Below are 51,260 nucleotides of genomic sequence, written 5' to 3' on the forward strand. Positions count from 1 at the left end.
TGCAAATGAAGCATGCTTTAAATTTTGTTTTGTTGCAAACAAATATCTAAAAACTATGGTCTGCCTTCCAAATGTATCTTGGGGTCTGTTGGCTTGTTTATTTAGTTTCTTGAACAGGGACCAAGTATAGGATCATTAATCTGAAAAGGAAAATATGCTTCATACCAGAGGTCTTTGTTATTTGAATCCTGGCCTTTAGCTAACAATTTGTTCAGCTGCATGACTGTTGTGGTCCAGACTAATTAGTAATGATGAGGAGGTGATTTTGTTTTTAATTTGCATCCAACTTTAATTTTTTTCTTAAGAAGTTTAAAGGTAGATAAAAATGTGATACTCTGCCTTTTAAAATCTCATTAAAAAACATAGAAGTTTGAGGTAGTGATGAGAAAAATGTGAAAAGGTTCCAGAGGTATTGTTGTGCCCTATTCATGAATAACAACATGGATAAAAACATGGACTCTTAACTGTACACAGTCAAACATGTTGGTAGGAAACCACCTTTAAATACAGCTTTTAACCTACAGCCGAGGAAGGAGGAGTCACAGCTGGAATCCCCATAATGTCATGATGCTGGCAATCTGGACAAATATTTCAAACTTGAATTCAGAGTTGACTACGATCTGATTGAGAACAAGTTAAGTATGATCTGCTATTAGAGTACTCAGTAATCCAGCAAAAGGGAAATTAAGACAACCTGTCTTCAACTTCTGCAAAAAGCACCTTAAGTCAGAGATGTCCCAGAAGAGACGTTGTCCATAATCATGTCAAATGAAGTGGCTTCCTTTCTCCCTGCCAGAGAGGAGACAACAGGAATCAGAGTCTTCCAACATGGAGCACAGCAAATGGTGCTCCATGTCCATACCCAGGCATGAACTTGTAACTTGTAACTCTATGTGTTACATTAACGCTCAGCTTGGACTCCTGCTTTACTTGCACTGCTTTACTTGCACAATGATCACCTGCACTGTTGTATTGCTCTTGCATCTTATACTGCTCTATATTTACTCTCACTCACTTAAAACTGTGCACATATATTTATATTATATTGTAGATATGTTTATACTGTTTAATTTGTACTGTATTGCACCGACTACGCCAAAACAAATTCCTTGTATGTCCAAAAACGTACTTGGCAATAAAGCTTTTCTGATTCTGATTCTGAACGCCAAGAGTGAACCAGCTGAAAAAGGAGCAGCTGAAGCAGAGTGAAGGCAGAGCTGCTCTAGGAGAGAGAAAAATTTACCAGAAAGGAGCTTAACAGAAACACAAGTAAACCAAAGGAAGAATCTAACAGAAATCTTACAAGAAATAACATTATTTGTACAAAGGAAGCACACACAAAAGCACACACAAAAGAATGATATATCAACAATGATAAGCACAGGAACATGAACTGAATACCTAAGGAACATAATAAACACCAAAGAAATTGACAAAGTACACACAAAAAAGAAAATTAAACCCAAACAAAACCCACATTCTTAATTTCAACAGGGTTTTCCTGGTAATTAATACATTTAGAAAAATTCAAAGCTTTTATCTTCACCTGTAAACTGTTACTATATTAACTATAGTGACAGTTTCTTATAGTGCTTGTTCATTTCCAAAGACTTGACATGCAAATAAGCTTTAGAAAGTCCATTAAGAGCACAACTGACAGATAACCTTTTTTGGCCACTGACTTTTGGCTACTGCGTTGTACCATCCTGGTCAGAAGGCCATATTGTTCCAATAAAAAAACTGCAATAATTAAGAGCTTTAATAGAATTGTTTTGACCAAATAATATTCACGTATTGACCAATCTCACTGAGCTTGACCTGTTTTACAAAAAAGAATAGACAAAAACTGCAGTGTGTAGATGTTCAAAGCTGGTAGAGACAGACCCTGAAACACCTGCAGCTCTAATCAGCTACAAAGTATTGACTGTAAGGGACTGAATACAAATGCATGCCACACTCTTAGTGTTATTTGTAAAACATTTTTAAAACCGATAACATTTTATTTCACCTAACAATTATTAATGATTTTATATTCCTTTAACTCATAAGATTCCAGTAAAATACATTGAAGTTTGAGGTGGTGGTGAGATGTGAAAAGGTTTCATATGCTCTTCCTTGGCCAGCATCAAGCTGTTCAGGACCAAATTGCTGGGGGGTTTCATTGCACATCAAACCTGTGGAGAGGAAACCCCCCATGAAATAAATCGAAATGAAATTCTACAAAAAATGTACATATACTAGGTAAAAACGTTTAGTTGAATATTAGAAGGGACCAACTGCCACAGCATATGCACAAGTAACTCAGCATAAGCAAGAACACGACAGCAGCATTGCTGTTTCCTGCTTTATGTTGTTGAACAACTCCAAATGTACCTCTATAATTTCTGGGCTTTAGCCAAAAACAGTCCTTCCCTCCCCATCCTCAGACATCACACTACCACTCATGTAGGCCCTTGGGATGCGGGTGTGTTACAGCAGTGTCTCAAGGGTTTTCCATCTCTGCGGTCCCATGGCTGCCTGGGCCCCAATTTTAATGGGAATGTGGGAATGTGTGATTGTGACTATCTTGCACCTGTTTTTGTGTCAGGTTGGGCTTGGGCTGCTCCCTCTCCTGGATCAGCTTAGGCCCCCCATCAAACATGGGGGCTATTTCCTCCCCAGCACACTCCTTGCCAGAAGTTGGTGTCTGGGGCTGGGTGCTTTGGTGTGTGACAGCTCAATCCCGGTGGCTGCTTGCTGGGGCCTGGGCCTCCTAGTTCTGTTGGGCCTCTGCTTGAGGGATGACGTCATTTGTCATTAATACGGATGCCACAACTAGTTAATAGGTTTAGGGTAAAATAACTTTTTCACATAGGACCAGTTTGGTTTGGATAGCTATTTTCTCTCAATAGTAAATGGTAAACAGCCTACACTTGTATAGCACTTTAGCAAGTCTGAGGACTCCAAAGGGCTTTACACTACCATCAGTCATCCACCCATTGATACACACATTCACACACTGACAGTGGTAAGCTGCATTGTTGCCACAACTTTCAGATTGCAAGGCAACTACTCTCCCCACTGAACCACAGACACTTCATAACTCCAGGATGGATGAAACAAAGATTATCAATGTTTATGTCTCCAACAGAACTACTTACCAGGTGGCTGAGACTTACTAAGATGTAAACCACTATTATAAGGTAACACTTAAGCAATATATTTTATTACGATTTTATGAGATTCATAATTGTGAAGCAGAAGTAACCACATATTTAAATCAACACCTTTTACTCTGACTGCCCTAAATACAATCCAGTGCAAGCAATTGCCTTCAGAATTCACCTAAGGATTAAATAGAGTAAATAAGAGGCCCCACGAAGACCTAGAAATATGCCAGACAGGTCAGGGAGAAAGTTGTGGGGAAGTTCAAAGCAGGGTTAGATTATGAAACAATATTCTAAGACTTGAATGTCTCACAGAGCTCTGGTCAATCCATTATCCAGAAAGGGAAAGAGCATGGGACAATCACTAAGACATGGCTGTCAACCTGACAGCTGACAGGCCTGGCAAGGACAGCAATAATTGGAGAAGCAGCCAAGAGGCTCATAGTAACTCTGGAGGAGCTGCAGAGATCAACAGCTCAGGTGGGGCAATCTGTGGACAGGATAACTATTATGTGACATTCACGAACAAATCGGTTCTTTTGAATGGGTCTTTACCTTGAACGATAGGACTCAAGTCTTGATTAGTGACTCTTTGTTTGGGAGTAGATATGAACATACTGAGCAGATGCTCATTGCTTTTTGTTTGTTTTCGTCACATGTCATGGCAACAGGCATGGGTGTGGTGCTGTGTGCAACAGCGATGCAGACTGCATGCAGTTGGAGAGAGGAGGAAGGTTACAGGGGGCTCCTTGCTTGAGTATGAAACAATGAGTGGCGCAACAAAACGTTTGCAAACTTTAAGTGTTGTTTACTAGTGTGGTGCCTTAACAACTATATTTAATGGTCCATAAATGGCTTGTTATCAAAATTTTCATAATGCGTATCATTCAATGGCTCTTTTGAATAGATCTTTGAAGTGAACAAATCCCTTCAAAGAGCTATAAGTCTCAATCACTAACAACTATTAGTGGTGTGTTCCAAAAATCTGGCTTTAATTAATGAGCTGGAAGAACAAAGTCTTATTTAAAAGCAACCCATAAGAAGTCCAGTTTCCAGTTTCCCACAAACCAAGTAGGGATCACAGCAAACATGGAAGAAGTTGCTCTGGTCAGATGAGTCTGAAACTGAACCTTTTGCCCTACATGCCAATCACTCTAAATATAACATCACTACAAACTAAAAAGATCATATTGAACTTCACAAAATAAAGAAAAAAACCACATAAGAGGAGAAAGGGCTGGAACTCAGAGGATCATCTGCACTGCTTGCCCTGACCTGGGCAACATTTACTCAATTTGCCTCCTCACACTGCCACATAAATCCTGCAGGACCCCTAACATTCCCGGGAACCCCTTCTTAATTACCGTACACTCTTTTCAGGTAGATTCAGAACTCCAAACACATGTACAGACATAATTCAGAACAGCGCCCCCAGCTGTGGAAATGCTGCAGTGACATAAACACGGACAACACAGACTGGACCAAGGATGACATAGCTGACATTTATCTTATCTGATTTTCTTTAGCAGGGACGGGTAAACTGATCATGTATTGTGAAGATAGATGGAGAAGAATACAGGACAGTTCTACTAGAACTTTATATAATTTTTTAGAGAACATTTTGAAAACGATGTATCCCAGGGGTTTTGTTTTTCTCCATCCGTAGCCATAGTCCATTGGCTCGAATTTGAAAAGCGTTTGGCGTCACGTTTTGTGTTTTAAGGGGTTATTATGCAAACCTCAGAGGCTCGCCCCTAGACAATAAGTTTGCATGTAGGGCGGGACTTGTGTGTGCCAGAATCACTGCTCTTTTTCCCACTGCAACTTTTCGCGCTACGGTCCATGTAGTTGCAGCGCCAAGCATGTAAACCCCCACCTGGCTTCCATCTGTCTTTGGGTTTCAGGCCTAATTAAATGTACCCGCAGAGACAAAGGCCTTGTTGATTAGTTAAAGTTGTTATCAGTGGCTTTTGTAAGCTATGCGTCTCTGTGGGAGCTGGAAATAAACAGCGGTACAACCCAAAACTTTATAGGCAGACGATCAAAGATCGCTGATTTAGACGATGACTTACTCTTCTCAAAACCCTGCCCTCCTAATGGTGTGTTTTCAAAAATATAGTCCTATTTGTTTGCCAGATAGATGCGCCTGCCATGACTCCGATTAATAAATATTAGAGCTTCTTTCTTTCTTTCTTTATGTTGTCATCCCCTGTTACAGAAAAGCATTACCACATCATGGTGCTGTGTTTCAAGAAGGTGGTGCTCCGGGAAACATGCATTTTTGGACTGTGGGAGGAAGCCAGAGTAAAACATGCAAACTCCATCCAGAAGAGCCCGGGCTAGGGTTCCAACTTAAGACCGTCTTGCTACAAGACAACAGTCCTAACAACTGCATAAGTTTTTCTTTTGGAATTAAATTACTGAAATAAGTTTGGTTTTCGATGATAATTCTAGTTCACTCAAGAAACAACTTTAAATAGGCTGTGTGTTCGGTATCGCCGGAAATCCCATTTATACTACTGTCGTAAACCGTAAGTTAGCAGTGGGGTCGTGCGAAAAGTTGTACAGAGTGAGACCTCGCTTTGTTCCAAAGCTATCCTGAAATCAGCGCGCCGGCTGCCCCGCCAGCAAATACAGGGGCGTGGTCGTCGTGCTGTTGATTGGCCAGAGCTCGGTGACGAAACTAACCAACGCGGTTTGCGATTGGCTGTAGGAATCCAGCTGCCTCAGAGCGCCAGAAAACAAGCTTGAGCGGGTGATGCTGAAGTCCCTCCAGGACAGAACACGGTGTCCGCTCACTGGATGACACACAGGACGTACCTAAGCGGTGAGGAGTTGCCCGCTAATTTTAAAGAGGGAAAGAAGTGGCTATGTTTGGCTGAAGCAACCAGCGCGGTGACAAGACTGTGAACCACATCGTAATATTTCATTCATTTCGACGGCCACAAAAGGGTGAATAATTTCGCTTCTCTGCCATTTGTTTCCTACTGTGTCATGGTATGCTGCTCTGCTGACCTAGTACCCTCCGCCAAGTAGCCGATTAAAGTAATTTTGATTTCTGTAAGTATCAGCCAGTCTCAAATAATATATTCACTGGGAGCTCATCCAGTCTAAGTAATTTTGATAAATTTATGCAAACTGACCCTTTTCTGGCTGACAACGTTAGCGGTATAAGCTACGTTTAAGTTTGAATGAAACTTTGATTTATTGCAGTGTAATAATACATATAGTTTACATCTTTTAAGATAGGTTATAACCCAGCAGATCAAGTTTAAAAAACCTTAATAAAGAAGCGAACTAGCTTGAAGTTAGCCTGCTAGTTACCAGATGTTTGCGCCAAATCTGAACGTCTGGTCTGACTTTAAAGATACTCTTCCGCGGTGGGTTTTCTTTTCACTAACCAATGTATACTGACTTAAACATATGGGTAACAATGTATGGATCCCCATTGTAGGATTTCCAAAAATACATAGTTCAGCAAAGCCCACAGAAATGCTACTTCTGGTTTATGTGCAGTTGGGTTGATGACATCACAAGAGCGACAAATCAGCTGGAATTATGGGGTTTTCTCTTTGTACTTGGAGGTTGGATTTGCTCATTATTGTGTTGCTGCCTGCCAAATTTGAGATTTATTGCATAAGGAGGCTCAGTGACCCTCTGAAGTCAGAAATCAGACTGAGAAAGCCAAATGTTTCTGAACCTGAGTTCTCTGTCCTGCTACCCATATGAAATATAGAGAAAAGTTGCTGGTATAATCCAGGGATGGATGATATTGATGTAAAATTATCATAAAAGGTATATATTTTTTCTAACTCATCTCTTAGCTCAACATCGGTCACTGCTTTCAGTCCACCAATAACATGAAGTAGGGAAACTACCACTAAACGGTGCACAATAGTTTCATTCTAACATATTTTCAAATATGTTACATTCTATTGAAAAACTGTTCGGTTAACAATCCAAGCCATACCTTCGATTTCGGGGTTTTTTAACATCAATATGATTTTATTTGGATTAATCATAATTATTATTTCGATTAATCATAATTTTACTGCAAAAATATCAAAAACAAATAGAAACTCTGTTATGGACATGTTGCATAGGTAATAAACTCTTTTTTTACTTTTTCACTTCCTTTTTTACAGGTTTCCTAAATGGAGGTTGAATGCCTGGCACTGAAAGACCTCACAAGTCTGGAGAAAAGTTTCTCAGTGGAGACTAAGGAAGATGGGAGCCAAGGTGAAAAGGTGGGCTTCGATATGCTTTTTAATGTTGTATGGCAGCACATCTATCTAAGGAAGTCCAGCCAATTGCATCGAGTCCGTTAGTTTGACTCATAAATCAAAAAAGATTTTCCAAAAATTATATCAGTCTAGATTTCAGTTTACACAAACACACAAAAAATTCTTCCAAAAAGTTATATAAAAATACAAAAGTATTGTGTAGAAAAGTAAATACACCCCATTATATCTTGTACAATCAACTTTAACAGCAAAGCTGTAAAAAACACTTGGCCAAACCTTAGCTGTTGGACAGATGGCCTCACATTTGACATTAGAATACTTTGGTATGTAGAGGAGTTTATATTTAACCTAATGGGTACAAGGTGCCCAGGTCCTGTGGTTGCAGAAAAGGCCCAATCATAACCCCTCTACCACCGTGCTTGACATCTGCTATGGACAACCATCTGTACTTTGTTCTCAGAGTGTTGTTACAGAGGCTTTGTAGTTTATTCAGATGCAACATGCTGCCATATTCTGTTTTTTTCTCATTGTACTGTCAGCATAAATCGACAAAAATGAATAAGGTACTGTGAGGATGGTCAATGTACCTCTAAAATGTGTTTGATTAACAATGCATGGTTACTACCTTCCCTTTTAAGTACTACAGAAGCAACAAGAGTGTACTTTAAGTTTCTCACTCGCTGATTTTAGAGGCTTTATCTTTTCATAAACTATAATAGTTGACTCTGTTGTGCTTTTACATTTGAGCTTAAATGTGCATCATTATGACCTGAACTTCTACTCAAATCAGTATTACTCATTCTAACCATTCTTTCTCCATCACAGGAAAATGTGTGCATAGAACGGAGAAAAACCACCCCGCTGAAAACGACAGAGTCCAGCGCTTCTGTTTTCCTCATGAGCAGGAAGAGCTCAACCTCCGAGCTGCCCCACATCACTCCCGTCAAGCGTACGGTCCTGGCCGAACCGTGGTCACCCACATCCAACCTGAAGGTGCTCATCAGCGCTGCCAGCCCAGACATCAGAGACAGAGAGATGAAGAAGGTGCTGTTCAGACCTATAGAGAATGACAAAGTTAAGGCGGCGGGCTCAGAACCTCTGGTGGAGGACGCAGAGGTGGAAGACTCTGCTCAGGTATGTGAACCCTGTAAAGCTTGGTGGTTTGTTAAGACGTTATGAATTGTATTTTATTTTTCTTACAAATATGCCTAATCAAATGTGCTACGAAGCATTTGTGGGTTCTTATTTTTTTCTTCCCTTTCTTAGTTTGAAGGGGCTTTTGATGAGGAAGATGCGGAGAAGAAGCCGAGCAGGAAGGAGAAGAGCCTGGGTCTCCTTTGCCAGAAGTTCCTGGCCCTTTACCCTGATTACCCACCAGCCCACAGCCCCATATGGATCTCACTGGATGAGGTCGCAACTAATTTAGGTAGATACAAGAAAAACATCACAGGAGCAGCTTTACCCTTACAACCCTGGGTTAACTTAACAAATTCTGTTATTGCTGCCAGGAGTGGAGCGCCGACGGATCTACGACATCGTCAACGTGCTGGAGTCTCTGACGGTCGTGGGCCGGATAGCCAAGAACAGCTACATCTGGTATGGCCGACAGCGTCTGTGGACCACGCTGGAGGAGCTGCAGCAGAAGGGCCGGGAGCAGGGTTATCACCTTCAGATGGATCTGCCCGCCAAGGCCAGGAGGACCGGGCAGGGCCAGGAGGAAGATGGAGGAGAGGGAGACTCAGGCAATGGTAAAAAATCCCAGAAAATGATCTCTTATCCATAGCAGGTCATTTTAGATAATTGGAGGTGCACCGATCAGGCTTGTTCTGGCCAAAACCAATTTCTGGTTTTCTGTAAAGTCTGACCTGACTATTTGGGAGTTCAATAAATACAACTTTTTGTTTCTTCTCTAATAGTCAAGTAGCCTTGGTAAACTTCGACATGCTTGTTTTGCAGCTGGGGGCAACAGAAAGGATAAATCTCTGCGCATCATGAGCCAGAAGTTTGTCATGCTTTTCCTGGTGTCCAAAACTCAAACCGTTACCCTGGACGCGGCAGCGAAAGTGCTCATCGAGGAGAGCCGGGACTCCTCGAGCCACAGCAAGTACAAAAGTAAGAAAGCCAGCAGAGCTATGATGCATCATGCTGTTTTAGCCCCAAGTTCGAATATAGTGCAGTCATGTTTTGTTTTAACCCATTTTATGTCTTTAGCTAAGGTGCGGCGTCTGTATGACATCGCCAACGTGCTGACCAGCCTGGAACTCATCAGGAAGGTTCACGTGAGAGAGGAGAGAGCCAGGAAGCCGGCCTTCAAGTGGCTGGGCCCTGTCAAATTTAGCAGCTCTGGAAACATGGGTAAGAATCCAAGACGGGTTCATACACACCTGTCTAACCTTTTCTGCAAGTTGTTTTTTTTTTATGTATAAATTGACTAAAGGAACTGCAGTGCTCTAAACGTTTAATTTAAATTGGAGAGCACTACCTCATGTATAGTTAAAACGAGTTTGTATTGTTTCACGTGTATTCAGTGTTTCTGAACTAATAAGATTGTGACCTGAGAACACCTGACAGTGTCAGTTATTTTTTTTACAAATCGTAATCGGCAGGTCGGTCTTTTTAAAGATTGGTGATTGGTCAGAAAACTGCAATCGGTACACCCCTAGTTTAAATACAAAATCAGAAAATATAGGAGTTGTAAGAAGCGTCTAGAAAAGGAGAGCCAGACTAGAGTTGGAAAACAGAATCACAATACAGCAAAGTTGCTCTATTTGTCATTTTGAGCCTTCAGCCTCTGTCGTGGAACACGATGGAATCAGAAATGTAGAGTTAGGATAACGATCTACAGTCTACAGGGAATACACACAGAGGCTACTGTTTCAGGAATGCTAGCTGTGCTAATTGCTAACATAAGATGCTGAAGCTAGTATGAGATATGAATCACATAACTTGTCAAACAAAACTTAACGAAACCTTTACTTGAACCTCAGTTCTGTAACATGGTTTCCTATAGAAAACACCTTGGATGTCGCACAAGGGGAGGCTGCAGTAAATGAGGACTTCAGGAGAGCAAAGATGGCACGTCATTCCTCCTTCAGCATCACACCTACTACAGTCAGTGTGCAGCGGCAGATCAGCTCCGCACCCAGCAGCCCACGCCATCACCTAACAGGTAAGAATCGCATGTGGATGTTAACTTTGACTGTTTTGAATAGTTCAGAACAGGCAATGAAACTTCCTGTTCTGCACACCGCAGGCTTCCAGAATCAGTGTTTGGATTACACAAGGAAGACTATGAGCAATGGCCCGGTGTGTCAGCTGCAGCGTGGAGGCAGCACTGAGTGAGTTCGTACTAAAACACACACTCTACCCGCTTATACACTTGTCTTAGTTGTACAGTTCCTTGCAATTGAATTCATAACTTCTTCGCATTCTGTCACGTTACAGCCACAGAGTTCAGTATTTTATTGAGATTCTATGTGATGGATTGGCAGAAAATAATGAAATGGACGTTTTTTTATATATTTTATAAAATTCTTAAAAATGTGGAGAGCATTTGAATCCAGCACCCCTAAGTCAATATTTTGGAGAACCATCCTTTGCTGCAGATAGAGCTGCAAGTCTTTGGGATTATTTTTTTGCCTGTTTTTCAAATCTAAAAACCGACATTTTGGTCCATTCTGCTTTTCACAAGAGCTCAAGCTCAGTCTAACTGGAGAGAGCATCTGCAAATAAGGATTTTTAAGTCTTGCCACAAATTCTCAATTGAATTCAGGTCTGATTTTGACTAGGCCATTCTAACACATGATATTGATTTGAATTGATCCATTCCATTGTAGGTCTGGCTGTATGTTCAGGTTTGCTGTCCTCCGGGAGGTGAACCTCTAAGTAAGGTTTTTGCAGCCTCTAAGAGGCTTCCTTCCAGGATCGCCCTGTGTTCTGCTCCACCCATCTCCCACGTCAACTCTAACCAGCTTCCCCATCTGTGCTGGAGAAAGGCTCCCACACAACAGTAGAGATGGTAGAGCCCTCTGGCACATAGCCTTCTGCATTCAGGCAAAAATGTGTGGTTTCTACCGTTTTCCACGTTTGCTATGTCCTTCCACTTTCCATTTTTGCACTAGTTTGTGTTGGTCTGTCAGGTAAAAGCGTGTGGTTGTATTGAGAAATAGTTCAAGGGGTTTAAATGGTTTCGGAAGGCCATTGTATTTAATTTTTTTATATATTCCTAAAATATTCTAACCTTGTCTTGTTTCTGTTTGGCAGTCGCCTCAGCGTGTCGCTGTATGCCCAGCTCTCACATAGCAGCACCAGCTCTCTGCCCCCGACCTCCACCCACCCCACCGTTCTAGCGGCACAGCCCCACCCCGAGCATCTCCTCATCCCTTCCCCCCACTGCTTGGCCTACCTGCCCAGCCTCTCCCAGCCCTCCGTTGTCATGCTGTACAAGGCGCCAGAGCAGCAAGAATGGGCGCCTGCAGGTCAGAGGTCAGCTAAGACGGAGTCTGAGGAGGAGGGGAAGCGGAGTTGGGAGGAAAATGAACAGGAGGAGGCTGTGGTGACAAAGAAGAGCAAATCTGGTTTGGAGAAGTCAGAAAAGGTGAGGGGGTGTTTTGTGATGTCGTGGTTAAATCCTAAAAACCTCTCTGAAAAAGCTGTTGTTTATCGCCCTTTGAATCTGTAAACACGGTGGAAGGGTCGCTCTAAACCTCTGTTCTTTCTGTGCAGATTGGAGCTCAGTCTCAAACAGAAGCCCCAGTGAGCTCATTAGAGATGGCCAACACTACTGCCTCATCATGCCTCTCCGGCCAGCAGGGGGCCACAGAGAGTCACACTGGCAACAGCATCTGGGATCACACACAGCCATCACACTACCTCTATGTCCCCAACAGTGCAGGTATGAGCTTTAGGAATCCCAGCAAATATAACCAAAAGATACCCCAGCTTTGCAGCTATAAAGGAAACTGACACGAGCATTACAAATATAAAAAGAACTTGTAAAAATAAATCAAAAAAATGAAGGCGACCTGCTTTTCTTCCTCTTCTGTCTTATTCAGGATTAAACAACTTTAACTTCCTGATCCCAGCTGGACAGCCACCAGCCAGCCTGTCACTCCATCCAAGTGGTGTGCCCACCATGGCTCTACCATACGTCCTGGTGCCCTCTGCAATGCTCTCCCACTACCCCCTAGTGGCTGGCAGTGTACAGCAGCAAGCTTCTGATAATCCCACCAGCTTGGGTTTCAGTCTGCCTGCCATGATGTCACCGGCCACCTTTATAGTGGGGACGACGCCTCATAGTGTAGGGGAGGCATCAGAAATTAGCGGGCGGCATCTTCCATCACCAGCCACTCCCGAACAGGGCAGACCAAACGTGTCAGCAGCAGGGACGCCACGCTCCCCTTCAGGGCCCAGACAGAACGTCAGCATTAACACATCAGAATCTTCGGTAAGAATCAGCCTTCAGCCTCTCTTTCTAGTCGTTTGTAGCCTGTAACAGAATTTCTTCCAGGACCTATCCTGGATTTATGTCCTTCCATCTTTAAATTAACTTATCCCATATTATGATGCTGCCACCGCCATTTGTCACCATGGTAATGGTGTGTTCAGGGTGATGTCCACTGTTAGTTTTCTGCATTTTGCTTGTAGGCCAAAAAGTTCCGTTTGGGTCTCATCTGACCAGAGGACTTGCTTCCAGCTGTTAGAGTGAACTAAAACAAAGAGTCACACAAGCGAATAGGAGCAGCACTTCCTAAACTCATCTTTTCTCTGCTGTCTCTTCACAGACTCCACATACTCCTAAGGAAACCACAGCTTCCTCTTCCAAAGCCTTCTTCCAGACCCCAGGAACTCTGGGAAGTGTAGCGAGCGCTGTGCCAGCTGCTAGAAAAAGGGGCTCAGCACAGAGGAGACTGGACATCGGCCACTCTGCAGCTCCATGAACGGATGAAAGCTTGCACTTAACGAGCCACTATAATATGGCGAAACATTACTGAAAGCTTTTGGTGCTCGAATGTCCTGGAAAAAAAAGGGAGAAGAAATGTTTGAACAAAAAAGACTGATGTTTATTTTTTTAACTGTGTATCACTTTGAAGATGTTGATGTTGGCAGATCAAATGTGCCTCATGGTTAGATTCCAGGACATTTCACAGGAAATTACTCAATCAATATTGCCAATGTACTAGGGCCCTCTTGTGGTGGGGGTTGGTAACTGCGCTATTTGTTTTTTATTTGAATTTCAGCCTTAATTTTCCCTCCCAGACATGATCAAGCTACCTAATTTCTCTTATTGTATGTATTAAAGCCCAATTACTATTTATACTTTAGCTAATATATGTTGATTACAGGAACTGTAATGGGACATTTAGCTTTCTTGTAGTACTAAACATTTACATATAATATGCATCTAACTGAGATTTTTAGCTTTAGTTGGCCCCCTTTGTATTTTGTTACATGAAGAAGGTGTAATAGGAAATCTGCTCTCGGTTAGTAGTAGGAACGTCTTTCCCAGACGTTTCTGTGAAGAGGGGAAAAAATCACTAAAGCCTTAAATGTTTACAGCCTTTAAGTATCTGAACTGTTGATTTTCCTCTTCAGGAGGATAATGTTACTTTATTTTTTATTTCCGGTGTTTAAGGGTAAAACTCAAAAGCCCAGCACTGATACTAAGGACTAAATGTGACAATGCTGTCAGGTACTTGAATACTAGTACTAAATGGAATATATTTATATCAGAGTACTGTAAAATATATACAGGGAAATGGATCTTACGTGTTTTTATCTTTTTAGCATTGTTCTCATATATCCTGCAACATCAGAGATACCTGTGTCAGGTGTGATCTGCCTTCCGGTGCACAGCTGGAATTAAAATGTCACCTTTAAACACTTCTTCTCAAGTTGATCTGGAGAAAGATCCTGCTATCAGACAACCCAACAGAAATCTTAGTGCTTCGTACCAGATTTATTCAGATGTTAACAAAGCCACGCCAAAGGCTGAACAGTGGGTGTGTAGTTCTCCGTTTACAGGTTTATGTCAGTTATTAGCATTTCTACTTCGCCATTTAAAGTGTTCAGGTGCAGAATCTGGGTTTCTCTCTCTGTTGCTTCTCTTTCACTGTAGCTCTGCTCTGTGTTTTTCTGGGCCCGTATGGGTTTTCTTCAATGGGTTTCACAAAATTTCATTTTAATAAAATACATGATTTTCTTTTAAACACTGTGTTGTGTGTGTGTGTTTTAGTTCTAATAAACCATCAACCAACAAATGGCTATTAACGCTTTTATCAGCAGACTTACTACTGAATTTATCTGTGGAGGTGTTTATTGCACCGTTACATAAAGGTTACCTAAAAATATAGATGGCCTTTTCTGGCATATATAAGGTTTGGACAAATACACCACATTTAGTATTTTATATTACATGGTGGACTGGCGATTCCCAAACTGGCTTTAGCTCTGGACTTTGACTGGGCCATTCTAACGCATCAATGTGATCAAAATCATTCCATTTTTGCCCAGGGTCGCTGTCCTGCTGAAGTCTCTAGTCTTTGTTTTTTTAAGGGGTTGTCTTCCAGGATAGTCCTATATTCTGTTCCATTCATCTTCCACGTCAATTCTGAGTGGCTTGCCTGTCCCTGCTGAAGGACAGGATCCCCAGAGTATAGCACTGCCACCCCCATGTATAATGTTGAGTGTTTGTCTTCCCCTACCCATTGGGTTTTGCATTAAGGCCAAAAAGTTTAACTCTGTGTCATCTGACCAGAAAATCTTCTGCCATGTGTCCCCTAACTGGCTTATAGTGAACTATAAACAGGACGTCTTGTGTTTTTTCCAAAAATGGTTTACTTCCTACTCTTACATAAAGGCAAGATGTGTGGAGTGCAATATTAAAAGTTGTCCTGGCAGCAGATTCTCCCACCTGAGCTGTGGATCTCTGCAACTCCTCCAGATTTACCCTGGGACCCTAGGCTGCTTTGATGTTTAATGCTGTCTTTGCTCAGCCTGGTTTTGGGCAGTTGAGATGGACGGTCACATCTTTGTAGGTTTGCAGTTGTACCATAGTCTTTCCATGTTCAGATGATGGATAAAAGAGAGCTTTATAGGATGTTTAGAGCTTGGGAAAATGCTTCATAACCTAACCCACGCGTGGGTTCTCACCAGGTACTCTGGTTTCCTCCACAGGCCAAAAACATAACTGTTAGGTTAATTGCCCTTAGGTATGAGTGTGTGTGCATGGCTGTTTATCCTGTGTTGCCTGTGAATGGATAGCAGCCTGTTCAGCATGTACTTCATCTCTCACCCAATGGCCACTGGAGATATGCACCAGACCTCCATGACCCTGCACAGATAAGCAGGTATAGACCATGAATGGCTGTGTGATTAGGTCATGTCACTAATTCAATTACAAAACTGTAACTCATATTTACTACACACAGAGTAATATGTCAAGCATCCATTGTTGTGATTGTTCCTGAACATGGCTCACAACTAAAACAACTAGAACTGTGTTTCCCAAAAAATAAGGATGTTGCACATGACCAATAGAAAAATGTCAGCTTAACTAAAAGTGTGTCCAGGAAGCCCATGTTGCTTCAACAGCAGCCTTCAACTCATGTGCATGGTTAGGTCTAGTGTCCCGAAACTTTTTCTTGATGATACTTCAAAGATTATTACATGACTTTGCTTGAATACAGCTTCCTTGAACAATTAGGTCTTTAACAATGACCTTTTGTTGCTTAACTATTCTTGAGGAGGCTGTTAAGACAGCAGTCTTACCTATAAGTGTGTGCGCCATAACATGGCCAAACATAACATTTGTCTTTTAGAACCCTTGTTATTGGACCTACATAGTAGTCTCACCTTTCCGAGAAAACGAAATTAGGGTTTTCATTAGGTGAAAGAAATAACTGTCTGATCTGTGCACTGCATAACTAAAATACATAAACTTTTGGATAATATTCTAACTTGTTGAGATGCACTTTTATACCGTGGGCTAAAACTGAGGTCTTACATCATTTAAAACGGCAAGAAAGGTGAGTTTTTATTCAGAACCAGTAGCTTTGCGGTGCCTCATGATCTTGTGACGTCATGCCCCTCTGATAAAGGCGCCCTCTGCCAGGTGAGCGCGTGCAGGAACGTTACGACGTCAGCTCCCTCCTCCGTGAAGCTCCTCCTCCCGTTGAAACAGCAGAAATGTGGAATATGTGGCGTTTCAGCCTCAGTGCAGTTAACAGTGTACGTCTGGAGCCGCCGAGGAACCGTCTGGATTCAGGGTACACGCAGAGCAGAAGCTAGACTACTCTAACACCCGGAGCCAGGACTACTTTTTACTCGGTGAGTTTAGTTAAAAGCTTTGGTTTAATTTTAGTTTTCTGCCAGTTGGAATGCTCTTAATGATGAAACTGCTATGCTGGTGTTTGTAGGAAGGTACATTTTAGCTAGTTGCGGGGCTGCTTTTTAGCTACATTTTCTTCCTAATTAGCCAAATAACTGACGCATTGTTTCTTATTGACTATCAATCAGTATGTTCGTAGTTTTTTGTTTTTTTTTACACAAAGTCTTAAATAAGGCACATAATATAATCTTTTTAAACTCAGTTACAGTGTTTATTTATATATTTTATCCCTGTTTATAAATGTGTTGCACCAAATGTTTACAACCTCTTGTTGATTTGCCTTACTTCATTATGATGTGTAATAATTTTACACTCGGACTCATTTTCTCTGCAAGAGTTGAACAGTGCTAAGGTTCTGTTAGTGTTGGTTCTGCAGAACATCTCTAATATCCAGTAACTGAATCGGTTTTCCTATCAGTCTGTTTTAATAAAAGTACACCTTATGCAGCTTTAGTCTGTGTAATCAGGAAATCCAACTGGGAGAAAGATCTAGGTACAAACCACAGCCTGGACAAACATGGGACTGGATTATATTATGTTCCAGATCTGGATGAGTATGGAAAACAGGAAATTCTGTAAAACATCTGATTGTCCTTCCATGCAATAGATTGTAGATTATAGAAAAATATTTCAATTTCCAGACTTTATTAGTTATCTCATTCTATAAAAGGTAATTTCATCCATCCATCCTTCCATCTGCACATCGTGTATTCATCCGTTTAGAAAAGAAAACAAGAGAATGGAGAAATATTCATATTTCAGTATTTTATTCTTTAAACATATTGATCCATCCAGCCATGGATCCATTTTTGCAGGATCCATATTTAAATACTGTAAATGCTTTCTACTGAAGGAAATACTGCCATAAAATAAGAGTGAATGTTTGTGTTTATACTTTATAAACGAGCTAACTCAGGAATGAAAACTCTGGGAAATCAGAGCCTGGAAAAGTATGGAATGTTGACAAGAATAACGTTTTGCAACCCGGTAATCATTGACTGCTTTCTAGCTCTCAGCCGTTATCTTCTAATAGACTCCGGTTCACAGGACTTTCACATCAACATTTAAAGTATGAAATAACAACAGATGTGTTTGTTTTCTGAGACACACACACAGTTGGCCCTGTTAAAAGCGTCAGTTCCCTCCCTACTCTTGCTTTTAGACAGGAGTGAGTCTGTAAAGAGGATTAGCTGTTCATTCAAACTTCTTTTTGCTCTTCATGTGCTGATCCCATGGCTGCTAACTGAGGCATGGCTCCCTGCAAACATTCCTCTGGGTATTAGTCCACTCTCTTGTTTGGGTTGACCTTGTTTGCATAGCTTTGTTTTTGTTTTCCTCATTGTGGCAGATGTGGCCATGATTTGTGGTTTGTGTTTCAACCCTGTGGACTGTTGGTGCAGTAACAACACACTTTATTGGGGGGGGGGGGGGGGGGGGGGGGGGTTGTACATTGTTAGAATGCAGAAAGTCCTTTATTGCAGGACAAGAAGAAACACGCTCTCACAATCTCACCATCTCTTCCTAGAAAGACGCACAATGCCAAACTGGGGAGGAGGCAACAAGTGCTCGGCGTGCCATGGAACAGTTTACCATGCTGAGGAGGTGCAGTGTGACGGGAAGAGTTTCCACAAATGCTGTTTTCTCTGCAGTAAGTATAGCTGCAAAATACACGACGGGAGCGGAAGATTTGTCCAATCTCTCCCCTCTGGTTTCTTTGCTGACTGACGACCCCTCCACCTTCCTTCCTTCTGACCGTTTCCATCTATGAGCTTGTGACTGCTCAGGTTGTTTGGACTGAAGTTACAGTCATGGTAAAAACAAAAAGGACGCTCACACTTTCAGGTTTTTTGTATCGGGCTACAAAGACACTGCCATTAGTTATTAAATGAAAAGAAAGCAACAATAGAAAACTGTTTTCAGGAAAAAACTAAGTACACCCCTTCTACTTGCATAGGTGATAGTAGGGAATACAGCAGTCAGGTGTTTATAATTAAAGGACTTGATTGCTGATTATCAGCAGTGTGGACACTTCCATAAAAGCAGGTGTTTTGGCAGTTTGCATTCAGGTGTGTCTAACACAATGCCAAGGTGTAGTCAGGAAAGGATTTGAAAACCATTTCCAACAATTTGACAGTGAGAAAGATTCTTAACAAGTAGAAAACACTTTATACAATTCAGAAATTTCAAATAACTTGGGAGTAACATTGTACACTCTACAGAGGTTGAGGGTTAGAGATTCACAGCGCCATGTTTGGCTAAAAACCCAACACAGCATATCAGCTGTCAGGCATAGTGCCGGAGGGGTGATGATTTGGGTTTGTTGTGCAGCCACATGACCTGGTCGCCAGGCTATCATGAAGTCGACCATGATCTCTTCTGTCTACCAGCTACAACTTGGCTGAACCCAAACAGAGCCGGAAATCTCCAACAGAATAACGGAAAAAGAAAAGAATCAAGGTGCTAGAGCATGACGGCTCATTTAGTGGCGTAGCTAAAAATCATTAGGCTAATAGAAACTAACATGACGAGCAGAAAACTCTGGGCAACTCGGGCTATATTGGAAGAGAACTATGTGGTCCAGTGATCACAAAGCTTGTCTACTTATGGAGACCAAGAGGCTTATCTCCTCAGAGATGGGTTCAAAGTTCAACTGTGCATCACTCTGCTGTCTTTTTCTAGTGTTTGCAATTTTACAGGAAATTAATCCATTCAAACTTAAATGTGGCAAACTTACACCAAACATTTCCTGTATACAAAGTACCCGGCCCCATCAGATCAGGTGTTTTAAGCCGAGGCGGCCAAGAGCCGGGCCTCATTATGGAAATCCCAGATATTGCGTTAACTGCATGTATTTGTTTATCTGGAATATGGGAGGACACCTGTTACACTGTTTCTCTGCATTGGTTCTCGCTCCACAGCCATGAAAGGTCATGGAAGCTGAACTCGGTTTTGCCTCTTCATCAAAGGCTCTTTGATCAGGAATTCCTCCTCAGGTTAGAGTTCACACTTCCTTTTGTTGCACAGCTGAACGATTCATCCTCATTCTGAACTGGTCTTGAAGGAGCCTTAATCAGGAGGATTACGTTCATCTGTAGATGAGGAAAACAATCAAACTGCAGGACAATTGGATCTTTAGCGAACTTATTTTCTAAAAGCTTTTTTAAAACGATTGCAGGAGATGAGCTAGGGGTCTTGGGTCCTGTTAAGTTCTTCCTTTTGTTTCTCAGTTACAGATTGCAGCATAAAAGACATCTACAGGTCCTTCTCCAAAAATTTGCATATTGTGATAAAGTTACTTATTTTCTATAATGTAATGATGAAAATTTAATATTCATATATTTTAGATTCATTGCACATTAACTGAAATATTTCAGGTCCTTTATTGTCTTAATACGGATGATTTTGGCATACAGCTCATGAAAACCCAAAATTCCTATCTCACAAAATTAGCATATTTCATCCGACCAATAAAGGAAAAGTGTTTTTAATACAAAAAACGTCAACCTTCAAATAATCATGTACAGTTATGCACTTAATACTTGGTCGGGAATCCTTTTGCAGAAATGACTGCTTCAATGCAGCGTGGCATGAAGGCAATCAGCCTGTGGCACTGCTGAGGTCTTATGGAGGCCCAGGATGCTTCGATAGCGGCCTTTAGCTCATCCAGAGTGTTGGGTCTTGAGTCTCTCAACGTTCTCTTCACAATATCCCACAGATTCTCTATGGGGTTCAGGTCAGGAGAGTTGGCAGGCCAATTGAGCACAGTGATACCATGGTCAGTAAACCATTTACCAGTGGTTTTGGCACTGTGAGCAGGTGCCAGGTCGTGCTGAAAAATGAAATCTTCATCTCCATAAAGCTTTTCAGCAGATGGAAGCATGAAGTGCTCCAAAATCTCCTGATAGCTAGCTGCTATCCTTCCCACAGACTTCCCACTGAGGTGCCTTGATACAGCACTCTGGGTACAGCCTATTCGTTCAGAAATTTCTTTCTGTGTCTTACCCTCTTGCTTGAGGGTGTCAATAGTGGCCTTCTGGACAGCAGTCAGGTCGGCAGTCTTACCCATGATTGGGGTTTGGAGTGATGAACCAGGCTGGGAGTTTTAAAGGCCTCAGGAATCTTTTGCAGGTGTTTAGAGTTAATTCGTTGATTCAGATGATTAGGTTCATAGCTCGTTTAGAGACCCTTTTAATGATATGCTAATTTTGTGAGATAGGAATTTTGGGTTTTCATGAGCTGTATGCCAAAATCATCCGTATTAAGACAATAAAAGACCTGAAATATTTCAGTTAGTGTGCAATGAATCTAAAATATATGAATGTTAAATTTTCATCATTACATTATGGAACATAATGAACTTTATCACAATATGCTAATATTTTGAGAAGGACCTGTATGTGCAGAAGAAGTACACTGTGGAAGAAGGGGCCTCATATGACTCTCTGTATGCATTCCTTGTCTGTTTGTTTATAGCCTTTGACCATAAAACTCATGATGCAACTGCACTGTAGGAAAGGGGAGGGGGGTTTGTTGGCCAGCTGATTGGACACCATAACCCGTCCAACACCCTCTTATCGACGGGATGTGAGTTCAGGTTGAGGTGGAGTTTTTCAACAATGGCTTTCTTCTCGCTTCTTATCCATGAAACCCACATTTGTGGAACGCACAAGTTATAGTTGTCGTGTCAATGGACACATCTACCTGAGCTGTGGGTTTCTGCAGCTCCTGCAAAGTTGCCCTGGGCCTCCTGGCTGGTTTTACTGGTAAATGCTTGTCTTGTCAGGTCTGTTGCTCTTGGTGCATGACCATGTCTTTATAGGGTTGCTGTAGGCACATGTTCTTTCCATGATTGAACAGAACTCCTGGAGATGTTCATACCCTGCTTAAACATCTGTGCTTACAGCCGGACAACTTTCCAGATATTCCTACCTGGAATTATTTCTCTAGTTTAAAAAATTTGTAATGCTTGAGTTTCTTTCAGTCTTCTGTAGTTTTCCTCGGTGCATTGATGAAATAACAGTCAACAGTCAGCCTGTTTAGCTTTAGGACCCTTTTTTATGAACTAACCAAACATATTTCCGTTCACATCTCTCCTTTCGTCCGTGTTTCTCCTCAGTGGTCTGCAGGAAGGGTTTAGACAGCACCACTGTGGCCATTCACGACCAGGAGATCTACTGCAAGTCATGCTACGGGAAGAAATACGGGCCTAAAGGCTACGGCTACGGACAGGGAGCGGGAACGCTCAACATGGACCGAGGCGAGCGACTGGGAATCAAACCGGAGCAGTAAGTTGGGAATTCCAGTTATTGTCGGTCTGTAAACATATCAGTTATCATTGATCCACTTTGCTTAATTGAATGGAGATGAGAGAAAGGTTAGGGTGAGTTGTTGCATAAAGGGTTAATCATATTTTAATTTCCTCGTTTTCTGTTGAATTTAAAACTTGATCAAAGAAACCGGACCACATTTTTCTGCTGTGGGTTTTATTCCTTAGAATAAAACATCTAAGCCAATCAGAATTGGCAGGTCAGCCTTTGTTTATTTCTGATGTGCCTTTAAAAACATGTTTAGATCTCACACTCAACCTGACTCTTTAGTTTTCCATGTTCTGCACCATGAAGGAAGCATTTCTGTAAAGGACCGGTCATAGGACATAATCAGAACAGCGCTGCCGTGAGGTCGAAGAGGTCCCCAATTTCTGTGGCTCATAATGTGTAATGATTCTTATTAGATGTGGCTGCACTGCTGTCTCTAACCAGCATGGGTTCATGCCACTGGACCTGATGTTCTGCTCAGGAACAAACCAGACATCCCAATAGAATCAGTTAGTAAGAAATGCAAGCATGGCTAAAGTAGCTGAGTAAACAGCCTCTAACTCACTGAACCACAGAAGATCTGACTGGTGCAAGTATCAGTAAACAGTCTACAGCTCTCAGGTCCAGCTTGGCTTGGTGAGTACTTTGGATCCAAGATGAGATCAGCTGAAGTAGCTATTAATTGTAGAGTAGATAGAAACGGCGATCACAAGTAAAACAAACACATCACCTTCACACACTAACCCAGAGTGTTACCTCCACCCCAGATACCATGTGATGAGTTATAAAAGAGTTTTATTATGTAACCAGAGCGATCGTGCTCACCCTGCTCTCTGTCCTCCAAAACAAAGGCCCTCTTTCAGTCGCCTCTCAGTAAACACTGTATTGGGGGTCCCATACCACCGTGTACGAGGAGCAGAACCAGGAGGAGTCGTATCCTAGAAAACTTGTTGAGATGTAATCCATTACCTGGTAGATGCGTAGATGCAGGGCTGTGGAAAACAGTTTTCCCTCTCGTGGTTTGCTGTTCTGCTTTTTGTGGTGTTTTTTTTGTTTGTTATGCCTAATATTTCAGTGATTCTTTTTAAATTTTTTATTTACCAGACAAAAATAAAATCCCTTTGTCAAAGTATACCAACATCCCCAAAAAGTAGGACGGTGACCCAGAACACCCCTTTAAATCTACCTCTTGAGTGGGGGGAAAAAAAAATTCTTTTGAGTGTGGATGAACTAAAATAAAGCTACACAAGAGTGGACCAGAACTCCTCCACAGAGATGTTAAAGCCTCACAAACACTTGATAGCAGTTGTTACCACAAAGGGAGGCACAAGCAGTCATTAGGTTTAGGGGGCAATTACTTTTTCCACATAGTCAGGTTGGTTTGGCCTTTAGTTCTGCGTTTACTCAGGTTATCCAAATATGAAATTAGTTTAATTTAAAACGTTTAGGTGTTAAAACAAAATCCACATAGGTACAGTGCTGTACCTATGTTGATTTTGTTTGTTTGTGCTAATTTGGATGATCAACTTTTACTTGTTGTTTCAGTTAATTGTTTCTGATGTTTTCTTAATATGTTATTAAAATGTCTTTCCTTCTCAAGGACCCAGACTCACAGACCTACAACCAACCCCAACCCGTCCAAATTTGCCCAGAAATTTGGCGGGTCAGACAAGTGCGCGCGATGCGGAGACTCTGTCTATGCGGCTGAGAAAATCATGGGGGCCGGCAAGGTATGCCACAACAACCGCTAATATCAGCTTTAAACTTGAGAAACTAAATCCTTTAACTGAAAAAATAACCACCTAGAATACCAATAAATACCTAGAAGTTCAATGCAACACAGAAGGAAAAGGTTTAAGGGGTAAGGCGTTCTGCAGGGAGGAACCACATGCAGGAGGTCCGGTGCAGCCTCTGATAATGAGAGAAGACGGATTGAAGCTGCTTCATGCGGTTGGGTGGGAGGAACCCAGCATCCGTCATCATCCACGTGAGGCTCTGCTGATTTACTGCAGATGAGGTCACGGGGTGTGCACTTCTCAGACGTAGGACATTCAGCAGGACAAATCAGTGATCCTCGGATGAAATGGTCACATAACTGTTTGCAGAGAAGAGATTTACAGCCGTTTTGTATTGAATATAAACACGGACCATAAGTAATTTCTAGAACTGATGGGGTGAGGCTGATTTCAAGCGGATGATGTAATCAGAAGCAGAGCTGTTAATGGTTTTCCAGATGAGAGGAAGGCCTTCAGTCAGTGGTGAAACCCTAACCTGTAATTTCCAGAGTAATGAAGACCTTGTGAGGAGCCCTGGGGCTGCTGGGAAAGTTTCCTTTATGAAGGAACTGATATGTTTCAACCAACATCTGGAATCTGTTAAAATGACTTACAAATCTACAGTGAGTTGGAAAGTATTCATACCCCTTAAACATTTTAACATTTTGTGACATTACATGCACCGACCTCGTATTTTAATTGGGAGGGGGGACACAAAATGATTTAACGAACACAAATCTGAAAAGTGTGGCATATTCAGGCCCCTTTATTCTGCCATGAATATCTGGCAAGAACAGAACGTGGTTTTGTTCTTGGCGTCCTGGGAGAGAGAGAGAGAACACGTTTCTTTAGTTGGATTTAGAGGTCTTTTGTCACGCCTCCCACAGAGGTGGCAGCATCATGGTGTGGGGATGATGCTCTTCATCAGGGAAAGGAAGCTGGTCAGAGTTGATGTGAAGATGGAGGTAAAAAAAAAAAAGCGATCTTGGAAAAAACCTGTTGGAGGCTGCAGCTGTCATTGCTGTTAAAGATGGTTCTGCAAAATATTGTCTCAGGGTGCTGAATGCAAACACATCCCACATTTATTCTGATTTGTATTTAACAAAAAAAAATAAAACAAACCATGTACCATGTTCCTTCCACTTTACACATCTACTTTAGTTTGTGTTGGTCGGTCACATTGAAGTGTGTGGTTTTAACATGAAAAAATATGGAAAAGTTCAAATGATAGAAATACGACTGCTGCACTTTCACGGCTTATAAGTGTTTTATTGAAGTTCAACCCCTTATGGACTAATGTTGCTGATTTGCAAAATAAGTAACTAAATTTGAATGTGTTGTATTGAAATGAACTTCATTTACCATCCTGCTTTAGTTTGCGGTTGTAAACCAATTCAAACAGTAAGGGGTCAGAAATAGAAGTAAAGCGCCCAGTTTGCATGTATTAAACAGTCAGTTTTGTTTGGGCTTCTCTTCACAGCCGTGGCACAAGAACTGTTTCCGCTGTGCAAAATGTGGTAAAAGCTTGGAGTCAACCACTCAGACTGAGAAAGATGGAGAAATTTACTGCAAAGGTAAGATGAAACAGAACATGAGATGTGGTCAGACTTTCTGATGCTGCTTTGGTTTCCTTTTTACATGAGTCTTCCAATGATTTCACTATAAGAAGTTCTCACTTCCCTCATTACCCAGCCATGACTTAAAATGTTGATATCTTTTTTTATTTATGAGGCGTCAGAAGTCACGTCTGGCTGACTAGGTTCTGTTCTGGAGAATTTAAAGGCCATGTTAAGCTCACGCTCTGATTGTGTTCCTCAAAGCATTCTTACAAAAAAAGCTCTCATTATTCTCCTGCTGAAAAATGTGATTGCAAAACATGTTTCAGAAGTACTTTTACAAGAATCTTGTATAATGTGGTGAGTCTTAGTAAAACCATCTATAACAACCTTGTTCTACTGCTCTGATGCAGGTATAAAGCAGTGTTTGAGAACACGGATCACTGTGGAAACACTGCTGATAATATGCCTTGTAAAAGTATTCAGATGACTCTGATTTCAGCCATTTGTTCTAAATCATTCCATTGTAACTCTGCTTGTCCTCCTGCTGGAAGGTGAACCTCTGCTCCAGCTTCAAGTCTTTTGTAACTGCTTACAGATTTTCCTTCAGCTAAAGGAAAAGCATCCCCACATAATGATACTGCCACCACCATGTGTCGCTGTGGATGTTGTGTCCAGGACATCCTTTTATGCATAGCTAGTGGCAAACTGCAACCAGGACTTCTTATGACTTTTTCTTTTCTTGCTGCTCTTTACAGAGATAATGAATGCTATTTGTTCTGGCAATAAAGCCCCACACCTGAGCTGTGAATCTCCACAGCTCTTCCAGAGTCATCCAGGCCACTTGGCTGCTTCTGACTATTGTTCTCCTTGCCCTGCCTGTCAGTTTTGGTGGACCGACATGAACAGCTGTATACGGAGCCTATGCTACAAACCGTTTCACTACTTAATAACTGGATGTCTTGTGGGCTTACTCTTACCCATGACACAGCTCACAAGTTTATTGGTAAAACAGTCAAACCACATAATCCCTCCACTTGAAAATGATGTGCTATTGTGTCAGTCTGTCGCATAAAATCCCAATAAAATGCAGCCAACTCCGACTCTGAACATGCAGTTTGCCTCGACTGTCCTCTGACCCCGTCACCAGGGAAACGATACGTTTATCAGCCAGGTAAAATTAGAGCTGCTGACCTCAGGGAGTACTGTCTAGTTCCATGGCTCCTACCACTGACGATCATGTTTAGCGTACAAGGAAGCATCGGCCCTTACATAACCTCTGAGACGGCAGCTGCTGCTCGTTTGTTTGCTTTGTTGGTCTGACTGGACTGCATCGGCTGTCCTGTTCAGACAACAGTGTTGTAGAAACATCTGCAATCTGATCTCCACAATGGTGTCCGTCTCTCGGCTCCCCACAATGACTCAGAGGTTTAGTTAAGCAGAAGACGTACACAAATACGTCATCCATCATAATGAATCCTTGCACTGATCAGCAGGAATGCTGCGTCCTGCTGCTGCTATGTCAGATTGCTTTCTGTCCTTTTAATAGATATCTCTTTGACCAAGAGGGTAGAAACATCTAGAGTAAAGCAGGTTAGGTTATAAACGCTTTGACTATCTGACAGCTCTGTTCAGTCCATCCAACCTCTATCTGCTGTTTGCTAACGTCTCTTATTCCCCTCTGCAGCTTGTTACGCCAAGAACTTCGGGCCCAAAGGGTTCGGTTACGGCCAAGGAGCCGGTGCTCTGGTCCATGCTTAGTGATGACCGATCTCCATCTTGAATATTTCTGACTGCTTAGTGTCCTGAAGTCGTGCTGAAAAATGTGCTGTTATAAATAAACACATAAAGCAAATGTTCACGTTTGACTGTATTTTATTATTAAAGCCATTAAAACGGAACCATGCCCATATGTTTACATCAGAAGCGGAGTTACAGTGGTATCTGAAGGTGGGCAGAGAGGCACTGGAGATGATTATGTGCTTTATTTTTTCTTCAATTATCCCGCATGGTGAGGTGAAGGGGGGCAGAGTAGATGTTTGCAGCTGCTGGAAGAAATGGTGACATGAGATGGGTTTGAAATCACGATGAGCCTGAAGTGGTGAATTCTGCCTTGCAAACAAAACAGCCAGCATTCATTGGTGCCCACTTAAAGGCATTTATAAGACGAGTCACATGTGAGGCGTTTTGTAGGGTAGTGGTGACATCAGTGGTTAGTACGGTGGTGCTTTGACATGACAGAACCGTCTTCTAGTGATGCAAACATGAGGCTCTAACGTTTCTGAAGCCATTTTGTATAATATAACCTCTTTCTATCCTTAAAACTATTGCATGAACACATTTTTCACTTTTAGAAAAGGAAAAAAAATGTTTTTGTATTTTTGCTTTACAATTTGTACATCCAGTGGTATAACAAAACCCAGCAATGTATGACGTAAAAATAAAACCAAAATCTGAGTATGAAACATTCAAATATATTACACACCCGTTCTCAGATGGCCCAACTGGGAGTCTGGCAACCTCACTGAACACACTGGATCTGAAGAAAACTACTGAAAAACCCAAACTGGATGAACATAATGCAGAAACATACTTGCAAATACATAACATTCACTATATACAGACATGTGGCTTTGCTGGGCTGTCACCATGGTGACCATGATGAGGGCGTGGTCGATAGAGGCGGCGAGAGCCCAGTGGTCCTAGGCATCGTACATGCAGTGGAGAGATTCCAGGTATTTCGGGAGGGGGGGGGCTCAAATGCCTATAGACAGCAGCGTCGGACATCACTAAAAGCTACAGTCATACAACATGGATTATAGGAACTTGACTGTCTCCTTTATGTTTAGGTCAACAAAAAGGAATCCCCAGGAACACCTTCAACTAACACTGACAAAGGAGAAACCGTGTGTTTATGTACAAATGCACATTCTTTACATCTCAGTCCATCCTGCCGCCATGGCGACTGCACAGGGTCCACACGCAGGGGGTTTCTGGGAAGTGGGGCCCGTGTCGGATGAGCCCTTCCTCTCTGCAAACAATGGAAGTGTTGGCATGAAGCTGCTGGACCTTCTGTTCAGTAACGGCCAAAAAAAAAAAAAAAATATATATATATATATATACATATACATATAACGGAAATAAAACACGATCAGTGCAACATTGTAGGCAGACAAAAGACAAAACAAATAAGACTTTACAGCTTTAAAAGAATCGTCTGGAATGAGGCTTTTCTGTAAACTTTCCCTTCCTTCTGTTTCTATTAATAAATACACTCACTGTACCTGTCTGTAGTTTTCTACATAGTTGTCCACTTCCAACTCAGCTACCTCTTTAAAATGCTCTCTTCCTTATTAAAAAAACCTAAGTTAAAATGTGAAATGTAAAAATGATGGTGCTAGAACATAGTTACTTTATCTATAAATAGTTTTAAAATAAATAGACCTGTATCACATTGTCCGGAGGATATCTGTCATGATCAGCATGGTCACTGATGAGGGAGTCCCAGTTCTGCTTCTCTGCTGCACCATTTCCAGCTTATTACAAAGGATGCAGCTTAATTTTAGCAGTGGGATTCCTCCAACAGCTCCCTCCTGAAATTCAACACTTTCATCTGATAAGTTCTGCAAGTCATCATTGGCTCCATTCATATATCAGCACGTTGCAATATCGAGATCTTTAAAAGACATTCCCTTTTTCCTAGCACACTTAAGAGTCTAAATTCCATGTCTCGTTATCCTGAAATCCTTCCTTTAGCTTCCCTGGCAACGGAAATTTAGCATCACAGAAAGCGAAAAGTTCCAGATTCGATCCGAAACATCAAATACCCACAGGGACACCGAAAACAGGATATGAAGTATGGGAGGGAAAGGGAACAATGCTGCCTCATCGCCGAGGCTGCTGTGGGCGACAGCTTCACGTTTCCCCGACAGACAGAAACTTTTATTTTAGAATTGTTCTCTGTTGGCCTCTCTCCCCTCCACTTGTGTTTGGCAGCAACACACTGTCCAAAAGGCCCGGGAGAGGAGGTGGGGGGTAGTAGTAGTAGTGAAAAAGGGCAGGGAGGATGATGTCCCATAAATGCATGCTTGTCCTGTTCAATTCTTTTTTCGCCCCGTAGTCTTAATTGGCAAAGGAGAGATGGTCCACAAAAATAAGAAAAAAACCTAAATGAAGAAAACTGCTCCAGAGAACAGTATTGCGCAAGATATGAACGCCAAGTGGGAAGCTTAATACTTCCAAACGCTTCGTTTTCCGCTCTTCACTCCCCCCCTCTATTTTCTTTTCATCCGCCACTTCCTTCTCTACACCAACTGGTAGCCTGAGCCGGATGTCTGGTCGTAGTCTATTGTGTACTGCGTGGTCCAGTCCACAGTCACGGGCCGGATCAGGCCACAGCAGCGGATCTCAAAGAAATCGATTAAGTTTCTGATGCAGCCATGGCTAAACAGGGACACAAAGAGAAAGGTGCATTGCCCTGGTTAGATTTAGATAGAACAGTATCATCTGCATACATCTGAAAAACTTCATTAGAGCATAAATTTAGAAAATAATTTACAAGAAGCTAAAAGGAAGTGGGCCGACAACTGAGCCTTGTGGTACACCTCTTTTAAACTGAAAAAAGCAAACCTTCATCCCAGGAAAGTTATTTGAAGCAACAAATCTCTAGTTCATATGATAACTTACTTGAAGGGGCTCTCGATGGATGTGGCCGTAACTTTAAAGTGCTTGTATCTGCGGGCATTCATCCGCTCGTTTGTGGTGATTCCAAGAGCTGCGATCTACAATCATCAGCGACAAAGATCAGCCAACATTCTAGAAAAAACGCTGAGACATGACACCCTATTTTCATCTGGATGAAGCTGTACCTGGTAGAGCTGACACATGATGAGCACGGCCACCCACATGAAGTGGAAGACGCTGTTGATAAACATCCAGAAGATCCAGGGTGAGCACGAGGCGATCTGCGTCAGGTACAGCCAGAAACCGTCCTTGGCATAACTGGTGGCGCAGTGAATCCTCCAGTCTGGTGGGGGGGTATCAGAAGAACATGAGTAAGGGCTACAATAGGAAGAAGGATGTAGAAAATTGGCGAAATACATAAAAAGAAAAGTGTTGTCTGCTTACAGAAGATGCAGCCATACATCATCCAGCAGATCATACAGAGTAGAAAGAAGAGATAGCCCATGAAGTAGCGATGATTTCCACTTCCTGTGAAGGACAAAATATTTATCCAACTACTTCTTGATAGTTTATTCCTCTTGGGATAAGTGTTCATTAATAACAGAGACAGTACACATGAAATAAACACTAAGCAAATGCTACAGACAGGTAAAATACACACACACACATCTGAATAAAAAAACGATATTCAGCTTTTCACACTTGTTAAGGTAAGACAAAGATATTCAGTGGCATATTTAAAGTAACGCAGTTAAGCTCAAAACTATTCATACCCCTGACTGATTTAGATTTAAAGCAATATGACTGGAAGTAATATTAATATTTTAGAGCTGCCCAGCCAGAGCCCTGAGTTGAATATGATGGAGAATCTGTGGATGGAGTTAAATATTAGGGTGATGGCACGGAGTCCTCCCAACTTTAAGGACTTGGAGCTCATCCCCAAAGATAAACAGACTAGTTGAGACATGCAAAAAGCTGCTCAGCGATTACAAGAAGCATTTGATTCCTGCTGACAATAGAGGCTGATTACTGAGATGGGTGGAAATTATTTTTCAAACCCGATTTGTTAAATTTGAATAAAGAATAGTTATTTTTCATAAATTGTACCGCTTGTATATTGTCTCAACACAGAATCAAACTTCTTGCTTAAATGAAAATACCTTTAAATCAATAATTCTGCTAATGTTGTGTTTACCTGATCTGCTCCTTACCATGGTTTATAATTAAGTCTATACTAAAATAGTAGAAAATGTACATTGGGCCCAGATTATTACGGTATAATTAAACACAGTGTAGTATTATATGGGATTTATTTATCTGAAGAACTTTTAAGATGGACTGTAAAATGTAAAAATTCCAGATTGAAGAGCCTGTTTGTTCAGACAGTTTCCTCACTTTTAAAGCATCTTCCTGACCACCTGGTTTGAGACAGGAAGTGATCAAAGCCCCCACTATGATCTCCAGTCTCTCCAGTCTGTTTCACAGACAACAATGACTTAGGTTTGCTGGTTGTACCCTCTCTTCTCCACATTGTTGGGTTTCTGTGGTGGAATATGAAGCTAACAGTCCCTGTGTCTAGTAACGCTGACTCCACATAGATACCTGGTCATGATCCCTGTAGTGGACTTACCCACACAGTTTCCCACCCAGGGACAGTGGTGGTCAAACTTAGCGATGCAGCGGTTGCACACGGCACAGTGTTTGGACCGGATAGGCTTCCGTATCTGTAAGAAAACAGACCTAGATGATCTCTGCTTTCTTTTCTTCTGTGTGAATTAACGGCTTTGAAGAAAGATTTTACCAAGCAGGTGCTGCAGAATATGCTTAAATCCAAGCTGCCTGTCTCAGCTAACTCCACAATTGTCTGAAGAAGAAAGGAGAAAAAAAAAAAAGACACGTTTAGGACGAAAATAACTTCATGTAAAATATTTACTGTGTGGTCAACACTATGCATTAGCTGGGTTGGAATTCCAAGCACAACAATCGCATTATGGACTGGGACAAGAGCTACCATTGGAGATGCACCAGTCAGAATTTTGGGCTCTGTCTCTTTAGCAATAAGTTGCTAACAAGATTGAGTATTGCTAGCATTTGAAAAACAACCGTCTCAGTGTGTACATCCATGAGAACGTAGAAATCCAGCATGTTCCATAACAGACACAGGTAGAAAACACAACAGGGTAATACAGAGTAACGCTGCTGTACTGCTGGTCAGACTTCCTGTTATCTGCTGAGAGTCTTGCACTGTCTTGCAGCCTAAATGAACTGCAGACAGCTTGCTCTCTACATCCTCATTTCGTTTGGAAACACATGACTTTAAGCCTTTTTCACTCAGTAACAGCGTCTGCACACCGTTGGTAGAACTAATGTTTGGTGCATTCACTGCATGGAAAAAGCTTGGATTGTTAGTTTCTGACCAGCTGGTCACTGCTAAGGGCCGCTTCATTTTCACGTCCAATACCCAAATGAATTTCAGAAAACTGACTGCTGTTTTTTTTAAAATAAGTTTGCTTTTTAATGCGCATATCTGGGTAACAGCCCTCAGTTGTGATGGCATCACTGCCACATGGTGTAAGAATGGGAGCCTCTACGAAGAGCGGGGGGCTTTTTAGGGTAAATTCTGCTTTCCTCTTTCACAGGATGGAGAATCTGGGGCCTGGCTAGAAGAGGAGACACGTCTGGCCTCTATAACACTGTGACAATGAGGGACAGAGAGGCCTGAATGCAGCAGGGCAGGAAATCTGAAATGTTACACAACACTGTAACCAAAACTAATTCTTATTCATCAACCAATAGCAGTGAGATTAGTGTTAAACAATGCTGGACTAGATCACATACTGATTATAAAGCTGGAAGTGAGGGATACCTTTTTCTTCTGCTCCTCTGATGCCTTAATGATTCCTGGATCAGACTTCCAGGATTTGCCAAAGTTGTAGAACAGAGCCAGGGTGTTGATCAGGAAGGGTATATGGACTGTGGCAAATGGGAGGTGTGCAGAGGGGTCAAGGCAAATATGAACAATACAGCTTCAGGGCTCCTAATGATACATCTAAACTGGTGTTCATATTCTGATCCTATGGAAGCAATACACATTTTCTCAGTGACACTTGGTTAACTGTGTAAGTGTGTTCAGCAAATATGAATGAAAACATTTCAGAGTCGCAGTTTTTCCCTTAGGGATGGAGACCCTACAAACCATTACTCAGCCCACTCAGGACAATGAACGTGTGTGTATTTATGTGTCTGTATCCTTCATCAGAGCAGGCAGCCACTGCTGTTGTTCCAAAAAAGATGAAGGAGAGATAAGAGGTAATGATGCGATAACCGCAGGCCGTAACAGACTATCAGCACAAATCGCCTTGTAGGTGAGTGACCTGAATCCCACAGGAAACCAGGCAGCAGGCCGTCTGGACCATGCAGCAATGCTGTCTAAAGAAGCATGCAGATGTGCAAACTGCATCATATAATACTAATAAATATCTCGGTAATGCTGAAGACATGGTTTCAGAGGAAGCCATCTTCTCAACAATAAGGAAGACATGATCTAAATCTGGAGTAACTACTAAGGTGACACACTAGGGTTACTAGAACTACTCATCAAATAGCTGCTTTTGAGACTGTTTTCCACTGTTCTACATTGCCATAGACTGAGAGGGTGCCAAGAAAGAAGCCTCCGCTGAAGAAACTTAAGCGGAATCTGCAGCATGATGACCCAAATCTCTTCTGGAGAAAGGTTTTTTTTTTCCTTCTGGAGAAACTGTTGAGACAAGCCTATTTGACCCCAGTTACAACAGTGATGTTTTGAAGGAGTCACGGTGAGGCTTTCAAACCCATCAACTAATTACCAAGTCTCAAGCATGGTGGTGGGAGCATCATGATGTGGGTCTGTTGCAAAAGGCGGATTGACAGAAGTTTTTCCAACTTCAAATCAGGAGCAATCTGGTTGAAACTTTGTGCCCTCTGGGTTTTCCAACAGGACAATGTTCCAATTTATGAACAATGCTTCAGAGCGAGGTCCATCTCACCAAGCCGACCAATTTAAATGAACTCTAATAAAAACAATTATTCCAGTAGCTAACAACAATTATCTTAAACAGCACCTGTGGCCTTGCAGTGTTATTTATGTGCAGAAAAAGTCCCTGTTGTGAATTTGCTTTGGTCTGACAATGTGCCAAATAAACTCTATTACAACCTAATAAGGATCATAAGGGGAGCAACTACTGAGGCAATGCCAGCTGGGGTAGCCCAACATCAGTAAAAACAGTGAAGCTCATGTGTTTGTATTTAATTGCATTTCTTTTAAACCTCTAGTTAAAGAGCGTCAGCTTGTTTGCTTTTGTACTTAAAGAGAGCAGTGCTACCACTGAGCGCTAATCTTTCTGCAAGTAGCTGCAAGCTAAAGCTGGGGCCGGCGAGAACAAGCACACAAACGTCTGGGTGTGAAAGGAACTCATTTCCACATGACTAATGATCCATGTCCAACCACTTCACCAGGATGGAGGCGAATCCACCTTCCCTCTTTACACACAACTGCACATGTGTGACATGTTTGCTCGACAGCATGTCAGCAACCGTAACGGACTGCTACCAACCTATTTGAAAGCACCGTTGGCATGGCAAACATCCATGATAAATAAATGCAGTGCTACTTTTAGCTGCCTGTATTTTTCTTCCCAGATCAGCTCAGGTCAAAGACACCCTGAGCACCCCCCCACGTTAGTGAACCAATTAGCAGCTTGTGAACAGAAAGGCTAAACACTGATCTGCTGCGGCCTGTTGGCGTGAGAGCCAAACATGCTGCAATCAGAACTCCAGTGTTGGGGTGAAAAGGATATCATTCCAAAACCAGTAAAACCAGGTGGAGTACATCCAAAACTTGGTCGCCAGGTAGATTCCCAGAGGCAGAGCACTGTGCATGGAGTGGTCAAAGAAAGCCCTGCAGAGGGAAAGAGGGGTGAAAAGTTCTGATCAGACTAGAACAAGTTGGAACAAAAACCTTAGAATTTAAACACACGTTTAAAACAAGAAGCCATGCTTTGATATGACAGACCAACACAAAGCAGTGCATAACTGAGAAGTGGAAGAAAAGGATCCATCAGGTCTTCTGCAGCCTGTATTTAGCTCCATCCATCATCTCATCAAGTCTGATCAGCTTCCCTGACCCTGCTGAGGGAAGCAGGGCCACCATCACGATGTTGTACTGTGCATCGATAGTTTACGGCCACAAAGCGCAGGTGGACGCTAGTAATTGGGTAACTTCTGAAGGTAATTGGGTGCGCTGATTTTATTTAGGGATATGAGAGTCAGGGGGGCTGAATACAAATGCACATTTTAACAATTTTCATTACTTTGTACTGGTCTGTCAGAATCCCAACACATTTGAAGTCTGTGATTATAATGTCACAAAATTTGTATGCATGGGTGTGAATGTTTTTGCTAAGCACTGAGGCTTTGCAGCCATACATCATCAGAAACAAACCCAGCATTTACCTGATGACACACCGTTTCTACACTCAACAATGCTTGCATTTTCATTTTTTTCCACCCAACAAGCAAGTTTTCTAGGAATGTCAGAGGAAACATGAAACTAAGGGAGCAAGTGAGGAGTCTGGAGAAGGACAAAGAGCAACAACGGCGAAGGATGAAACAAGAGCGCACGGCTGGGGAAATTGAGTTAAGGTAACAGAGTCTGACTTTAAGAGTGTTTGTTTCGCTGCCAAAAACAGAACACTTGATTTTCTATGCACACCATTACGACGATGAAACAGGGTCCATTTTGAAAAGCCGCTCCTAAAAAGTAAACTATGAATGAACACGGCTCATTGCAAAAGAAAAGCGTGGAATCTGTCTGTTTTTCTTAGATGAGACATACTTGGAGAGAAACTGCACTGCGACCCAGACACCAGCGTACATGATGCCCTTGATCAGCCAGGAGTCGACGTCCAGGTCGGCGATGAAACCCACAAGCCAGATGACGACGAAAGGTGTTCCCAGCATCACTTTCTGTCTGAACTCCTGGACAGCGAATCCAGACGTGAGAGGAAGGAACAGAAGGTTAAAACATTGTTATTATTATTTTCTTTACCTTTTATAAGGTGAGTTGAGTATCATTTTTAACGTGTTTGTCTCCATCCTGACATCAACGCCCAGCAGTGCTAATCAGGCTCAGAGCATCCTATAATCTGGTTTTATCGTATAAACATCTAAAACCAGTGACGTAAAAAGGCAATAAGGAAAAGCTGCTTCAAACAGCAAAGCCGCCACAGGATATGGTTATCTGCTGCAGGAGTACACCCAGCAGTTTCTGTTTTTTTGTGAAAACAAAAACAGAAAATCTTTTTATCATTTGGCCATATTAATTTATCAGAGATTCACCAGTCAACTGGAAAGGAAATGGGAATCAGATCATTTTCCTTTTATTGGTTTTGTTCACCACTTTCAGTCTATAAAAGCATCAACCAACACCCTGCAGTTTGCTGCACTTTTTTGAGTTTAGTTCAATCAAATAAAGATTAGGCACTCATGCTTTTAGAGCATAACTGGGGGTAATCTTGTGATTCCTTCATTTATTAGTCAAATTGAAAACTTCAGTCTGAACCTGTAGGAACAAGTAAATATATTTCACATCTACATCCCATGAAGCTCTGCTCTCTGTAGGTTCCCATCTGACATCTAGAAGAAGCTGAATGGACCCAACAGCCAGGTGTGAACTACTCGTCACATCTTAAACACAATGACAGACTAAAGATCTATGCAGATCTATGCAGATAAGAGAAAGCATCCTAATTTACCTTCATGATCTAACATTCCAACAGGAAAGCAGGGAGAAGACAAACAATTACAGCAGAATAATTAAGGATCATAGCTGAAACCTGGAGACAGAGCGTAGGGCATTTTTAGGCTGCTTCACCCACTCTTGTGCTAAGTTTAGTATTTAAACGCTGCTACAGTAAAGCTACTCCTTCATAAAACAAATGTGAGGAACCACCCATGGTGGTCAGAACAAAGACAACAGACTGTCAAAGACAAGAAAACTCTTAGCTGCTTGGTTCTGTTTTCTGCTGATTGGAGGAGATCTTTCTGAACAGCCTCCTTCCTGTCAGACTATCAGGAAGCAACAGCCTGACCAGTCTGAGATGGTAAAAAGTGCCTGGGTCTGGCAGGCTGGTCTGAGCATGTCTCTAGCTGCTGTTTTACAGTTTAAACAGCTATAGATATTATTGATGGCTGTTAATAAGTGGATCTATATTCCCGAATTTCTGTTGGGAACTAAACCCAGTTACACTAGCGTTTCTACCTTGTCCATCTTCAGCCTTTTTAGGTAGGACGGGCTGTCATAACCTTTGGCCTGCCGCGCTTCCTGTAAGTGATTGATCATCCAAACATTCTTCCTTTGCTTGGCGAGGTCCAGAGGTGTTTCTCCCTAAAAATGGAAGTAAGAAAAGTCAATGCAATCATCTGGCAACCAGATTCATGTTTGTGTTTAAGGCTTGAACGGTCCAGTAATATTTGCTATTCTGCTGATCAAAGCACTTTGCTTACAGCATTATTCTATCAAAATATCAGAAGACAACGTTGTAGCATCTCAATAAAATATTACTGAAAAGCTCATTTCATTTAGTTGTTCAATTCAAGACAGTCATAACAAATTCATCACACACAGAGGGATATATTTCAATCATTAATTTCTGTTCATTTTTATGATTATATCTGTCACCTAATGAAAACCTCAATTTCTTAGAAAATTAGAACACTGCATTAAAAAAAAGGATTTTTTAAAACAAATGCCAGGTAAGATGTTTCTGACATTCTGGTTCAGGAGTGACTTAACACAAGTAGCCCATGTCCTAAATACATCCATGTTGGGTGGAATCCCCTCCAAATTCTTGAAGAGGCTTTAAAACCCTTCTGAGGCAGCAGTTATCACAGCTGCTTTCAGCCACAGATTTTCCTTCCACTAAACTTTCCATTAAAAATGTTTTGAAAAACCAGCTTCTTTAGCAATGATCTTTTGTGGTGTCTGTGACTGCCTGCTGGAAAACTGTCCACTCAGTATTCTTCTCTGTGTTTGTGTAGACAATAACATAACATTTCTGCATTAGAAATCTTTTTTTTTTTTTTTATTGGTCGTATGTGATATTCTTAATTTCTGAGAAACTATTGATTTATTCGATTTTTATTGGCTGTAAGAAATAATCCTTTGCATCACCTTGATGTTCTGGGCGTCGACATTAGCGTTGGCGTCCAGCAGCAGGCTGATGACGGTGGTGTTACCAGCCAGCACGGCCCAGTGCAGCGCCGTGTTTTTGTGATACTTGTCGCCCAGATTGACCGACACGTTAAATGTCAGCAGCAGCCGGGTGGGGTCAACACTGCGGGAAGAGAACAAGGAAACAAGGGTCAAACTAGAGGGAATCCCATCTTATAAAGACGGTCATCTATTTATTTATTTATTTAAAAAAAAACTTTTTCTTTTTCTGTGGGGGTTTTTCAAACATGTCTCCATTAAATAAGTTCTAATCAAGAATAAGGTCTAATTTTTTTTGGGTTCGTATGTCACTAATAATAGGATTATTAATAATAAAAGTTCCAAATGGGTTCCCTCTCATTATATCCCAATATGTAAAAGCTTAGATGAAGCCGCAGTAGTTTTTCATGTGACCGTTTCTTTCCTGTGTGAAAACAAGCTACTGTACAAACATACACACCTGTGTGTCCTGTAAGCTGCCCACATGAGAGGAGTCATGCCGTTCTGATCCATCATATCCACATCCTGTCAGAGAAAAAAACAAACCATAAGTGACGACATGCAGAGTAACTGGTTAAAAACCAAAGCAACTGGCACCCCCTGATGGAGAATACTGGTAAAACATAAATAGACTGAAGTCCATCAAAAATCCTGATTGTTGCGATGAACTGATCAGTAGAATCTGTGGCTGATTTCCGATCACCGATCTTGTAAAGAACTAAGAACTGACCAGCACATTCTGATTTTAACAGATTCATCTGAAAAAACTAGGATTACCAGAAAAATATCCTTTTCTGCTTCCTGGATTCACTGAAAATGTCATGATTCTAACAGTAAAACACTGACAGTGTTGTTAATTGTGTTTTTATTTATTTGCAGTTAGACCAGAGCCGCTGTCACACTGTGTGTTACAGACAAATCTGTTATACAGCGTTGCAGTTGATCGGGATTCAATAGTTACTTTTAAAATAAGGAAAGCATGATTACAGAGTTGACATTTCGACCAGAACTGAATAGCATTAGCAAGATCAGCACTATTAGCATTACTACCCGCGGTCTCTGTGTGTATTTGCCATAAGTCAACAGATTTTTCAGCCACATTTCCTACTCCAGCATGTTCCAAGACAGAACTGGACTCTTCAAAAGGATAAAAGAGCTTTATGTTCAGCTTCCTGTCTGTCTGGCAGCCTGAATGATCACCTTTGTAGCTAATAGTTTTCTTTTGAATAGCACAAAAAGTCTAAGAAGCTAAGGCTTCAGTTTTTAACTGATATTGAAGTTAAGCTTAAGTCTTTACTCAGTAGCAGTTCCCACACTGAGGAGTGTTCTCACCAATCCAATCTAGCAGTGCTTATGTTTGCTGTAATTTTAGAGTTTATGACTGGCCAATAATCGATCATGGCCAGTCAAGCATCAAATCGGTACGAAGACAGCAAATCTTGGTGCATCTCTACCTGATGGTGGTGTTTGTTCTCCCTACCTGTCCTTTGGCGATGAGGTATGCCACAATAGAAGTGTGGCCGAACTGGGCAGCCAGATGGACACAACTGCAACCTTCGCCATCGATCAAAGACGGGTCTGCACCATACTTCATGAGCTGCACCACCATGGATAGATGGCCTTGTCTGTGGGAGGAGAAGAGCACAAGACTTTAAACCACATGTAGATACCTCTCCTTGTTTTCTCCTCACAAATGTCAGCAGGATCAAACATCTCCAGTCTGGGGTTTGAATCGGAGTCTCCATACTCTTACTGCTAGAAACAGACATTTGCCAGAAAGCACAAGAAGTTCATCCTATTCGTTCGATTTTATAGCCTGAGTGGGCTGAATTTTGCCCAAGAAAACAAGACATAGATTCACTAATTTAGAAAAATGTTCCCAGACTATGGTTAGTGGCTTTTAAAAAGGTCACTGCCAGCTGGTGGTGATAGCAGGGGGTGAAACAGGACCCCTCAGTGCCTCTGAAGCAGGGATAGTGCAGATGTTGTTGAATCAATCCATCAATAATTCAGAAAGGAGAGAATGCAAAGCCCCTGTGTGCCTGGGGAGGATCTCATGTGACCTTCCAAACAGAGAGAACTCAGTGGACATTACAGAAAAATGATGAAGGACATGATTTCATCATCTAAACAATGAAAAAAACTGCTCCAAAATGTATGATTTAGAGACAGACATCAAGAAGAGAGACTGCTTTTATATATGGAATTACCAGCTTTCATTGATATGGAGTATATTTATGAAAAAAATTAAACATCTTCAATTTCATCCTTAAAAATTTATGAATTTACAACATATACATCTAAAAATGTTAATATAATGCACAAAAACATCCAGACAATCCCAGATTGACATAAGTTGGAAAAACCTTAAAGGGTAGCACTGTTGCATGTGGGATGTAGACAAGAGCCAGTTACTGATATCAAGGTACACCAAGATTTTAAACTTAATTTTTTCCTAAACCAATCCAATCTTCCGTCATACTGTTCTTACAGTTTAAAATTCCTTCAAGATGGATGAGGATGTGCTGTAGTGAGCAGAGTGTTCTGAAAGCATACAGGAACGCAGCGCCGGGCCATCTCCTACATCAGGGCTCAGCAGCCTTTTCCGTTCAAAGAGCCTTTCTGTCCTTGCGCAACTAAATGAAATATGTCTGAAACCACAGAACCTTCTTAACCCTTGGAATGAATGATTTAATTTTACAATTAAAAAAGCTGCTTTTATTGTGAAACCAAAATAAATTCTGTTTCTTTTTTAGATTTAGAAGAAGGCATGAATACTGGAACAGCTCTTTGGGTCTTAAATATCTATTTTCTTGTCCTGTGAATGAGAAAATCTAGTATTTCCAGAGTGTATAATCAGGTTTAATCAGGGAGATGCATGTGTGCTACCTTGTGGCCCAGTGCAAAGGTGTAGAGTTCAGGTCTCCTCCCAGCTGGTCAACTATGGCCGCCTTTGATATATAGTACCTGTACACAAACACAACATACTGAGTGAAATATGGCCCTTTGTCTAACTGTGACTCCATCTTATCAGTAACAGATACAGAGTAGCTGCTCTTCTCACAGGAAATTACCTTCATGGTACAAATAATATGACAAACCTCCATTACAAGCAGATAACATACACTTTATGAAAAAGAGAATGAAAGTCCCATCAGCTGGCCTGCAGTACATGTGAAACCACCTGGGCTGAGGTTAGCAGGTCAACAACATCCTGGTAACCCAACAGAAGCTTCATTATTGAGCTTTATCCAATAAATCCTGAAGTCTGTCCTGTTTTTTATTAACTTCCAACTTTCTGATTGTCACCAGTGGAGAAGGACTCGGTTCAGTTTGCTCAACAATTATAGCAGAAGAGCTAAATGAGGGTCGAGAAGCAGCTAGCTGATTGGTGGAAGGTGGCTGCAGTGCGACTGGCTAAAATACCCCATTGCTTTTAGGAATTTGCTACTTTAAGCCAGATTAATGGCATTTAACAAACCAGTTCTAGCTTTTCTACAAAGGTTTCCCTGGAAAAAATTTAATAAAACTTAAACATATATAAAAAAACAAGCAAAATAAGATAAAGTGAAATTCTTCCTATAGGGGATACCACAGTAGGGGGACCACCCTGCTCAGCCATCTGCACCTACAAGATGATCTGGACTGACTTACTTGACCAAGTCTATCCTGTTGTTGATGGCGGCCCAGTGGAGGAGTGTCACGTTCTCTTTGTCTGGCTGCTGAACGTCAAAGCCCGCCTCCACCAGCTCCCTGCAGCGCTCAAAGATGCCGTACCTGCAGGACAAGGCGGAGTGCCATCAGTCTTAAAAGGCACCGACATTTAATCGGGGTTAAATGCTTCAGCTTTATTCATGTGGATAAATCCCACTAAATAAAACCCAACACAATCTGGCAAACAGGGGTTCCACAACCTCAGAACAAAACTTAACAGATTCCCAAAGTTCAGAGTCAGATGATGCATAAATAAATTCTCCCAATTTTCAAGAAATTATTAATTTGAAAATACACAATGAAGACAGAAACTACAATAGGAAAACTGTGGCCTTTCCTTAATAAAATCTACTAAATATCTAATAAATATGTGGTTCCTGCAGTAATGACAAATACTCTTATTAAACCACTCGTTACCAAGCAACAAATACCAGCTCCAGCAGTGAATTTTGCCAAACACAGACATCCTGCACTCACTGTGTGGCTTTGACAATGTCCCAGGTGCTGTAGTCATCCACATGGTTTTTCCGGCTGACGTTCTCGCTGTAGCCGTGGTTGTAGTGGCTCTGGGGTCTGATTTCCTGAGAGATCAGAGGAAAACAAAAATAAACTGATGTGAAGAGAGTTCAGCTTGGCTTGCTGCTTCTTTTACCACCTGTATTGTGCTGGATGCCTTCCTTCATTTGTCTTTAGAAGAAAACTGCTGTCAAAAAAAAAAAGACTAAAAAAGACTTTATAGCACGTTACAGTCTTACAATGAGGGATTTACAATGTCAGATTGCAACTCAGTGACAAGAGGTGTGATTTTGGTTTAAATGTTTCAACATTTTGGCAAATCTCGTTAAAACAAATAAATTAACTAAACTGAAAGGCCATTGAAAGGGTTTTTCTGGGTCCTCCATCACTCTGATCCTCTCTGATCATTTTAATCCGTTTCTCTGTAGCATAGCAGCCCCATGTAGGAAGAAAGAACTATAGAAGCAAGCTAATAAGCCTTCATCTATGCTACAGTGGGGAGAACAAGTATTTGATACACTGCCGATTTTGCAGGTTTTCCCACTTGCAAAGCATGTAGAAGTCTTTAATTTCTATCATAGGTATTCTTCAACTGTGAGTGACGGAATATAAAACAATTTTCTGGAGTTTTGTTTCAGAGTCCGAGCAGGTCTGGGGGTCCATGCAAGATCTCACCTCGTGGGGCATCAATGATTATGAGAAAGGTGAGGGATCAGCCCAGAACTACACAGGAGGACCCGATCAATGACCTTTAGTGAGCTGGGACCACAGTCTCAAAGGTTACCATTAGTAACATACTACACCACTATGGATTAAAATCCTGCAGCGTGCACGCAAGGTCCCCGTGCTCAAGCCAGGACATGTCCAGGCCCGTCTTAAGGCAGGGAGAAGGTCATGTGGTCAGATAAGACCTTAAAAGAACTTTTAGGTATAAACTCCACTCTCTGTGTCTGGAGGAAGAAGGATGAGTACAATCCCGAAAACACCATCCCTACCGTGACCTGAAGTTAGCGAACAGCTTCTCTTATTACAGCTAGAAACCACCGATCCGGCTTGAAACCTGGGTGTAGTGATGGACTCAGACCTGAACCTTCAGAGGCACATAAAGACAGTAACAAGGTCGGCCTTCTATCACCTAAAGAACATCTCCAGGATTAAAGGACTAATGTCTCAGCAGGACCTTAAAAAACGAATTCATGCGTTCATCTTTAGTAGAACTGATTACTGCAACGGTGTCTTCACAGGTCAGCCTAAAAAGTCAATCAGACAGCTGCAGTTGGTCCAGAATGCTGCTGCCCGCGTCCTCACTAGAACTAAGAAAGTGGAGCACTTCACCCCGGTTCTGAAGTCCCTACACTGGCTCCCTGTAGCTCAGAGAATAGAGTTTAAAATACTTCTGTTAGTCTATAAATCACTGAATGGCTTAGCACCAAAATACATTACAGACTTGTCAGTGTATCAACCACCCGGACCTCTCAGGTCTTCTGGCTCAAATCTACTCTGCATACCCAGAACCAGAACCAATCATGGAGAAGCAGCTTTTACTTATGCTCCACTAATCTGGAATAAACTCCCAGAAAACTGTAAAAGCACCGAAACCCTAAGTTGCTTTAAATCAAGATTAAAAACGTATTTGTTTAGAGTGGCCTTTGAATCTGTTATCTAAGCATTAGTTACTTTTTCAGTCCAACTTTTAATTATTTTTATCATAAATGTTAAATTTTTTATCTTTTTTATTATCATCTTATTTTAATTAATAATTTTTATTCTCTTTATTTGTGTTCGTTAATTATTTAATTACCTGGGTTTTCCAGCATGACAACGACCCGAAGCACACAGCCAGGGCTACTAAGGAGTGGCTCCGTAAGAAGCATCTCAAGGTCCTGGAGTGGCCTACCAGTCTCCAGACCTGAAGCCAATTGAAAATCTTTGGAGGGAGCTGAAAGTCCATATCGCCCAGCGACAGCCCTGAAACCTGAAGGATCTGGAGAAGATCCATATGGAAGAGTGGTCCAAAATCCCTGCTGCAGTGTGTGCAAACCTTGTCAAGTACTACAGGAAATGTTTGATATCTGTAATTGCAAACAAAGGTTTCTGTACCAAATTTTAAGTTCTATTTTTCTGTCATATCAAATACTTAATTTCTCCACTGTAATGTTGATTTTTTTTTTATTTGCAGATGGGGCCATAGTTATAGGGGAGGTTATGCACTACTAAGTGTACATATGAACATATTACATATATGATACAGGCATGCCTATGAGCCATCATGCTAGAAGACTATGCAACTCAAAGCCTCCCAAGTCATCTAGAGATTCCTTTAAAGGGAACAAATGTCTTTCTGCTTTCTTGAAGGTTCTGGGGCGCAAGGAAGATGTTTTTCTTTAGCATTACTTAATGACTCAGTTCGTTCCTTTATTGAGAGAAAAGCTTGTCTGATCCACCTTCTCTGCTCTTGGTCACCTCTGGCACCTGAAGAACTGAGGATTCCTTTGGGAAATCACCTTGTGCATTTTTTACTTGTCTCGATGGTGTTTTCTCCCTTTACGTCTAGGTGGGTACATCGTCTTCTGTGTGATGCAGCAAGCTTGGCATCAGTGGAGCAGCTCAGTGAGGCATATGGCTGCCATTCCCCAGGAGATCCAGGTCACATGTTTATGGTTAAATATGTGTGTAAGCATCATACAGTACATCCATGCTTCAAAAAAAAAAAAAAAGAAATTCTCTGATTGTCACAGTACGTTGCTTCCCTGCAACTATTCTGCACCATTGTTCAGTTCCTGCCGGCTGTCGCCACGGCTCAAAATCCAATTCTGTCTGAAATTAGAGAGTCATTTCAGGAGGATAATTCAATATTCAAAGAGTAGTTACAGCAGTGGGATTAGGAGGAGAGCAGGAGAACGGATCTTCTTATGAGAGGGATCATGAAAGTGCTTCAAGCAAAAAGAATCAAGTGAATACACTACGAGCTGAGAAAGAACCTCAAACATTTCCCCTCATCTTCTCACTACCATCAACAAGATGACCCAGATTCGACCCAGTAGGCGTAAACCCAGGCCATGTGGTCAAGCAGGAAATGAGCTGAATTTATGGCTAAGCCACAACTTTGACAAATTATTTTATGACGAAAGGTTGAAGTGCAGCAGAAAAGATCACACTACGCATGCATGAATAAGGCATGATGAAGTTGTGTTACCACTAAGTTCAATGCATTTCTTCGTCCCCCCTTGTCTTGTGTCATAATGTATGTTTGGATGGGTTGTACTGGAATTCTAATTTCCCCTCGGGGATCAATAAAGTATCTTTGAATTGAATTGAATTACAGCACCAGGACAGAAATTAACTCCCAACGAGGACAATATACCGTTGTGTTCTTCCAGTTATAGTACAAGCATAATTACATATCAACTCCACAATGCAGAACTCCAGCCCTGTGCCTCATTCAATCTCCAAGCCAGTACCCATGACCCACCCATCTCTTCTTCTATTGTTCTCTACCTGTGTGGGAGGTCAAGGACCAGCCTCCAGACTGACGTATATCATAGTGTCAGTCTCAAGTCTTTCCACACAAATAAACAGGAGAGAATCCCAAACCATGGTTATGTTCTACTGTGTTTAGGTCCACATTATTACATCTTCAGTGATGAGGAAATGGTACTTGGTGTTAAAATGTGTCTTCCTGAAAGAAAGTCAGCAGGGCTTGAAGGGTAAGAGTTTTATTTCCATGTTAAAACAAATATAAACTGTCTGGACAGAAAAATGGTTACCACTTCATTTTAACTAAGCCCATCAATAAGATCATCTCATTGGTTGGGAACATCTGTGACTAATCTTTGTGAGTTTGTAACCGGTTAGCTAACCTTACCAAATGAACAATGTTATGCCGTTTCATGCAGGTCAAAGCATTGAGCTTTAGGAAGCAATCAAAACTACAACAGACAGGGCGCGGCGCTGGTAGTGTAGGGGTTAGCACGCGACCACATATAGAGGCTATAGTCCTCGAAGCGGCCGTCCCGGACCCGGCGACCTTTGCCGAATATCTCCCCCTCTCTTTGCCACTCCTTCCTGTCTGCCTACTATCAAAAATAAAGGCCTCTAGTGCCGTAAAAATTATTTTAAAAAAAACAGACACTCCTTAAACTACAAACAAATCTGGTTACGAACTCTCAAATATCTAACCTGGAAGGATAGCAGTGAACCATCGTAACCGTGACAACTGAATTGCAATAAATTCTCTCCTGGTGCACAAGATAATAAGAAATATTTAATAAAATGACTTATGAAAGTAGTTTGTGTTCAAGATTAGGGTTAGGTGACATTGCAACAATCAGGACTAGGAGTAAAGACTTGAAAGCAAGAATGCATGAACAGATAAAAAAAAAAGAGTGGTGGGGCTGAGAGCAATACCTGCAGCTGGACACGTCTCAATCTGAGCATGTGTAGGTTTCAACCAACACTGCCTTTGTTCAGTATACATGCATGTTAGACATCCACCAGTTAATTGGCCAGAGTTTGGAATTGGACAATTTTCCCTTACCCGGCTATAAGTGATCAGCAGGTCAAACACAGAAAAACTATCATCCCCATCAAAAGAGGCTGCCACATATTCTTCTCTTGATATTGGCATCAGCCAGAAAAAGCATAATTGTTGCATTTTTAACCTTTGCGGAAGATCTATAGGTTAAGCATGCACCGTTTCTGCCCTAATATTGATATATTGTCTTTTCCAGGAAGTCCAAGAATGTTCACATCTAAACTCTGAAATGCATGCAACCTTAGTTGGATGGGGTGTCAAATCACAGCTTAGGTCCAACCTGTATGTAAAATAGTGGTAAATTACATTGCAGTATGCTAGAAACCAACAAGTCTTTCATGTCATCAAGCAAGGTTCCAGACTCAAACAACCAAAGAATAAATACCATTGTCCATAACACAGCATGGAAACACAGGGATTGATGTACATCCAAGTAGAAATAAACATGACAGCATAACGTTTACACAAGGTCATAACTAGAATACCATCAGCCGAAGTGCCACAAATGGTTAAATTGTTCACATAAAGCCATTATTACGGAGTAAATTAACCCATTTGCCAGCATGTGGCATGAATGACGAGATGTTACTATGAATCATTTCTCGTTGAAGGCAATACCAGGATCTAAACTGGTCCACTTGGTGCTGCTGGCCATAAATCAAGTAGTGAAACAGGACTGCTGCGAGAAGAGCATGCCAGCTACTGCTGAAGCAAACTACAAACAGACATGCTGTGACTGAAAATCCAGCCAAGCAAATACAGCAAGTCATAATCCGTTTGAGGACAAAGTGCCTCTAGATATGAAAATTAATACCAAATGTACACAACCACTGAAACATGGTGAGCAGTGAGATAGAAAAGAGTTTCACTTTGGCTAGTTTCACTAATGTGTACAGTTTTCAATGATGGTCATGTGGTCAGGCAATAAATGCATCGAATTTCAACATAAAATTTGCCAAAATTTAAAAAAATATTCAGAATCCATAGGAAAATCCTGACTGGTGTATCTCTGCGTAGACCAAAAATAATGGGTGTTCTTAGTTTCGATGCATTTAATGAATATGGAGAGAAACCTGTCCATTTCTGGCCTCTAGCCAATTAATTGGTTCTTCCTGTCCATGTTATACTTTCACAAATCCAGGGCATGTGAGCAGTATGCATACAAGTTACCTGAGATGTTTGCACCACCACATCTCTAGAGACACAGATGGAAAAAGAAGCTGCTGTATCAGTCAGCTCATTTCAACCCCACCACAACATAGATGTTTAGAAAGGAAAAAACACCTCCGAAAGGAAATTAAAAATAACCAACCTGGAATATCAGGATCAGCCATGAAAAACTCCTAATACCTTCTTATAATGGATGGGTCACTAGATGACTGGGTCAAAACATCTCTAAAGCTGCAGCTTTTGCGGAGCGTTCCCGGTCTGCAGTGGTCAGGAAATATCAAAAGTGGTGGACAGAACCTGGCCTGTGTATTCTGTCTTGTAACCGGTGGGTTGCCGGTTCAAGCCCCCGCTATATCGGTCTCAGTCAGTGCGTCCTTGGGCAAGACTATTCACTCACCTTGCCTACTGATGGTGGTCAGAGGATCCAGTGGCGCCTGTGTATGGCAGCCACTGAGCAACAGACCAGCATTTTTTCTCCTTCTTTTCATTAAACTAGTTAGGACGTCTGAGATTTTATCTGGTTCAAGGAGTGGCTTAACACAAGGAGCGCAACAGCTGTAAGCCCAGGTCCTGGATCCTTGCCTCACAATCCTCTGGGCTGCAGTCACTCTATTGCTTGTAAGCCTTTTTCTACCACACTTTTTTCCTTCTACTCAACTTTCCATTGATATGACTGGATGTAATTATCCTACAATAAATCAAGATTATTTAATTCACAGTTTGTAACACAGAATGAACATCAATGCTCTGTTTAGGACCTAAATTGGACCCGCAGGTCCAGTTTTCAACTGTCATCTAAAAGGATCTGGAGACTAAAGGCTGTGAAATTGCATTGTTTAATTTTTAAATGAGCAAGCATTTCAGCATGTGTTCTTTCAGTGAGCCAAAAACCAAAATGATAAATTATTTTTGAAAAAAATATATTCTAATGTGGTAAATCAAGGACAAGCGGCAACATCTAAAAATAAATTAATGTAAAAAGATTATTTGGCAGATAACTGAATAGGAAAAAATTGGTCGGAAACTCAAATATCTTGGGTTTCTTTTATTCCAAAGATCCATACTTTCTATATTTTTTTAACTGAATTTTGGGTTGTTTCTGCAAAATAGTCAGAATTATTAGAAATAAACATTGCAATTGAATTGAAATATAACTGTGTGTAAAGAATCTTTATACAAGATTAAGTTTTAAACTGATCACTGAAATAAACTTTTTGATTTTAATTTAACCTAATGAGATGCGCATGTATGTATTGTTGCTCTCTTTCATGGAAACAACATTCTCTGATGGCTGTGACTTCCTTCACCATGATAACGTGCCCCATCACAAAGCCAACTCAAACACCATACAGGACTTGAGATATGCTGCTAAGATCTTGGTGCCAGATACCATAGCGCACTTCAGGGGTCCAACCCAGGGCTGTTTTTGGCAGCAAAGAAAGGTTCGACACACTATTAAACAGGTGGTCATAATGTTAAGCCCTATCGTGTGTGCGCGCATTATATATAAATTTACACACATACATAAATATGTAAATCCTTGTCCATACAGGGCAAATTTCAACACGCTACAGAAATACAGGCATATTTACAACATCATCATCAAAAAGAATAAGTGCTAGATTGATAAAAAGGTAGGAGTGTTGCCTCAGTCGCTGCGCAGACTACTGTTCAAGTTGACACTAATTTCCATATTAGAACCAGCGTTGTAAGCAGCAGCCAGGGCTGTCAGGTTAGCCTCAGAGCTAACCTCCTATGACAGGAAGGATTAACCCTTTACGTATTGCGTCGCTCCCTTCATTGCTCAGCCTCATCCAGCACGCACACACACACCGTCCCTCCATTAGCAACAACAGCAGCATTTCCTAAAGCCAGCATTTCCTAAAGCCAACATCCATAGCAACATCTGTCCAGCGGTTACTGGCTGTGCAGCCGGAGGAGAGGGCTAACGTTAGCGATTAGCATCGCTAGGCTAGCTGGCTGACACCCCCCTCCATCGGTGGTAATGCAGGGGGCATCGGAGTTTCCAACAAAGGCCAAGGAAAACACCCAGCCAAACCGAGCCGAACTGGCAGAACCCGTTGTGTGTGCGCTCATATCGCCGTGCTAAGGCGTGGAGCTTCCGGAGCTTACCTCAGGATGGAGAATAGGGACGCAGCCAGCTTCTTTCTCATATTCCTCCATAGCGTCGGCCATCTTGGTGGTGACAGTCGCAGAGCATTGTGGGAAACAAGAAGCTGTGTAGGGGGGAAACAAACAGTGGAGCTGTCAAAAAACACAGATCAGTGCTTCTTAAGCGCTTTATCAGGGCCGGTCTAATGTTATACAGGGTCCTAAACAAAATATGATCCCACCCCACTTAGGTTAAAGGGTTAGTTTTGATTTTTTGAAGATAAATTCTGTAAAAAAAAAAAAAACATCATTATTAATGGTTCCTTTATCTGTGGTAGACAGATGTTATATTGAGTTTGTAGAAACTTGAATAAATCCTAGAACCACTGGGATGCTGACAGCTAGTCACATCCCTTCTGTTTTAGCTGAGTTCCTAAAATTTGAAGCAACTCAAACTAAAAATATTTATCTCACTGTTATGAGGTGGTGGTCTGCCACTCTAATGTTCATAGAGGACAGAACAATAACCAGAAACTACCACTGATGATTTCCGAAACATTTAATTTAAAGAAATGTAGGTCATGTTTTGTTTTATATTATTTTCTGGGATTAACCCCAAATACCATACCTGAGGATCCCTGATGACTTTGCAACTTAAGATATTTTTACAGAGCCTAACAGTGTCTTTCCCAAAAGACTTAAGTGTTGTCCACAGCCCAAGAATTGCACTCCTTGCACCATTGAAACCGACGTTTGGCATTGGCATGAGTGACCAAAGGTTTGGCTATAGCAGCCCGGCCGTGTATATTGACCCTGTGGAGCTCCCGACGGACAGTTCTGGTGGAAACAGGAGAGTTGA

The 51,260-nt window shown here is 41.6% G+C and overlaps 3 protein-coding genes and 1 long non-coding RNA gene across 5 annotated transcripts; 3 read left to right on the forward strand and 1 right to left on the reverse strand.

The window, feature by feature from the left end:
* The first annotated feature begins 5,922 nt into the window (after positions 1-5,922).
* On the forward strand, positions 5,923-14,598 carry e2f7 (E2F transcription factor 7). Its single transcript, XM_047390059.1, has 13 exons — positions 5,923-6,098; positions 7,292-7,393; positions 8,216-8,524; positions 8,657-8,816; positions 8,899-9,138; positions 9,347-9,502; positions 9,602-9,745; positions 10,401-10,559; positions 10,644-10,728; positions 11,654-11,987; positions 12,116-12,284; positions 12,445-12,836; positions 13,174-14,598. The coding sequence occupies exons 2-13, from the start codon at positions 7,301-7,303 to the stop codon at positions 13,327-13,329; spliced, it is 2,397 nt and encodes a 798-aa protein (XP_047246015.1). The 5' UTR covers positions 5,923-6,098; positions 7,292-7,300; the 3' UTR covers positions 13,330-14,598.
* A 1,947-nt stretch (positions 14,599-16,545) lies between these two features.
* On the forward strand, positions 16,546-27,279 carry csrp2 (cysteine and glycine-rich protein 2). Of its 2 annotated transcripts, none has more exons than XM_047389590.1 (6): positions 16,546-16,717; positions 18,308-18,426; positions 21,895-22,063; positions 23,694-23,823; positions 25,349-25,442; positions 27,112-27,279. In XM_047389590.1, exons 2-6 carry the CDS (start codon positions 18,315-18,317, stop codon positions 27,183-27,185), a joined length of 579 nt encoding a protein of 192 aa, XP_047245546.1. In that variant the 5' UTR covers positions 16,546-16,717; positions 18,308-18,314; the 3' UTR covers positions 27,186-27,279. The 2 variants fall into 2 exon arrangements, with proteins under 2 accessions (XP_047245546.1, XP_047245545.1); XM_047389589.1 differs by having other exon boundaries at positions 16,548-16,717; positions 18,304-18,426.
* A 2-nt stretch (positions 27,280-27,281) lies between these two features.
* On the reverse strand, positions 27,282-50,565 carry zdhhc17 (zinc finger DHHC-type palmitoyltransferase 17). The gene is made up of 17 exons (XM_047389588.1): positions 50,423-50,565; positions 42,547-42,650; positions 42,010-42,132; positions 41,245-41,322; positions 39,836-39,980; positions 38,816-38,880; positions 38,317-38,479; positions 37,405-37,530; positions 35,980-36,122; positions 34,943-35,043; positions 32,974-33,098; positions 31,909-31,971; positions 31,738-31,831; positions 30,552-30,635; positions 30,293-30,450; positions 30,111-30,205; positions 27,282-29,867 (listed from the first exon to the last, which is right to left on the reverse strand). The coding sequence occupies exons 1-17, from the start codon at positions 50,483-50,485 to the stop codon at positions 29,729-29,731; spliced, it is 1,869 nt and encodes a 622-aa protein (XP_047245544.1). The 5' UTR covers positions 50,486-50,565; the 3' UTR covers positions 27,282-29,728.
* On the forward strand, positions 35,058-44,427 carry LOC124882917. The gene is made up of 3 exons (XR_007042031.1): positions 35,058-35,786; positions 35,969-36,161; positions 44,400-44,427. It is a non-coding gene; the product is annotated as an uncharacterized LOC124882917 (long non-coding RNA).
* Positions 50,566-51,260: the final 695 nt, after the last annotated feature.

Source organism: Girardinichthys multiradiatus, chromosome 17 (genome assembly GCF_021462225.1).
Source record: "Girardinichthys multiradiatus isolate DD_20200921_A chromosome 17, DD_fGirMul_XY1, whole genome shotgun sequence".
NCBI lineage: Eukaryota > Metazoa > Chordata > Actinopteri > Cyprinodontiformes > Goodeidae > Girardinichthys > Girardinichthys multiradiatus.

Bases quoted from the DNA above. Each gene is read 5' to 3' on its own strand.
- e2f7 (XM_047390059.1), top strand. From the start codon at position 7,301: ATGGAGGTTGAATGCCTGGCACTGAAAGACCTCACAAGTCTGGAGAAA. The intron at 9,503-9,601 runs GTAAGAAAGCCA...TTATGTCTTTAG, and splicing joins GAGCCACAGCAAGTACAAAA to CTAAGGTGCGGCGTCTGTAT. The intron at 12,837-13,173 runs GTAAGAATCAGC...GTCTCTTCACAG, and splicing joins TTAACACATCAGAATCTTCG to ACTCCACATACTCCTAAGGA.
- csrp2 (XM_047389590.1), top strand. From the start codon at position 18,315: ATGCCAAACTGGGGAGGAGGCAACAAGTGCTCGGCGTGCCATGGAACA. The intron at 18,427-21,894 runs GTAAGTATAGCT...GTTTCTCCTCAG, and splicing joins CAAATGCTGTTTTCTCTGCA to TGGTCTGCAGGAAGGGTTTA. The intron at 25,443-27,111 runs GTAAGATGAAAC...TCCCCTCTGCAG, and splicing joins TGGAGAAATTTACTGCAAAG to CTTGTTACGCCAAGAACTTC.
- zdhhc17 (XM_047389588.1), bottom strand. From the start codon at position 50,485: ATGGCCGACGCTATGGAGGAATATGAGAAAGAAGCTGGCTGCGTCCCT. The intron at 41,323-42,009 runs GTAAGTCAGTCC...GTTTGTGTACAG, and splicing joins AACAGGATAGACTTGGTCAA to GTACTATATATCAAAGGCGG. The intron at 31,832-31,908 runs GTAAAATCTTTC...GTTTTCTTACAG, and splicing joins TATTCTGCAGCACCTGCTTG to ATACGGAAGCCTATCCGGTC.